The sequence below is a fragment of the Ptychodera flava genome, unplaced genomic scaffold (assembly GCF_041260155.1).
Source record: "Ptychodera flava strain L36383 unplaced genomic scaffold, AS_Pfla_20210202 Scaffold_87__1_contigs__length_454918_pilon, whole genome shotgun sequence".
NCBI lineage: Eukaryota > Metazoa > Hemichordata > Enteropneusta > Ptychoderidae > Ptychodera > Ptychodera flava.
In genome coordinates this window covers 236,508-308,596 of record NW_027248409.1, presented here as the reverse complement: position 1 = coordinate 308,596, position 72,089 = coordinate 236,508, and the positions used below count along the sequence as shown (strand labels likewise).

Sequence of the window (72,089 nt, the reverse complement as noted above, 5' to 3'; positions counted from 1 at the left end):
ACCTGACAAAGTTTCAGACTCTGTAACAGACCATGTAAATTCAACACTGGCACATCACTGTTTGTACACCAGTGTTTCAGTCACAGCAGTGGATACAATCAGGAAATACAATCAGTGTATAAAGTTCCTCAATACAAGGCCCGACACAGGCCTGTTCATTCACCCCTGGTACCTGGCCATTTTTACAGGTCCTGTTACAGAGGTTATTTCTTCGGGACTGTTACAGGTACTGATCAAACCCTGTCAAAGCCATGCATTCAAGTTATCATGTAGTTATCTAGCTATGTTGGCCAAAAATCTGCTCTGCCAGAGGTTGTTTCGCCAAAAGTAAAATTTGCCTGTGTTATTTCGACTCGGTCAAAAACTGACTCATACTGACCCTTTCGTTGAAGTCTTACCTGATTTACTAGTAACAGCACACACATTTCCTGACAGAATGCAAATTCATTACTGTTCCTAAATTTCACGATGACTCGCAACTTTTTTGACAAATATGGCAGTCGTTTTTTAATGAAGATGTTTTTCCTGAAACCGGTAGAACGAGGTTGTAAAATATTTTGATGGATTATTGTGCTGTAGGTTGCAATTGAAATTGAATGTAATCCAATGCAACTGTATACTTGATCCAAACTAATATAATATTTGAATTTAGAAAGTAGTGTCACATTGACGCTTGATAGACGGTATATCAAATAATAAAGTTATCTCATCGTGATCACTATGTTTTTAAATAAACTAATTCTAATATATACGAGTCTGCAGGTTTCATTATTTTTTGTTTTTTTTTGAAATGCGATTAACGATTAAGGTACATGCATATAAAAATATGAACTTTTCCGACAAACCGTCGTGAAGACAAAGTTGCCTAAGATGTAAACTTCATTAACAGATTTTGCAAAAGGGACCGAATACAAATTGCAATTTGCAATTTTTAGCAATGTGTACCACATGAAAAAGTGCGGATTATTCATCCCCTCATTGATGGTTCACAAGCAAGACTTACGTTCTATGACACGCAGTTACTTTGGGTTTGCACTTAGTTGGATCTTGCCCAGTTCAGGGGTCAGGCCGAGTTGTTTTAGGATAACATGCTTAACAGTTTAGGTAATTAGGAATGTACGTGTTATGACAATCAAAAGAAAACATATGTTACATAGTCACTTTAATGAAATATGTCTCTGCTTTTTTAATTACACACAGTGCAAAAGTATGTTGGCGTAACCATACTGGTAGCCATAGTGATGATCACCACACCATATTATTATTACTAAATGTGGGCCAAACGTTCACAAAAAAAGATTTCGTGTTCAACCTTCCGGTCAAAATGAGCCACATCCAGCTCCCAACTAATCAAAAAACAAACCGGAGCAGGGATTGAAGCAACAGAGTATCTGTTGAAGCCTCAGTGAATTCAGAGACATTTGCAAAGGATGTATCGTCCAAAAAAGCTGACTCGAATCGAAATGACGCCAATATGAATTTACTTATAATTGGATGTATGTCTTCCGCTTCTTCTGCAACCGGCATGCTATTTTCTAAACGAGATGATACTTTCTACGTTGCAGAGCCGGGACATATGCTGTTCAAAACAGTATTTCACAAACACACACAACATTGACAGTGCCGATTACCTCGAGGAAATATAGCCACAGCTCTGCAGTTTCTGGGAGATATGTTTAGCTGTGATTTTTCCTCGCATGTACTACTATGTTGATCAACTGAATCTGAAAGGAGTTCATCCAGGTCGGAGAAGCTTTGGGAATCTCAATTATCCAATAACTACAGCTGTACTATCGAAATTCTGTCGATCAAAACATAATATCATCGCCAAAGTTCTTCGCTTCAGTGACATTACGCCATGCCTGCCCACTTTTCAGCAGTACAATGTTAAATTTGTGTTTTTGGCTCGAGACCCCAGGGGCTGATCACCTCTCGGCTGCGTCGATGGGGACAAATTTTGGCAAATCTAAATAATGAAGAAAGCGATAAATGTTTTCCCACTGCACATATAGTGAAAGAACACTGTACATGGCTAGACAAGGTGTTTAATTTACTAAAGGATGGTCCAAAGTGGTTTAGGGAGAACGCCATGTTGGTTCGTTTTGATGATAAGTGTCTGTTCCCCGGAACCATCGACCAGGCAATCTATGACTTCGTTGGAATCGCTGCGCCCTCTCCTAGCTCCCCGATTCCCAAAGCCATTCCCACAGCCACAATGAATCAGCAAGAAACTGGCTGATTACCCACAGCTATGAGAGAATGAGAGAATTACAAGATTACTGCCCAAAACATATATACAAAGAATTTGGATGGTTGGTGATCAATACTAAGAAGGAATTTGAGAAGGCGAAGAATTCTTGTTACCGACCAAAGCCAAGGGATGAAATCATACTGAACTATAATCTACCCTAATTTGTCAATGTCTTGTTAAGGATAGCTGTTCCTGCCACCAGAATCATCTCATTTCAGCCTCATATGTTCTGTTAGCTTTGTTTTCACTACGAATTATTACTACTCCTAAGGTGGAGTTGCACGGCACCAACACATTTTTTTGAGCAATATTTCTCATCAAAGATGAGCAGGACCCACCACCCCCTTATAGTATATATTTTCAAAAAGCAGTGATGTTGAAATTTAGTAGGGTAGCAACAGTTTACTCTAAGGTCTAAGCGTTAAATGATTGGTGTAGAAAACCTAAATTTTGGTATAAATGATAAATAAATTTAAGTACAAAACTTAATGGTATTTTCTGAAAGTGAATGTTTCGCTTGAAAAACAAGTATATATTATAGAACAAACGACTATCTTTGCATTATTGTCCTCATTTTACAATGGCAGGGGTTGAAAGACTGCCAATCAAATACAGTGATTAAAATTATGGTAAGCAAAGCTAAACTATCTCTAATTGATAATGTAATAATCTAATTGTCAAACAAAACATTTTACCGAGACTGAATGGAGTTAAATTGCCTTTAAAATTGGGGAAAAGACAAGCCAGGTAGTCGGGTATTTAGCATAAATTTGGATACATTTACACTTCTTTCTCACCCAACTTATGACTGCTTGACAAGCACCAAGGTGAACCCAACAAATATTTCAATCTTTGTTTCACAAATTACTTTACATTTACTGAATCTTTTTGCTGAGACAAATAGCTGTGCGACGCCATCTCAAAATTTACAGCATGCTTGATGTCGTCTTCTCATGTCTTTATAGCCTGGTATGACATAGACTTTCGTGTGTTTTTCCATTTAATGTCACATCATCATTCACAGCATATTAGATGGTAATGATAGTTCCGTCACCAATCAGTTTGCATAATCATTTAATTATAAAACGCCAGAAATACTGTCTGAAGCTTAGTTTAGCGATTCATTAACCGTTTTAATCAGTTTGTGTCTCATGTACGATAGCAGGTAAAATGTTCGAATGCTTCATGAAATCATCATCATCATCATCATCATCATCATCATCATTTTATTGTCATATTTAAGCGTAAGGAATCATAATACAATTCAAATTCCGCAGAATACAGTGACATTAAGGAGCTAGGAATACAGCCATGCGCTAGTCGAGCCTAGCCCCGTGAACTCATTTGTACATTGCATTATCAAAAACTATTACGGGCTGCTGTCTTATAAATGATACATATAATTTTGTAAAGAGAAAAGAGTAACTGTGACAGTAAAAAAAACTGATTACAGATAGAATTCGTTTTACCTTCGCATTCGACCAGATAAGCACATTAATACATATTAAGACATTCTCTTAAGAGATAGTCTTTCAGGGCTTTTGTGAACTGATATCTAGATGTTTGATTTTTAATAGTATTCGGTAATGTGTTCCATAGTTTTGCACCTGTGTAAGAGATTGAAGATTGACCTGCAGATGTATACATTCTTGGCAAAACTAAATTCAGGTCCACCTTTTGGCGGGTATCGTAGCGATGGTTTACAATATGAAAATAATCTGATTAGTTGTGAGGAATATTTTGGTGGAGTAACTCAAACATAAAAGTACAGACTAGCAACTTGTAGAGCTTATGAACATCCAAAATACGTAAATTGTAGAACAAAGGTAAAGATGGCTCTCTAAATTTAGAGAATGTTATACTACGCATACACATTTTCTGAGTGTTATAAATTGGATTAAGATACGATGCAACTGTATTCCCCATACTTCTAAGCCATATATTACATTGGGTTGAATAAATGATACATAGAGCAAAGTAAGGATATATTGTGGTACAACTTGTCTAAATAATATTCCAGCCTTCTTTCTTATCATCGTGTGTACCTCTGAAATGGGATATGCCAATTGTAGGCGATGAATTACTTTTCATTTCTACTTTTAAACAACAATGCCTCAATATCGGTAGCCAACTATGGTCAAGTGACCTGGCCAATTCTTTAAAGCTGGAGTCATATCGTGTTTTTAAAATATTACGACTTTTAAAAAGTATTTGAGTTGTGTAAATTTTGAAATATTTAGGTTAGGTCTTTGTAGAGTTAGGCTTTCTAACCATAACCTGCTTACTGAAAGTGGTCGTTTTGAAGGTTTAGCTAGAGAGAATAGTATATGCCAGTTATGAACTTTGCAATGTGTTGAAACTGAATTTCATTTCTGCTTTATTTATCCGGTGTATTGCGATTTAACGAAAAATTCCTCTCACCGTTCTTCTATGATCAAGCATAAGTGATTAAATATATTAGCCTACTAAATTCACAGAATCCCTATGTTATGTATGTATGTATGTATGTATGTATGTATGTATGTATGTATGTATGTATGTATGTTGTATGTATGTATGTATGTATGTATGTATGTATGTATGTATGTATGTATGTATGTATGTATGTATGTATGTATGTATGTATGTATGTATGTATGTATGTATGTATGTATGTATGTATGTATGTATGTATGTATGTATGTATGTATGTATGTATGTATGTATGTATGTATGTATGTATGTATGTACGTACGTATGTATGTATGTATGTATGTATGTATGTATGTATGTATGTATATATATATATATATATATATATATATATATATATATATATATATATATATATATATATATATATATATATATATATATTATATATATATATATATATATATATATATATATATATATATTAATAACAAAATTACTTCAAGTACAAAGTAATGGTATCTGTTACTTAAGTTTCATGAATTCTGCAATCATCAGACAGATGATCAGCAGTTCAATAACTTGACACTACGAATTCAGATTGTACGATGTACATTTAACATTATTGTAATGAAAACAGTTACACGGAAAACTTGAACTACTGGGCTGTGTTTCAAACATGCCTTAACGTAACATCGAAGGGTATACTTGCGACCGTCAAACTCATTAAGCAACCCGGAGGTTAGAGTTAGCTATATCAAGGAACTGGCAGTGTTCAAAATTTATACATTTATGTTGTACATCAAAACGTAACCATGGATATTCAGTCTCCCACTGCTCTTGGTAGCCTGTGAGTGGTTGTGGGCGGGATTTTTTGGAAAGCGGTGCATCATCATCACGGCTCACAGCTTCACCGGGGCACTGATCCCGTTTTGCATGTGATGTATCGGCGACAACAGGACAAAACGTCATGGATACCGACATGGGTTCAATTTCACAACGCTTCTCCGTGTTCTCCATGTTGGGCTGCCAGGTAGTGACTTTCAATTGACCCTCGGAATCATTTTTATTTCACGGACTAATGTGGAGCAAAGTTGAAAGACGCGTGTTTTCTTGATCAAATTTTGGAGCAGCAGACTCGATGACCGTGCAAGGTTGGCATTTAATTCGTTGCAACATTTCTGTCAATCACTCAGTTTGTGTCATCAGTTTCAGAAACTATCGCTCGCCTGAAAATTAGCAACGTACGTAGTTAATAGGCACACAGCTGACATGATAACGTGCCTTTGAACTACTATGCCGATTTTTCAAACTACGGCCAGAGAATCCGAAACTTTCAACACAACATGAGTGATTGACAGTACTGTTGTAACAAATTTAGTAACAAGCGGGCACTCATCTCATCTGGTTGTCGCCTAAGCTCAGTCGCGGGGAGTGCTTTCGGAAACATTTTACTGTTATCCTTTGCGTATAGAAAAATCATAACAATGAAAAAAATGCGTAGAGAGTCAATTTCAATGCGTAAATACGCATTTTTTTGCGTAAACGCGAACACAGATATTGTATGTATGTATGTATGTATGTATGTATGTATGTATGTATGTATGTATGTATGTATGTATGTATGTATGTTCTTGAATCGCGGTTAATAGTGAACCCAGCGTCCGATACACTTACATGCTGACGGGCCATTTTTTCATAGTGGGCCATACACTCGGGTCCACAAAGTTTTCTGGCATCTACAGCATCCTCGACTCAAAAATAGGCTATGCTCTCGTTTTCAGCCGGGGCCAATTTTGCTGACTTCTACGAGTTACATACACACGCTGTGTATTTTGCCTCACTTTTTTCGCCAGAGGAGATACACTCGATTGAGCGCCAGCATGCGATTGTTTCTTGCATATTTTGGAGTGTATTGCATCTGATTGGTTGCGAAGGTTCGCTTATGACGCAGTCTTTTGAATTTTGACTAAAAAGTTACAAGATCTCCGCCAAAGTTGAAACATCGGGGCGCGCACACTTCAGGGTCTTTTGTCTGGCTAATTTGCATGCAACATCCTCAGTGCAGCTGAACATTCATGTATGTCGGCGAAGTCTTGCTTGGGGATTGATGAATATGCAGAAATCAGGATCAACTTCTCACGAGTGCAGGTAAGTATATAATTGAATTTTATTTACCTGACTAGTTGAGTCGAAACAAGGGAGCAAGTTCCTAATAGGTCGGTTGGAAATTCCCCCCCCCCCAAAAAAAAGTACCACTCTTTGGTGTAAAGTTCGAGTAATTTTGATTGAGGCAAGAAGATAATAACACTCCTGGAAATAGATTGTTTTGACCTCATATGCTAGCGTAAGAATAAACCTAGATCATAGATGCTATAATTGTAGCCCGTATTGACCGTTTTGACCTTGGCGATGGAATATTGGAAGTAGCGAAAGCCATGGTTTTAGCCTCTATCAAGTTGGCTGTGGAAACGCTGTAAACGCAGCTGTCCAGACTGTGGCTGGGTCGGCTGCGGGTCATCAAAAGGTCAGCCCCGCCACAGACAGATGCGGGTTGTCTCACATATTAGTTATTACTAGGGAAAATGAGTAAATAACGAAGACCCAATTTGTGTCAACCGGACTTTGAACGAAGTGAGTGTGATTCAGTAAAATGATCTATACCTGTCTGAACTCTGCTTATTGCTCAATTCCTCACTCCTTTTGTGAACAAAATCTCTGGTTCTTTACATGTTTCACCTTATTTTCAAAGGAATATTCAAAAAATTTCATTCCAGCAGCGGACTTTGTCACAAGTTACTTTAAATGCTTTTTTTTTTGTAAATTTGGTGTACCAGTAGTTCAGAACTTTTTTAAAGACACCCATTTCTCATGACTCAGTGGTTCTCCAAATGTAGAAATTATTTCGGGTTTTTCAATATGGATTTGATTTGGGCCGTTGGTCCTCCATAAGTCCATTTTTATTTGAGCACAAACCCGTCTATGCGGATAGCTGAGATATTGAGATGTGTGAAGTTCAATATCTTGACGATATTATAACGTTAAATTAAACAAATTTAACAAATACGGATCATACAATAAACAGGGAGGAAATTTTAAGTAATGCCCGTGATGTTTCAATGTAAAACTTCGATAAACGCAAGTAAAATATTCGTACATTTCCAAGGATTTTTCATAATGCATCTTTGAAGATATGTTACATGTAATATTGATTTTTTTCCTTAATGGCAAAAAAAGTGTTTCAAGTCTTCGCATACTCCCTAACATTTTATTTTCAATAATACTCTTTGCAGTCATTGCCTATTTGATACTCTACAAGACACGATACGACATGTACTCGTACAGCTATCAGTCTGCACGATAACCCGGCTTTTGAGGTGTGGCCGGTACCAGCGATTTGATTGGGTATTGTAGGGTGATTGGCATGTGTGACATCATGTTAGAAACCATTTTCTTTCATGGGTGCGTTCAATCGCTAAGGTATAAATAACAATTAATATTTGTTATCATATGAAGATATTTTACAATAATTTGATATTTTTTGTAATTTATTTAATTAAAATAATTATTTTCTTGATGATTTGAAGACGTTGACAACCTCAGTATACAAGTCTTCTATGACAGTTAAATTTCCCACCCTCCGCAAAAATGGTTGACTCTTCGACGAGAGTTGACCGCTGTCGATGCTATGATATCAAAACATTACAACAAGAAACTCACATGGTTCTTAAAGTTACGGATCAAATATAAAGCTCATTATCGTTCTAGAGTAGAAGTAAAGATAGGAACAAAAATGGCTTTGCTGGAACGAACCTACATTGAAAGGTATAAATGTAGCGATCACATGAACATCCCGACCGGTCCAACTACACGTCGACTGCCGTACTCAGATTCGATGTCTAAACACCAAAGAGCTGCTGTTTAGCCCCTGCTGATGTGTACCAGCCCCTAAAGAGTACTCCCACATTTATAGGAAGCTACAAAATATGCGTCTGTTTTTACTCACAATGACTGAATCCTGTCTCAAAGCTGTCATCAATATAATTTCCTGACGGGCAGTGTGTGGATACCGGATACAATCATCTTTGCATGGGCATACCACAGATGATCGTTGACACTCGCTGGAAAATCGACGGCTGGGAGTATTATTTTGTTTGGTTTTACAGAGTGTAATGGGCTCTGGTACAGAGATATCAACTGATTACAGATATTGGAAGGTAATTGCCTGTAGGGCAGTGACGGGCAGCAGTATGACCCTTTGATCGAACACTTGCAACACTGCCTGCGATCGCAGACCAGTTGTGAGATCGACAGAAATTTTAGTTGTTGGGATTTTTTCAACAAATACGGGCTACCACAAGTTTACCTCTGAATGCAGTTGTAATTAGTAACCTCTTACATTAATAAAGAAAATGTGCTCATACGCCGACGAGTTATTCCGTATTGTGCAAGTTTCGTGCATTTCGAGTGGCTCGCCGGTGAAGCTATGAATGAGCACGCACGAGCGAGTAATACACGACAGCTCATTATGCATGACCTCATTATGTGTAGCCCCTCAACCAATAGGCGCAGCTTTGAGAAGTCATGTGATGCTATTCATGAGCATTTGTTTACAACATATGCGATTTTCCCGCCACGTCGTTAGCCTGGGTTTTCTTGATTATCTACGCCTATTTTACCTTATTAAGGCATAGCTGATGAGTCATACTTTGAGGGCAATAATAATCAGTTAAGCTGCGTTCAAGAAAGTGGTAAGGGATTGGCTAGTACCGTGCTTCGCGCCCTTACGACTGGGCTTTGACATGTGTCAATCAATGGTTTTCACTGCAAGTTACTCAAAATCGTGTCAATCAGAGCAATTACCGACGAGGGGGCAAGCCCCCGATGAGTAACATGAAGCTGTATGTTGCAAGGAGTAAACCATTGCCGATTGGAGAGGTTTGTATTCGTCTGACGGTACCTAATGTGGAACATAATCGGCTTGAAAATTTTAGGGTTTTTCATTGTTTCGCTCAAAAGTTAACAGTGCTGAGAACACATTTTAATGAGCCACAGAAACGATTAATCATTTTTAAACAATTAGTAATACCCAAAGGCCTTATTTTTCATACTAAATTGTCTACATGATTTTTAGACCAAAAATTACAAAGTTTCAAAGAGAGGTCCTGTCAACCCCATAGAAAATGTACCCTCCATTTCTTCGTGCAGTGAGGTCACCATCCGAGCAGGCGGGACTTTAGCACCCGTTTACCGTATTGTGGAAGCTATGCCAAAAGTGACACTTGCAGCCTCTTGCAAGCAGCGTCGTGCTCAACAGCAGGATTATGCCACAAAATTGACAAAATTTTCATATTTTGCCCTATATTCACACACGTGAATTCGCTCCATTTCTGACAAGGATCGCGTGCCTAGTGACCCAGATGACTTTATTTTACGTTTACATTGACAATGGGGTACGTTTAATCGGCATAGTTTGGCGATTGTCTCTTTAGACCAAAAATTACAAGTTTTGAAAGTCGAGTTCGTTAGAAATCAAGTAATTTTAGCTACCCAACTGAAAATTGATAAAATTATATTTTAAAATATGTATATTGCCAAAACATTTGTCGACAATATTCATCAGACCTATAGCCGACACTTACCATCTCAAAAACAGTGAAAATATACCTTAGTTTCTGAGAAAACCGCGTCTTTATTTTGGCGATATTGCTGGCTTTTGTTTACTTTCAATGACGCCACTGAAAGACGCCATTCTTGCCTATATTACCCGTCATGCAATGGTACCGGAAAAAGCCCGGTCGTCGTGCAGACTGTATGCGCATGGCGATGCTCAAAACAAGATCCCGGCCAGTGTACAGAAGAGAACGTTTTTGTTTGCCCTACTAACAAAGCAAAATATATGACTTGAGACTTGAAGAAACATGTAGCAGTGACTCATTTTTTCATAATTCTCATCCGGATGAGAAAGGTGTCCCTGTAATATGTTGAGTCAGATGATGTGGATTCTACTATATTACTATACGACCATATGCAGCATGGTCTTTATTTCGCAAATAAATATGACAGTAATCGCTTTGTCAAGGTCAAACCCCCATTATTTTACGAAAGAAGAGATCATAAAATACAGATCATTGGGAATGAATGGTGCAAACTGGTACGATTTTTTGACTATTGTACCACGGCTCTCTTGAATTGGAGAACACCGACCAGCGGCAAGTATTGAAGTCCGGCGTCTACAGTAATAACATGTAAAACTTTTTTAAATATGTATTTATTACATTGTAAAAAGGATCATCAGCCAGAAAACTAGTTCCTACAGAAGCCTCCTATGTACATGTATAGGTTTGTCGGAACATAAAGAGGTCACCCTTTGTCCCTCGCTTATTAGCATATCAAAGGAAATAATTTTAACCCACGACTGAAAATGTTTCCAAAGTTAGCCGTGATATCGCAGCGCGCTAGCGCGGTACTTGTGGCGTTTGCAGGAGCAATGTACGCCCTTTCGTTGACGTTGTGGTAAATGCTCTTTAGCATCACATTGTAGGACCAAGCCAAGCCGATCACGGGCATTCTGTTGTTCTTAAATGATGGTGTATAAGCGTTTAAATATGATTCGTATTTTAGTTATGTTGCCGCTGGAAAACTTACAATTAAAAAAAGTAATAGCCTCGACAGGAATGAGGTATCATTAATACAAAAGGGAATAGAAACAGTCGCATTCTGCCGGTTCACCCAATCGATTATTCTTTCTCTCACACCGGTCATTCTGCACTGCGGCATGCAAGGCAGAGTTCTTAGCAGCGCGTATTTACCTAAATTATGAAGCGCGTATTCGAAGTGCGGGGCGGGGGGGGGGGGATGACGATGTTACGTTGCTATGACTGCCGCGTACATGAGCGCTGTGGCTGGAACGGCATTCTGCTATAAATATTCTTACACAGTTATCATCAAAGTTCTTATTTTCTTATAAGCTTAGTTTATTCAGACCATCAATTCAGAACAACAGAGTGCCCGCGCGTGAGCCGACCTGCCATTTTGTATTTCATGTCCCGCCAAGTGCGCACTATACCGTAAGTGTTTTGTTTCTGTTTTGATGAAAATCTCAAGTTTACGACGTTCAAAAGCCAAACATTCATCCATTAATCACATATAGGTATTTATGTGTAATTTATAACTTGACAAAGATTAAACTGGGAAAATATTGAAAAAATCTCGATGACCTTATAAGTACGCAAGTGGCACTAAAAACTGCCATTGCTTTCGACATTTGCCAGGTCGCAATGTCTTCAATTAAAACGAGAACAGTTTATGCATTGTTAGCTGTGGAAACGCAGCTAAAAACTAGCTGTCTGTTGCCAAGGCAGGGTAGCGTGAGTTGCTATTCGGGTCATCAAAAGGTCAACCCCGCCGTGCCACAGCTAATGCATTGTTAGCTTTCATGATTCGTAGAAACTAAAATGTTGAAAGGAATTGACGAGAAATGAAAAAATGAAACCAGCGTAGTTTTTCAGATGTATTGTTCATTTTACTATGTTGACTCCAACTCAGCTCACATACCAGAAAACAATGGCTTTCAATATGCGTTACAGGTTGCACATTTCTCACCGGCTCAAATCAATGATTCAGCAGCTATGACGAACAAATATGGTATATTGCTCTGATGAGTGATATACAAAAATCCCATCGTTTTAATAGTATAATACATATTTAAATTGGATTATATTAGCATATATACCCGCCACGGGGTTGACCTTTGACCCGCATAGCGATCCCCGCTACCCCGCCAACAGATAGCTGCGTGTTCAAAGCAATATATCATGATGACAATAGGCGTACATGCACAATAAATATCGGCGTATTTTTGTAACCAACAACATGACATTGGATTTCACCATGCATTGCATTTGATGTCAATTTAGGCAAATGAGATTTATAAAATATACCGTGAACTGAAAGAGAAAAAAACGGAATGAAGAGAAATCATGAAGCCGTCCCCACTGTGCAGTATTGCAAAGTCATTCAATCGACATTCTGTTGAATAGAAATTAGGCCTAATTTTTAGCTGTTCAGGGCTACTTATTATACGCTTGCGACCATCGATGCATCGTCCGTAATAGCGCCAAAACAGGTACAAGGCAATGTCAAATATCATTTCGAATACAAATGACGGAAATGAAGGAATCCAAATTAATAACATTTTTATTTAAGATTTACAGACATTGTTAAATAAATGAATAATGCGTGAATCATACACGCGAGTATGGGCGCGATTTATAGGTCTGAATATTTATAACGGCACTGTAGTTTCGATGAGAGCCGTCATTACCTATACTCAACCAAGATCCGCGCTTAAAAACTTTCGCCTAATTCTTGACCGCGGATATCCGGGAACTTGCGGTTTTTCACATCATTTTTGCGTCACGCTGCCGTGAGAACAAAATATTGAAGAGTGAATTTTCAACCTTTACACCAGTATTCAAAGTTTCAACATTATGTCAATGCTAAACACTAAGTTCTGTCCTTTGTCACATTATTTCTGCATACCATTGTTCACTGTCCTGTATAGTCAAATCCCAAATTCACCTCAGACTTGCGTGCGTGAAAGTGACGTCACTCCGCGGTCAAGAATAAGAAACAACTTCCCCTCCCGCAGTGATCACGATGCATAAATGACCCCGTGAACTCTGACAGAGTAATAATAACACAAGAACACGCAGAATGATACAAGCTAAAAGCAGCAAAATTCTCCTTGTGTTGGCAACTTATTTGTACTTCCGCGATGTTGGTAAACCAGACAATCTCCCATCTTGTTTTGGTGATATAGAAATGCTCAAGATCTCTACTGACTTGGCATAGAAGAATTACAATATTTTATAAGAAAGTGCACCATTAATTCATATTTACGCTTTGCTGTACAGGCTGGCCCATAACTTGGTCCATACTATGATTGCTAGTCATGTCTCAGTATTAATAAGTCCAACTATAGGATGGGCTAGTATCCCACAATGGCTTCAGAGAAAATTACCAATCCGACAGAAGTGAAATTAAAACTGCCGCAAAAAAATTTGGAAAATGTTAATTTGATTCTCTCATACTATGCGCTGTCTGTTGTAAAGTTTGATATTTGTGAGCAAGTCGTATGTTTTTGCTATCATTTATTGATATAAGCACGTACGAAAGTCTGGTGAACTCTGGCTGTGGAAACGCAGCATGGCGGGGTTGTGTGTGTCTATGCGGGTCATCAAAAGGTCAACCCCGCCACGGATATGTGAACTCTAGTTCTCACTCATTGCACAGGAGTATTTTGTTGCGCGGACAGACCCCTGAAAAAAATGCAAGAAACAACAGAAACATAATTAGTACGTGTTGTTCAGAGGTCGCGTTTCAGGCGTATATGCAAAAAAATCTGCGTGTTTCACGAATATTTTCTCAGGTGCCGCCGTATAAGCTGTTCGTGCAAAAAAAGTACTGTTCGTGCGCAGTTTTCAGCTTGTGGGTGGAGGAGAAAAATCGATATTTATTGTAGGGAGGGAAGAAATTCCATATTTTCAGTGGATAGGGAGAAAATTTTGACGAGTACAGGACAATACGTAGAGGAAGGGCAATGCCGTGGTTGATAGAACTTGAGGGGAAATTAAGCGCCCAATTTAGAGAGAGCAATGTTCCAAGGTAAACCGCTCGCACGTTTGTTACGTTGATCTTGGTTGCTAGCGGGCAATGGGGAATTTCAAGTTCAGTAGTTGGGGAGGGCCGTGGGGAGCTTTAATTGTTGTTGGGAAAGGACAGTTCATAGATACTAGAGGGCAGTGGGCATCAAATTCAATCGGAGGGCATTACGCGTGGGAGGGCGATTAGGAACAGCTCTACGTTCCCCTCAAAATTTTAGGTCAAGGTCAAAAATAAGTAAAATCGGTATAGCAGCCTTGGAATCATGTTTTTGTGATGATTTTGCGAATTGATGAAATCTATCAATTGGCGGCACCTGTTTTCTTAATGGGTCACAGGGAATGCACTATCTGGTGAGCTCAAAACAATATCGTCATCTCGCAAGCAGCAAGTTGAGTTCGTAACCTTTGAAGATGACGCTTTCTAAAAATAAAACACTCACCGGAACAAGCACCATAAAGAACATTTTTTCCTGTCCTCACACAAATCAAAAGTTCCTGCTCAGCATGCAACGATTAGTGTCCACAGATGGGCGTATAATGTTTCTCAGACCGTAACGGTGAAAATTAATTTAAAAAAACCTTAATGACAAGACGCCAATTATGCTATTTTAAATGCTATAATATTATCTAGCTATATGTCTGTGGTCACATTAAAATAAACAAGTGTATCTTGACTGAAATACAATAGCGGGAACGTTATTTGAATTCAAAATACAATATCTGTTGACAATTGAGCTATATTCATAAAGTATAAAACATAATGTATTTCTGGTAACCTTATTTGTCCAAGTTCATCCACCCTGTGACATATTTTTCATTGCCACAAAACAAATCTGTGAATTAGGGTAACAAGTTCCAAAGAAGAATTTTTTTAAATCTGTTTTTTTTTTTCTCATTTTCCGAAAAATGATAAGTGTTTTGCCCTCAACCATATATATTTACCGGTCCTATTTCTCGAGAGAACTCAACCTTATCGAACCACATCTAATTTGTAACAGAGAAAAGTACTACGGAATTAGCGGGAAAAACTTTATGTCGCAGTTACGTGACAATGTTGTAAATACCCATTCTCAATACCTCATCTGGGATGGTTTTGCGCATGGCCGGCCCAACACGACATGCCACCGATCCGATTGCTACACGAGCGACTGTCGAAGATGTCGGAGTGTGATACGGCCCACAATCATATGTATGGAAGACCGGTCACGACATGCGACATGCGACCTGCGACTTCAAAACTGCGACCTGCGTCCCGCGAGTTTGAAACATGCGACCTGCGACTTCGGCATTTAGACACTAGGTGTAACCTGCGACTTCACAACAGCGACCTGCGTGTTTGTCAAACTGCGACCTGCGACTTCACAACTGCGACATGCGACAACAACACGTAACGTTTCATGGTGTTTCCTCGATTAGATTGGAGGCGTCTTGCGTGAACTTTAATCCTTTGAGCGCCAAAGTCTATTTTTGTCCCCTTTATATAATAAACCCCTGTCAATTTTTCTCCAATTTTTGCAAAAAAATTGGGAAAAACCTGTAGCCAATGAAATGTGATGTCGATTTGGTCCAAAATTATCAAAAAATTACAGAAAAATCATACAATTGGTAAAATTTTGCACTAAAATTTTGGTGGGAGAAAATTACAGCGCTCAAAGGGTAAAACGTGGAAAGGAGATTTAACGTTCAACATCGATCAATTAATAAGCCATTGCTTTCGCTTTGGTAAATCGTTCACCAAGTCTGGCAAAACTCAATTCATGTACACACCAGTTCACTCATTTTCATCTGGAGAGATAATTTTATGACGGAAATGTTGACAGTACGTGTTAATGCATGGAAAATAATATGCTACGTGATCTAGGCATTTATATGTATATTCTTCGTCTGCCTTACCTCGCTTCTTTCCTTATGTTATCGACAAACTTTTTGATTTTTAGAAATCTCTGGTATTTATCCTCATTTCACTGTGGTATAACCATCTAGCTGTCTGTTTAATTCATCAGTTGTCCCCCCTGTATCATAACTGCGTCAGTGTCATTGCAAACATTCGAATTTTCAGTTATTGTCGTTCATTTTCTAACATTTCCAGTTTTGTTCCAATTCTCTAGTGATTGATCATCGGATGTTGCCATCTTTTCGTCTAATTTCATTTTTACTTTTCGTCAAAAAATCGAATTGATCCAACTTTTGTTCAGTTGGAAAAATAAAAAAATTCTTACTGGTTAACTTCGGACTACATTTGTCTACACAAATAAACATATGCAAAGTAAAGCAGTTAAAATAATACTGATATTGACAGAAGTGCAAATATATTAGCTAACCATGAATAGCCAGAGACCGACTCAAGTTCTTTATAGATAACGCGAGTTAAAACTGTAAAACAGGACATAATTAAACCCTCCTACAATCCTATTTTCAGTCTTTAAGCCTAATATGTACATACTATAATATGTACATATTATTTTTTGTGTGTATATAATATTTTAGATCATGTAGGCAGAAAAGTTCCAGAAACTATTAAACACTGATGTAGACGTTTAAAACCCTATTGCTATTGCATTATTTCAGATCGGTTTGCCTTTCGTAAGAAGGAAAATAAATTTGTGCTCTTCGTTTGTGGAATTCTCTACCGTCACAGCTTCATGCACTTCTATCGCTGGTTGAATTCTTTCGCTGGCCGATTTTTGCGTAGGCCAGCGGTGCGAAAATAATGCTCTGGTCGCGAGAATGCGGTAAACCGGCTGTTTTAATATAGTGCAATGGGTGTCCCTCGTGTTTTTCAGGCTCGTGTTCAGAGCAATGGTGCGAACAAATCAAGACTGATATCGCAGTTTGACAAACACGCAGGACGCAGGTCGCTGTTGTGAAGTCGCAGGTTAGGCCTACACCTTGGTCTAAATGCCGAAGTCGCAGGTCGTATGTTTCAAACTCGCAGGACGCAGGTCGCAGTTTTGAAGTCGCAGGTCGCATGTCGCATGTCGTGACCGGTCTTCCATACATATGCTTGCGCATTTGACAGTGGAGTGACGTCGGTAGGAAGAGAGAATAGTACAAAATTGTGTGTGTTGGGGGTGGGGGAACTAAAACTAAAACTTTTGTCATTTATGTATGTTGAAACTTTGAATTTTGGTTTGGTGGTTGAAAAATCCTAAATTACTAGTTTTCACAGCGTTGTGATGCAAAAATGATGTAAAAAAACCCGCAAGTTCTCGGATGGTCCGCGGTCGAGCCTTGCCTGAGCAGCTCAGCAATAGACGAACCAAGACCAATAACATTTTATCAAGTCCCCGTGTCCATTTATATGAAACAAAATTGCTTTAAAAATGGTGAATCACCTTTCAATCAATATCAGCGTTAGCTTTGGACTACATTTTGACTATGTATTCTCAAGGCCACTCGGTACGCGAGCTCTGGCCGTAGCGCGCATTGATATTGCTGAGTCCAAAGTCACTAAATCAGCTCGTTCGGTTTGTAGAAGTTGGAGAGTCTTGGGCCCTGGGCAATGCCCGGGGCCCGGGGCAATGCCTCGCCCCCTTTGTGCGTTTCGCAAATGAGTTGGGCAACACCACCCACACGACGACAGCTTGGAATGGATATTTCCATGATTTTCTGGAAGTTGTTTTACATGGAGGTCGCTAAGCTGTAAGTTCGATTCCAAATTTAGTCTTGGAAACCGCGGTCCCTTATGTGCGACCATTTGAAATTTGAGGACAGTCAGTCCAGTGTTCGCGCTAAAGCTGGCCATTGATTCAATCAATGTATGTACTGGGGGCTCAGACAGCTGAACAGTTAAAACAATCGCCAGACTGGCGACACGAAATATGCACGTCCGGTCACTTCTTTCTACCATGTTCATTGTTCTGTTACATAACGGCATTGCAGTAAATCTGTGACCTCTCAGCGAGTCTTTCGCGAATTCGCCTCAGTACTACACTCTTCAAAGTATAACCCCCTTCACTGATTTCAGGGTCGTTCAAGTTGGTAAAATCACTTTTCAGATCAAAGATATTAATGGGATATCGAAGTTTCCGTGATTGCATCGTAAGAAAAATGGCACGTTTTCCCAACTATGATTCTGTGTCCCTCTGAACTGTCCCCGTTACCTAAATAAGAATATCAATAGGCCAACTCTAAAGTCACGTCGTCGGCTTCACTCAGCCCCTTTGTCTCACCTCTTTGTGGAATTGAGCGAAAATTTTGAGCGAGCATCATGAAATATAAAATTGACACTTCAACACAAAGCATGACACTTTATGTGGGTAAAATGAACTCTGCCAAAGGTCAAACCATAGACCTAAGGTCCTATGGTCAAACCAACACTTTATCTGATAGTGATACGGTAGTCCCTCTATCATTTGTTCAAAGCGATGTCTTCTGTGTATGACACTGACAGTCTCACTAGTCCTGTTTCAAAATGACCTACATAAACGTCCTACACACATGTACTGCATGCTCTGATTGGTTAATCCGCTTCTCTAAGGTCCACTTTCGGAGCAGTCATTGGAGGGACCTCATGTTTTAGGTCTCATTATTATGTATTATTCAATTTACAGCTTCCTGATTGGTTAATGTGTAGGTCCGGTCCTCCAGTGTTCACTGCCTCATTATGCAATGTCCCACGTACTTTTAGATGATGCCTGCACGTGGTCACTGCTCGATCCCAGTATATGAAGAAAAGTACTCATGCCGAGTATTTGTCAAAATATCTAGTTAGATTTGACCTTGTTCGAGAGTTCCTTCACTATTCATGGCATTTTATGTGATACTGTGAATTATACATGAATTAAATATTGCCAGGATAAATTTTGTCCTTTTTCCTGTGGTAGTTGGTTGAAATGGTTGATCAAGTCAATTTTGCATTTCTCCAAGAGCTTGCGAGAAAGATATTCATACATGTCTGTCCACAGATCGGTATATGTAGGCTACGACCAGTACGACTGACCCACAAGAATCTATGACGGCTAGCACCAGCTGCAGTCAGTTGACTGCGAACAACTGCTCTCACACGGTCACAATTTTCGATCTTTCGAACATGGTAAACGGCTTACTGAATTATATAATGAACCCCATGTGTTTCCCTTGAAGCTCTATTGTTTCCTCTTGTCATTCACAGGCCTCACTGTTGTCGATGCGGCCAATACCCCCGTCAAATCAAAATGAAAATGAAAAGCGTGAACTTTGTACGTAACCAACCATTGGAAAACAACTAGCCAACATGCCTGTAATGCATACAGGGACAGGGATAAGTAAAAACATGGAAATTAAACGCATGAAGGTTTGTCGGGCATATTTCGTTGTAACTTTCGGCCGATCCGTGAAAATCACGAATAACGTATTACTTCAGCGGTAGCCAGCAAGCACGTGGGACATTGCATAACACTGGAGGACCGGACCTACACATTAACCAATCAGGGAGCTGTAAAGTGAATAATACATAGTAATAAGACCTAACGCATGAGGTCCCACCAATCAGCGTAACGCAAATGGACGTTAAATTACCAGATGAACCAATCACTGATGTTGGTACATATGTCATGGACCTGACTTATAAAACAGGACTATTAGAAAGTGTCTGGTATACAATACAAACCAACAATAGCATCGAGCGACCGGTCTTTTGGGCAAGCAGTCTTTGTTTGATTTTTGTGTGAAAAGGAAATCGGGGAGGGGGGGGGAGAGAAAGGTAGCTCTCCATTTTAGAATAATTCTAACGATGCAAGTCTATAAAAACGGCATGGATAGAATTAGTATAAGAATTTAACGAACATCGCCAGATTTTGTTCCACATGTTTCTCAACTTTATGTTTGCTATGTGTTAGTTGGGGACGGTCAAAAATGCGAGCTTGTTGATCAGTCATTGCTGTTTTCTGAAAATGACTGAAATCATGCCAAAAATTTAGTCATTGGCTTTAGATTATCGCATTTTCAAAGTTGCCACTGTTTTACATCGAAATAAAACTGCTGTCAATTTGAATGAATGATGAGACCAAGTTGCGGACCTGTCAGCTCTGTACCGCATGCAGTCAAGGGATTCATGAGGTTGACGAAAATCTAGATGTGGTGGCCATGGTGACTGGAAGGTTTGGACACCGATTTGTTCTGATGATATTTCATTGTGTACAGTCTGAACAGAAAAGGCTCATGCATTTACAGTGTGTATAAACCACTAAATGTACCTTCACAAAGTTCATTCAATTTGCGTTAGATGATGATTATGGTAACTGTGTGACACACTGTTGATGATACACGTAATTATGTTTATATTGGACAAAAATGTACAAGCTTGCAAAACTGTTACTCCATCCCGGAAAAAAAACGGATTCTGCTGTTGACACGCCAGTAAATCCACATGAACATGGCAACAGATGGCCTTGTTTCAATCATAAAATGCCATTCAAAAGAATTCTACTTCCTGGTTTCAAGCTACTGGTACATTGATCCACTGGTCGCAAAATCCTGAAAATTGAAGACTCCGGCCATTCTACTACCTTTGCATTGTAGCTGATCAAATCAAAATTAAAGCTACATTTAGTGATGGGTAGTGAAGACATATTTTGAAATTTCATTGTTTGGATAGAAAAGTACACAGTTTAGAAGTTCTGTATTTACAAAAAATAGCATTGTTTTACATTTAGGGTTAGAGTTCAAAGGAGGGGTCATAGCAATAAAAATTTCCAATTTTGTCCAGTGTGACTTTGATAGTACTCTTCGTGTTAGGGCCACAACATCATTGTTACAAAGATCATAGAGCATAGAGAATGGCATTTTTTTGGCCTAGATTACCCATAATGCAATGGTAATGGAAAGAAAGAGTTATGCTGCACACTGATAACCTAATAGTAAAACCAAATCTACTGGACTGAACAGAAAACACCAGGGGCAAAGATACCATACAGCCAGCTGGTGTTATAGACCTTTAAATCTTTCGGAAATTATAGTTGGGGAACTGTATTATTTGAAATGATATTTCCAGATTACATTTGATATCGATTGTTTTTTGTGGCTTGTTGAATCATGACAATCTTGTGTTAGTAATTTCCATTCACGTATGTTTCAGGTACATGAGGAAAATGCCTCGTAAGCAGACAGATCCACTAGGGAAAGGGTTGGTGTATACAAAGGTGAGTACCTGGTCTTTCCAGTTTAGTCTATACAGGCAGAAGTAATACACACATGAATCTTTTGATTCCTCATATGAGTTCCTTGCGTACAGGTAATTCAGTATTTGAGGACGGCCTTTATTTTCTTAGTACAAAAACCACAGGCAGGTTAATATTACATCAAATAAATTCCAGCAAGCATCATCATACATGGCAAGCAAATCACAAGGTCCAAGAAACAATACAAAAACAAAAAACAAACAAACAAAGAACAAAAATTTACTGATGCTAGTTGGTGGTGGTACCACATGTCTGGAATGGGTAAGCACACTCTGCTAGCAAGATGTACCCATCAAGATTAATCCAAAGTATTTCTTCACAAAAAGGGACAATTTTTTTAGTCAGATTCACATTCACCAATCATGTATGTCTGTGTTGGGTATTTTAAGCCAGTTTACAGCCTCAAGAAGTACAATTTTTGCATTATTTTGGTAATTTTATCTGAAATAAAAATTAGTTCATGTTAACGCGCATACTGAAGGACATGGTTGGAAGCATTATTGCTCACAGATTTAGACTTAGTAAAAAATTTTAACAAGATAAAAAGCTGCTGTTCTCATAAAATGGCCTCATACCTGAAAAAGTGTAAAATTTGTGGATGTGGATCATCTACTCATCATAATCTTTCAAGAAACAATGACACTCCATATTCATGATTTTGTTGTTTAAATCTTTATTTTCTTTGTTTTAAAGTCAGTTGTTGATCATGGCAGGAAATTTAACATTCTGGACAAAATGATAAATTCACTTGTATGCTGACAGTAATGAGTATGTACTACACTCTTTCAAAGAGTATTCTCTATTTAGTAAGTGTAGAATTCAAAGAATAGCCATACAAAGGGAGAGCAATGGTTTACATAGTGGCAGCTCTTGGGTCTTTCAGTGCACCCTCTTCAGTTCAAAATGTGTATTATGCTCTACACATGAGACGTCATTGCTTATTTAGGCATCCAAGCCAACAGTTTTGGGCTCGCTCCTCTTGTACATGTGTATATTCAAGTTTTTCCTTCCATCCCTCTTTTTTGTGGACTTAAAACTCAAAAATCACTTTACATGCTCTCAAATTCTCAAATTTAGCATAGTGTTTTGGGCAAGGGACAACCCTTGAATTTTTAAGTAACTGTAGTCATTTGACCTGGCATAAACAATGACTGTACTGGATTTTTATTCTCACTTCACCTATTTTTTAGCCTTTCTAGAACTCTGCAGCCATTGCACCAATTCTTCTGAAACAATGCACAGTGATTGGCAATCATAGTTAGGGGCCATGGATAATTAAAATATGAGCACTGTAAATGAAACTAATTGCGTTTAGCCTCAACCTTCTCCCCATCTCCCCTAAATGAAAGTTTGGAAGTGTGAAAATCCAACCAAGCCTCATTCTCTATCTGCATACCACAGTCTGTAATTACGTTGCGATATCATGCATACGCTACCAACCCCCCCAGCATAATCTCTGTTCAGCGCCAGCTCAACAATGACAAAACCAATCCAATGAAATGAAACAGTGTATCCAAAGTAATTGTAACATTATTTTACTCATTCTCTAGCTGATTAACCTGTATGTCAAAAGGATGGTGTAATGCCAGTGCTGTTCTGGCCTGGTACACACCAAACAATATAGCAATATTTTGTGATACATAAAAACATGTTGAGAGATGTTGCGATACAAAAACTTATAGTGCGGTTTTTGCGCACTGTAATCAAAATACAACAAAACCCCCTTCCTCCTAAACACAGAAGTTTCATTTACTGTGCATGTGTGTTTTATTATCCATGGCCCCTTGTGCACCTAACCCCTGATATTTAAATTAGTCTCATGACTAATTGTAACCATATAAGATTACGTAAAAAATCTTAAAATGAATTTTTTTATGAGGTAAATCAACTCAATTTTGTATGTGACTAACTTACAACAAGCCCCTAATTGTGTTGAAATGCAATTGTGCTCAATCGTGGGACCTTGTGACCATATTGTATTTCTTAAACTCCATTCAAACTTATTGTCTAAAAAACAAATAAGTTGATGTGTAACATTGTGTACCCATATGCACATGAAACCAGTTTTTCTAAAATCTGCAAATGGCACTGCAATCAGTTGCAAGAATAAGTAGCCATTTTGAATTTAGTGAAATCTTAACTTCTTCCACGTGGTAAATCAACTCAAAATTTTGCGTATTGGTTACTTGCATTAATGCCTATTGAAGGTGACTAATGAAGATGTGATCAATTTTGTTACCTTATTGGATTTTTTAAAAAATTGGGTGTAAACCTTGAAAAAACTTCTCAAGAAGCTCATCAAACTCATGTTTTCATAGTTTGCAAAGGTACTTTCAATTTGTTGACAATTGTGCAGCATATTGGATGTGTATGATGGCAGTGATTGAGTAATACTCAGTGCTTGAAATAAATTTTGCTAACGGGTTTAAAGATTAACAAATGAAAACCATGCCTTCCTGACTTTGCATGAAAGAATTGTTATCGAATGGAAGTGCAGGAAATAATGATCTAGTTGCTGTAACTGTTTTGATTTGTAAATTTGATTTTTCCTACTTTCAAGGCATGTTGATTGTAAACATTATGCAAAATTCTCACCAGTTACCACTATATTACTTTAGTTGGAGCTGTCAAAGTTTTTCAAGTGGGTAAAAAATAAGTAGCAGTAATTGTTTCACAGATATGAATTCAAGCTTGCAAGCATATGCCAACTTTCTTTTCAGACAAGGAAGAGGAGAAACTCTCCATCCACTGCAGTATCACCTGAGGCTGAAGCTAGGAAATGTGTCACAGAAGGCAAAGACATCCCACAGGATGACCGTTTTGAAATTAGATTTATTGACAGTGTGAAAGGTGAGATAGAGATCATTGTCTACATGGAATTTTCCTCACTAAGATATTATAATATAAGACCTTTTAAATATCCATAGAATATTTTTGTAAGTTCGCCTTCCTTACAAAGTGACATATTTGACAGGTTTAAGTTAGTGTTCACACATGGGAGCTTGTCTCATACTGATGTCTGTCTCACTGTGTACTGGCGCGGTATATCATTCTTTGCATTGCAACAATAACTCAAGAATGATGCATCCAATTCAAATCAAAGCAAAAAGTATGTACATGTATCATATTGACAGAATTTGCATTCAACTTCAAAAGAGTACAACTCCGCATTGGATGAACAGGTGCTCCTGATGTTTTTGCCAGATGACGGAGACTATGAATTTTTTTGAAACCATTCTCAGATTGCTGGTGTTTCACACTTCATTGTGTAGAAACAAAAAAAGAATTTAAAAAATTCTCAGAAATGGTATTTTCTCCAATGCCCTCAATGCAATAACTGTTTACAGATTATCATGTGGCATGATCCCTGATTCTAAAGTTCTCAAAAATAAAATCATATTTGGTATGTACATGTATACTAGGACATGTAGAGGCATTTTCAGCATCTGGTGCATTAGAAAGCAAGGAGTTGCAGATTTTATAGTTCCTTTCTGTCTCTGTTTCTTTGTACACATTTTTTTTATCATAATTAGTACCCACAAAATTGCTGCATTTAATTTGACAATACTTGAAAGTAATAATCCATCAAGGATAAAGTTATACTGAAAGTAATTTAAATGGGAGTCTTGTCAAGCAAATGCCAATTTAAAATGTTTTCTTGTAGGTACTCTGATCATTGTGCTGTGTTTGTCATGCAAAATGTTGTGCTTTTACCAATACATTTACTTGTATTGTGTTATAGATCAACAATGAAGCATTACTTGTCTCCTAATTTCTGAGTGACTTTACCTATTGTTGCAAGATTTATACTAGTCTCTGTACATACACTGTATGACATTATCCTTCAGGGAAAGGTGTATTTGCAGCAAAGAAGTTTAAAAAGGGGGACTATCTTATGTGGTATTCCGGAGAAAGACTATCTCAAACAGAAGCAACCGAACGGGAAACTTTATATGATCAAACAGGAGCCGGATCTTATATGTATTTCTTTAAGGATACAGGAAAATGTATGGCGTAAGTATAGATTTCTTGTTTTGTTAATTTTTCTAACTCATGGAAGTGTATTTCATCAGATAGGAATGTGGATTGTCTTTCGCTGCCAGTCATAGTTGTTTATGATTAGTTTCCCCTATTTTGAATTGTTTAGTTAGACATCTTTTAAATTAAAGGCCTGTGCCGGCATCAGATTGTCTCACAGGGAATCTATATTAGTTACAATTCAATGGAAAACAAAAGGCTATGACACTCCACAATCCTCTTATAGACTAAAACAAACTTAATCCCAGTGATCAAGTCCCTGTCCTTTAAGTATGCAGTTTCCCAAGGTTCGTTCAACCCATAATTTTGAATCTCATGGAAAGCAGTTGGCCGGGTGGTCTATACTACAACCAAAATTTGCTTCAATTTTTGAAACAGAATTCATGGTTCATGAAGCATGAAAATGCATCAGAAATATTCCTTCATCAGTGCATTTTCTAGGTAGCTTTCTGTCTAGCTTTTAACCTGTTATATTCAAGTAAGATAACCATCATGTTTATGCAAGCTGCATTCCTTTTGCATCCAGTTTTGCTTTAAGTCTCTTTTTAGTCCCCGCGGACGAAGTCCGGCGGGGACTATAGATTGGGTTCCGTCTGTGCGTCCGTCCGTCCGTCCGTCCGTCCGTCCGTCCGTCCGTCATCAACAGTTTCTCAGACACTGCTAACCAATTTCGTTCAAACTTGGCACAAAGGCATAGCACTATGACCTACAGATGCACGTCGATTTATTTTGTGATACGATCCATATGGCCGCGAGGCGGCCATTTTGTTGCGATTTTTCATGTCTTTGGACCATAACTCAGACATCCTTGAGCAGATTCTGTTCAAACTTGGCACAAAGGCATAACACTATAGCTTTCATATCCCTGTCAAATTATTTCGCGATACGATCCAATACGGGCGCGAGGCGGCCATTTTGTTGCGATTTTTCATGTCTTTGGACCATAACTCAGACATCCTTGAACAGATTCTGTTCAAACTTGGCACAAAGGCATAACACTATGTCCTACATGTGCATGTCAAATTATTTTGCGATACGATCCAACATGGCCACGAGGCGGCCATTTTGTTTGCGATTTTTTCATGTCTTTGAACCATAACTCAAACATCCTTGAACCGATTCTGTTCAAACTTGGCACAAAGGCATAACACTATGGCCTACATATGCATGTCAAATTATATTGCGATACGATCCAATATGGGCATGAGGCGGCCATTTTTTTGCGATTTTTTCATGTCTTTGAACCATAACTCAAACATCCTTGAACTGATTTTGTTCAAACTTGGCACAAAGGCAAAGCACTATGGCATACATATGCATGTATCAATTAACCTTGTTATAGGATCCAATATGGCTGCAGAACTGCCATTTTGTTGGAATTTTGCATGTCTTTAAAGCGTAATTCAAAGGCCATTACACCCATTTTGTCCAAACTTGGCACAAAGATCAAGCACTATGGCATACATATACATGTCAATTTACTTCGTGACATGTTCCAATATGGCTGCCAGATTGTCATTTTTTTCCAATATCGCTGCCAGATGGTCATTTTTGGATTTTTTCATGTCTTTGAGGCTTAATCATATGCAAATATTCCTTAACCAATGTTGTTGAGACTTGGTACAAAGATAAAGTACTATGGCATACATATGCATGTCTACTAATTTTGTGCTATTATCCATATGGTCAATAGACAGCCATTTGATTTCAATTTCGGTGTGATTTTTTTATGTCTTTAAAACATAAACATAGGTCACTGTCTTGATGGACTGATTTTGTTCAAACGTGATACAAGATAAAATACTATGGCTGCATTCTTGTGCACATTAATTTGTTTCATTCTATGATCCGAAATGGCTGATTACAACAACATACCCGATCCCATACCATTTCGAAAATTCCACCAAACCATGTGTATAGTATGTGCCATCATGACACTAGAGGCAGTGAGGGCATCGTTATGTGTGATGTAATCAAAAGTTCCTTCATTGGTCATTACCGGCAGAGATGAGTCATTTATTGAACGTTCCTCAGATTACTTTATTATGCAAGTCACAGGCCTGATGCACCCGTTGCATCAATGTCATTCCACAGCTACCTAGACCACAGCTACCTAGACACCAAAGATTATAACAAAATGGACAAGCGGGGACTGTGTCATCAACGATGAGCTTGTGTAATATAGTATGATTCATATAACATTTGTATTTTCCTGGTATGCTGAGGTATGCTCTGCATGTATGCATGCATCATCTCCACCAGTGCTGTGTATAAGTTACACAATTGCACACTATATTGTGCAAATCTACTTGTTGATAAGACAAGGGCACACTATGCATACATCTCTACTGGTGTATAACGCAAGAGTATACACTCTGTACCAGTGTATAACACAAGGGCACACTATGCATACATCTCTACTAGTTGTAACACAAGGGCACACTATGCATAAATATCTACTTGTTTATTTTAAGGGCACACTATGCATACATCTCTACTGGTGTATAACGCAAGAGTATACACTCTGTACCAGTGTATAACACAAGGGCACACTATGCATACATCTCTACTAGTGTATAACGCAAGAGTATACACTCTGTACCAGTGTACAACACAAGGGCACACTATGCATACATCTCTACTGGTGTATAACGCAAGAGTATACACTCTTTACCAGTGTACAACACAAGGGCACACTATGCATACATCTCTACTAGTGTATAACGCAAGAGTATACACTCTTTACCAGTGTACAACACAAGGGCACACTATGCATACATCTCTACTAGTGTATAACGCAAGAGTACTCACTCTTTACCAGTGTACAACACAAGGGCACACTATGCATGAATATCTACTAGTTGTAACACAAGGGCACACTATGCATAAATATCTACTGGTGTATAACGCAAGAGTATACACACTCTACCAGTGTATAACCATGGTCCCTCCACAAAACGGTCAAGAAACGCCACCAGTTTCTTTTTTTATAGTCCGGGTTTCGATTAGGCTTTCTGTTGATTTTACTGATGGGGATAATCTCGGATTATCACTGGTGCGGCGGGAGGTGTTAACAGTTACGTGCATAAAATTATCGTAAGCAGAAACTTAATTCTCCCAGAATGCATTCTGATTATTGTCTGCGCATGCGTCTAAAGGCCAAAGTTTGTTTACATCTGCCTGCCGTGGAGTCACGCAGCGTGAACTATGTACAAGTTCGGAGACGATTTCGTCAACTTTGACGACTCCCATGTTGATTGGGACTTCATTTTGGAAGATAAAAATCCTGCGTCGACACGTACTGCTGCGAAACCCAAGCCTTGCGTGGTCTTCCAATGTCCACAGTGTAGCAACCGATACAATCAGTTTGTATATAAATACCCATCGATGGGCTGACCACGGTCTCTCGTGGGTAACATACGAAACCCATACACGACATGATTTGTATCTCACTTGATCCTCAATCAGGAAAATCCATGGCAGAGAGTTTGGCACCCAGGCTTGGGGAGGTCATGTCACCAAAATGTCGCGACACTTGTAGGGTTTCTAGATTCTCTAAATTTGGCGGTCTGAGAATTCGAAAGGTCGACAAAATCAAAACATTGGGTTCGGCAGTAACTTGTGTCTTTAAGAAAGAACAGATTCCGTCATGAACCTGATTGCCTACTTTTGAGAAGACTGAACGATCGGTAGGGACGCACTTGACACCTCTGAACGATCGATAAAGGAGAAAAAAAGGGGGGAAAAACGTTGCACTATTACCATAACGCCAACTCTCAATGGGTCCACGCACGGTCAACGGGAGCACCTTGCAAAAACAAGGTCATCGTAAGAGTTCCTTGATTTCGTGCATTGAATTTTGTTGAAAACGATTAAAAATTTCACATCGAACTCTCAAAGCTTGGAACTGAGGAATTATCATGTTAAATCGATATCAAAAGGGAGTTAAGGAAGGCATTTTAGGATTTTCCCATGTAATGCAGATACGACTCGTCGATCCCAAGCGACGCCATTTTGTTTTCAGTTGAAAATATAAACGCGGCAAAAAAGACTAGTTTTCTTGTCGAATTAGGTTTCAAAGTAACAACACAACACGATTCCCTATTTTTTCGAAGTCTTTGCCTTGTTAGGAGGTGCATGACTTACTTTTTTGATGAAAGGTGAAAAAACAAACGGGGGAGTAAAATTCACAGTGTTTCCGAAATGCATGGCGTCGGTCAAGATCACCTCATGGCTGAACTCAGCCATAAAATATCATCCAAGATTTCTCGATAGTGACCTAGATCTTTAAGAAACTGTTTTACTCATCTTCTCACCAGTCTTCAAATACATGCGAAACAGTGCAGAAAGATGAAAATAAAGTAGCTTGATTGACTGTAAATCGTAGGATACCGGAGCGGGACCGTGTCACAAGACGCCACTGAAACAAGACGTTAACTTGCCTATGACGTCATTCGCTTCGTGCGTCCGCCGCAATGCGGACTGTTGCAACTGTGTAGGTGATTAGCACCTTTGAACAAAGGCGTTTCTTGACCGTTTGTGAAGGGACCGTGGTATAACACAAGGGCACACTATGCATACATGTCTACTAGTTGTAACACAAGGGCACACTATGTATAAGATATGTACTAGTTTCTTTTAAGGGCACACTATGCATAAATATCTACTGGTGTATAATGCAAGAGTACTCACTCTGTACCAGTGTATAACACAAGGGCACACTATGCATACATCTCTACTTCAGTTTTTAGCTCATATTTGGTATGTATATAAATACCAAAAAGAGCTTGTATGGTGAGTCGATGGCGTCTGTATGTCTTTATGTATGTATGTATGTGGGTATGTATGTGCGGATGTATGTCCGTCACACGCAAAGGCTCCCATACCGCCAAAGCTACCATCTCAGTATTTGGTGTACAGGTAGATGCAGGGATTGAGATGTGACGTTGTTCAAATGAACATGTCAGTGTCAAAAATATTCAAATGAGATAAGAAAAGGGGGAAATTCTGCAAATGTGAAGGAGTATTGGCAGTAACTGAAACAAGCCCACACATCTGAGTAAGAGGTTTTTGACCTTTAACCTATTTGTATTCAGGGTACCTATTATATGTGGGAGTGGTGGCAGTAACTGAAATAGCTTATTAGTCATTTCCTGTCATTGTTTATGAACTGTGACATATTAACAGACCTGCTCAAACCATGGATGTCTATTTTTGTACATCCATGGCTGAAACATTCTCTGCTATGCATGTTGCTAAAGTTGACCTTAAATACCTAAAGTTTCAGACCTTATTTACTTTTGTCATTCTTGTTTTTCTGGTTTAAATATTTCTTGTTGTTTTTCTGGTTGTACTGTGCAGAAATCATTGTCATAACATCAACGTAGAATTTCCCTGCACTGAACAGATAGAAACAACACTTATTGTTGATCTTTGGTATGAGCGACACGGCATAAGGCCACGTTAAAAAAAAGTGGGGGGGGGATTCGAAATTGTTGGGGTAGTCGAGGGGGGGACCTGAAAGTTTTGCTCTGCCTATAGGGGGGGGACCTGAAAATATTTTGACTCCCAAAATTTTGATGTCGTCCAATTGTTCTAATGTTAGTAATAATTAAACAAAATCTAAAACCGTTTTGTCATATTTTATGTCTTTAATCTCGAAAAAGTCTAAAAATGTATGAATGCCATTAAATTTTCGTAAAACAAGTTGGCCTTGTAAAGGGGCAGGAGCTACAACTGTTGATAATTTTTCAATATTTCTCTGCAATTTCTTAAGCACAGTTTCGTGGTGTCTCTCTACAGCATGCTGACAAACACAATATTCAGTTTGTCAACAAAGCCCGTTTGTCTAAATATTGGTGATAATTGAATGATGCAAATGCACGGTACACGTAGGCTGTGTTGGCAAGCTGAATACTGGATAGCTCAACATTCTATAGGGAATAGAACAAGAACACAATTGTATAAACTGAACAAAAATATTGTCAAAATAAAAAGTTAATACAACTACTGTACATTCATATGGATGTGTGCCACCCAATTTGAAAACATCTATCATGAATATTCCAAAAATATGACTTCTTGTTTAGGAATTTTGCTCGACAATTTCCTGAAATTTTGATCTTATTCTTAATTCTGTTACATGTGAAGGTTCCCCTAAAACCAGCCCCTTTGTTTTGTTATCAACCCATGTTTAAGGTTTTAAGGATGAAAAGTTGATCGATAGTATATTTACTTAGCTGTGTACTCATATGTGACATTGGCATAAAATGAAATACAAAACAAAAGAATTACAAATTTGTTTACAGATTTTTTTTGAAAAAGTGACCCATTTTGGTGTCACATGCCCGTACACCCTTTTTATGGGAGTATCCCAGAGGCTTGGCTGCTGCTTTATCTGCTACTTGCTCCAAGTCTGTGGGTATATCAGTATCAAAACATTATAGAATAAACTGAAGAACTAACATCAGCAGACTGTCATGCTAATGGTTGGCTGTTGCATAGATCATGGGTGAACACCTTGGCCCACAGAGTCGTTTTTTGGCCAGTAACTCAGCTGCTGAGCAAAGCCAGGCGTCATGGGAAATGTCCGTATATGCAGGATGTTTGAACTTCAGCCATGATGTTCAAATTGTCAAGTTTAAAGGGGAAACATGCAGGGAGGTATAGCCTGACATTTTAAATGCAAAAGTTTGGATACATTGCTGTGTTTTGCTGCCCTCTAAAACTATACACATTGCTAAGTCAGCATGAAATTTTCCTAAACTACTGAATTGTAGTGCAGTATATGGGCCATTGCAAGGTGCACAAAAAGAATCAGATTAGTTACCCACTTAGTCCAGTAATTGCTGATGTATGATTGTGTATTTTCAATTATTATCTGTGAAGTTCTAAAATTTACCAGTTTTTTACCAAAAAATGTAAAACTGTTAACAACTCGCTTACCCTAATTTTTTGGAGGAATTATGGTCAAGTAAATCTTTTTGTAGATACTTCATTCCAGCTACATGTTTTGTAATTGACATCTATTTTCCTCTTGTCATGTTTAGAATCGATGCAACGAATATAGAGAATGTGGCTCGATACGTTAATGATGGACACATCAAACCAAACTCTGTGATGAAGAAAGTGTGTGATGAATCTGATGCTGTTCATCTGTGCCTTTTTGCACAAAGAGATATAGACTTGAATGAAGAAATAGTGTATAATTATGGAAGAGGACTAGATTTACCTTGGAGAAAGGTATTATTCCACTTTATTTACGCTGAAATTGTCAAATTACTCATTGAGGGTCCAGCAACAAAAGACAAACTTAGAAAGTTATTGTCTTATTGCTGTAAACTGTATACTGTGATATCAGATCTAAAGGTTGCTCTCATCAGACATTTCACAGTGGAGTAGTAAATTGTCTTGAGACGTTTCTGTGATTCTTTGCTAAATATTCAAAATAATTGTTGAAATTGGCAAGGCTACACCTTAATGTGTTTTCCTTGATCTGCAGTCACTACCTGTAAAAAGCCTTTGACACATTCACCATAGTTGTCCTGGCGAAGTCTCTCTTATCAGTGACTACATATATATGTAATGTTTGAATTCTGATGAAGTAATCAAACATTACAAGTTTTCAGACCATTGTTTCCCATTGAGATATTGATAACCTATACTGCATCAAATTTTATGAAACTTTCAACAGATGGCAATCTTCACAGTGTTATGGTACCATGAGTGTCATGTTATGTATCTGCTGATTTTCATATTTAATGATCTGTCTTGATTTAGTGATATGTCTCTGAAATCACTGCAGTGTATTTAGTAGACTCTGCTACAGATACATATTGACGTGATTGAAATGTGACTATAGAATGAAATAATGAGCAATACATCATGTTAAATAACGGATCGTTTTTACAAATTGAAAGAATTTCTGCAATAAGAAATGTGAAGTCCTAATATGTATGTTTACTTGAGCAAGGTTGCCATCAATACTACAGGGTGCAAGCAATTTATTGCAGTTTTATCACCTAATTTCCAGGTACATAAAGATGCTTGTCAAGCCAGTGATCAACTTTCTGCCTGTGTCGAAAACATGAGTGATGAACCCAGTAGAAGTGGTAGTGACATAGTGAAAAAGAACTCTTTAGGAAACCCTGAGCCACCGGTAAGAAGATATTGTTTCTGCTTTTGTGGCCTTTGTACAGTAACTTGTAAGGATATACATTGCTTTTGCTTTCATTGCATGTGTATAGTAATTGAGGTATGAATATCACATCATTTTAATGATATGGCAGTAAAAGAAAAATTGAAATGGAAGTCTTATTGAATCAGTTATAATTGGCACAGTTAGACCCTGTTTACAGTTTTCATCTGTACTATCCACATCAACACTCAACATTCTTGTAGCCAGTTGGCTTAGTAATGACTTTCTGAACTTCATTTAAGCAGTATCTGATATTTCAGAAGTCAACTGCAGATTTAAGAAACCACTTCAACTACGGTGTTAGATAATGTAGCTGGTACGTATATCAGGGGATGCTAACAATGGATAGTTAAAGATGACACTAAAGGCAGTATTTAAATAATAACACATGAGAGCGAGGTATTGCCCTAGCTCTCATGTGTTATTATTTTTATTACACCGAACAAGCAAACATGCAAAGAAACAAAAACACAAAGACTTCTTCGAGTACAGTTCGCCTTCTGAGTCCAGACCTCAGTGTTAAATGTTGTCGGTGCCGAGTCTAGGGTTGCCGCTAAAGTTTGCCGATCTCCTCGGTGGCGTATCCAACTTGAAATTTGTTGCTTGCATAGTCGCTGAACACAGAAATTGCATTCCTTGTTGCCATTGTCGTTCGTTTGCTGTTTACTTGCATCAAAATATCGTCTAACTGTGCCGGTGACAGATCTGCATGACGTTTCGCAGCCATAAGTTGCCGACTGAAGTACAACAAGCGAACGACAATTTGTTTTGCGCAGAAAGGATGCGCAGTAAGTAAAATGACGTCATCCATGTAATATCAAATGCAGAGGGCATCATCAAATTCGCAGAGGGCATCATCACATTTGCAGAGGGCATCATCACATTCTTTTACATGTCACGTGAGTCGTGTTTAACCAATGGCAGTGCACGCTGAATGAGTGAGGTGTAATAAATAATAGTAGTGTACTATTTGTGGCTGTTTGATCTTTTTCTCATGGCAGAAACTGCTCATCTGATTTCACACTTACTTAGCAGCTGATGCAAAGTATGCTGTCAGTGCCTGTCTATTTTTTGCTGTTGTGTATGGCGAAATAAAAATTTGCAAATTTTTAAGGTAGGCAGATGAACTTCAGTGTCACATACAGCATGTGGCATTGTGACATTGGATGCAATGTCTTTTTGTTTTGTCCCCACAAAGTTATCTTCTTTAGTCATTATGACGCATCTTAGTTGGCCATAATTAACACTATATGCCTCATATCCAACATGAAATAATCCTGAAATATGCAAATTTGTATGTTTATGACAATTTTGTCCAATTTGGTACTCAAAACGTACTTGTATGGTAGCTTTTTAATCTGTTATAAAAGTCCTGAGGGATGTTATTAGATAAATCTTCTGCTGAAAGTGTTGGGCAGACTGGAAGATCTGTTGCTCAGGGGCACTCTCTAAGCTCCCTCGATTGGATGCGGTCTGTAAGGTTCCTGTCTGGCAACAGAACTTTGTTGCCACCAATCAGATTTCGTCAAAAAATTTATCGGCAGTTTTGAGGTCTATGTTACACCCATGCAGCCAAGGAAGTACATATCATATGACATATCAAATGCAGGTGGCGAAAACTGGTAAATTAAATGAATTTCTCAAAATCATCACAAAACATGTTTTGAAGGCTGATATACCTATTTTACTTATTTTTGACCTTTACCTAAAATTTGGAGGGGAAAGTAGAGCTGTTCGTAACTGTCCTCCCACGGGCACACACTGAAAATGTGCCCTCCCACTGAATTTTGATGCCCATTGCCTTCCAGTATCTATGATCTGCCCACTCCCCTCCCCCCACAACAGTTCAAGCTCCCCACTGTCCTCTCCCCACCATCGAAACTCACCCTTTCCAACTGGATGCCTACTACTAGGCAACCCAGATCAACTCAAAACCGTGCCAGCAGTTAGCAGTGTACCTTGAATGAAAATTTGCTCCCCTATAAGTTGGACGCTTAATCTACCCTCAAGTTCTATCATCAACCACGGCTTTCCCCTCCCTCTACATATTTTCCGGTGTCCACTGTCAAAAATTTCCTCCCCGCCCACTGATTAGTTTTGAACTTTGCCCGTCCGCTGAAAAACTTTGCACGAACACCTTTTTGCACAAACAGCTTAGTTGATGGCTGCACCTGGTAATGCCAACAACAGGCAGACAAAACATTGTAATTACCCAAAGTATGCTATGCACAGTGACACAATAGCCCTGCCAAGCAATGATCGTGAATTTGAAGTTCTTTGTATCACAAGGCAGTGAGAAAATGTTAGGAAGAATAGAATTGTACTGAACATACAGTAAGGGCAGGCCCTAGAAAGCTTCTTGAGAGGACGTTCTCTTCTTTGCTGGTGTCACACTGTAACCTTTGTGGAGCAAGTCCACTAGCCCATGGAGCTTTTGGTAGCTCCAATGACTATCCCAAGCTCATGTATATAGCATTTTTACCGCTGGGCAAGTACTTTTGGTGCCCAGTAGTCGATGGGTTAGCAAAATTAGACGAGTAGCAAAATCAATCAGCATCAAATGAAATAGAGAACATCATTGCGTAAAGGCGAAGTGAACAAAGAAACGGTTTCCGAGCCTAACTGACATAGAATTCTTTTCCCAGGTTCAAAATCACACTATTATTTCAACACAGGGATGAAGTAAACGTAGTTCAGAGAAATTAAAGCTTGAATTTAATCCTGAAGTAAGGAAACATCATAGCGTCATCATGGTGTATATGACATCATAACGACTCTTCTATTAGTGAGCAGGGGCCATAGATTAAAACTACTGCAATAAAGTTTGTTTTTACTTGCAATTCTGTCACTTGAACTTCGGTTCTACCATATGGTATTTTGTCATTCTTTATTGCTTTCTTTCATCAAAAGGTAATGTTATCAACCGTAATGAATTGGTACATCTTCCAGATATTCATGTACCCCTCCCATGCATGCATTGCACTGAAAAGAGATTACTTTTAGCTCACGTTATGCACTTGGAGAGCACATAGTGAAACCATGAACTTCATATACTGAAGTTGGGCTAGTCGCAGTCACTCAACAAAAGTGCTCGATGGCTATTGATATTTTGAGGGATACTAGCCCAAGGGCAAGAGACTCAAAAACTTATTTGCTCACCCCTGCACTTGTGGGCTTGTGGTCATGAATGGCATAAATGTGACATATTTTAGCAACCAGAAACAGCTGTAGGCAGGACTAAATTTCTTTTATCTTGCCACCGCATGTGAAAGACTGAGTCTAGTTGTAAGAGGAGGGGAGCATAGGGAGTATCCTCCAGCAAGGGATCTTCTAAGTGTTGGGAAACCCTCAAACTTGTAAACTTTCTCAGTCTGTGACCTTAAATAACCTATGACCCAGGATATGTTGTGAGACAGTTTTGAAGGCTGTGAACATAATTTTGTCATGATTGCATGGTATCAATATGCAGTAAAATTTGATCCGAGGAACAAAGCTGAGGTTAATTTATTTATTGCAGACCAATGTTTGCAACTTTTTCATGTAAAACAGAAGAACTGATGAAAAATTTGGATCCTGGATAATTCTAGATGTCATAATCACACCCCACCACAGTGGAAGGCATTTCACTATCTATAACTAACTTAAGTGCCAAGTGCTGTGTACCTTCAAATAATACCACCGACTGGGGAAATCCCCAAGGTTGTATATATTTAATATTTCTTGCTATCTGGCCCATTGTAGCTCTAACATGGTCGATAGGAAGGGGTGGAACATTTGATTATGGGGAGGGGTCTGGAAGATTGACGAGGTAGAGACTGATGAGGTAGCATTATTTTTTTTACCAGATCCTTTTTACATTATTATTTCCCCACTCTCCCACCTTTTATTTTTGTCTAGCCTTCTCTGGCTGATTTTTTTGATGGACATTTGCAAATGTATGTAGAATTTGCTTGTTCCGTTGCTATAGAAGTTGACCTCCAGTACCTAAGCTGTAGACCTTATTTGCTTTTGTATTTCTTGTTTTTAGTCCCCGCGGACGAAGTCCGGCGGGGACTTATAGATTGGGTCCCGTGTGTCCGTTGCCGTTTCTCAGACACTGCTGAACCAATTTTGTTCAAACTTGGCACAAAGGCATAGCACTATGACCTACAGATGCACATCAATTTATTTTGTGATACGATTCAATATGGCCGCAAGGTGGCCATATTTTTGCGATTTTTCATGTCTTTGAACCAAAACTCAAACATCCTTGAACCGATTCTGTTCAAACTTGGCACAAAGGCATAACACTATGGCCTACATATGCATGTCGAATTATATGGCGATAAGATCCCATATGGGTATGAGGCGGCCATTTTGTTTGCGATTTTTCATGTCTTTGAACCATAACTCAAACATCCTTGAAACGATTCTGTTCAAACTTGGTACAAAGGCATAACACTATGACCTACATATGCATGTCAAATTATTTCGAGATACGATCCAAAATGGGCGTGAGACTGCCATTTTGTTTGCGATTTTTCATGCCTTTGAACCATTAGCTCAAACATCCTTGAACCGATTCTGTTCAAACTTGGCACAAAGGCATAACACTATGGCCTACATACACATGTAGCATTATATTGCGATACGATCCAATATGGGCGTGTTGCGGCCATTTGTTGCGATTTTTTTAATGTCTTTGAACCATAACTCAAATATCCTTTAACCGATTTTGTTCAAACATGGCACAAAGGCAAAGCACTGTGGCATACATATGCATGTATCAATTAACCTTGTGATTGGAGCCAATATAGCTGCAGAACTGCCATTTTGTTGAAATTTTGCATGTCTTTGAGGCTTAATTCACAGGTCATTACACCGATTTTGTCCAAACTTGGCACAAAGATCATGCACTATGGCATGCATATACATGTCAATGTACTTCGTGACGTATGTTCCAATATGGTTGCCAGATTGTCATTTTCCCCCAATATCGCTGCCACATGGTCATTTTTGGATTTCTTCATGTCTTTGAGGCTAATCATATGCAAATATTCCTTATCCAATGTTGTTGAGACTTGGTACAAAGATTAAGTACTATGGCATACATATGCATGTCTACTAATTTTGTGCTATGATCCATATGGTCAATATACAGCCATTTGATTTCAATTTTGGTGTGATTTTTTTTTGTCTTTGAAACATAAACATAGGTCACTGTCCTTCGATGGACTGATTTTGTTTAAACGTGATATGGCTGCATTCTTGTGCACATGAATTTGTTTCATTATATGATCCGAAATGGCTGATTACAACAACATACCCGATCCCATACCATTTCTCCAAACCATGTGTATAGTATGTGCCATCATGATACTAGAGGCAGTGAGGGCATCGTTATGTGTGATGTAATCAAAAGTTCCTTCAGTGGTCATTACCGGCAGAGATAGGTCAATTTTATTGAACGTTCCTCAGATTACTTTATTATGCAAGTCACAGGCCTGATGCACCCGTTGCATCAATGTCATTCCACAGCTACCTAGACCACAGCTACCTAGACACCAAAGATAATAACAAAATGGACAAGCGGGGACTGTGTCATCAACAATGACTTGTCTGGTTTAAATATTTCTTAAATGGACCAATCCAAACTTAATGTGAGCGCAGTGCCCTTGACAGTATTTATACATATGTGCTAGCTAAAGGGTTGTTCATTCAAGAAACATCACTTTCGCCATTTATGACAAGCGCAATTTTTAACAAAAATGGCCGAAAATAGTGGCGGAAATTGCATTCTAGGGCTTCATCAACTTCATTGAATTTGATTCCTGGAAAAAAGCGCCAAGCTTGATGCTTTCATCATATGATATGTGAGGGACCATTTCCAATGGTTATGTCATTGTTGTTCACTATCTCACAAATACGCACAACGTGGTGTGAATGTGGATGATGAACAATGCCATATTCATTGGAAAATGGTCTCTGCCATATCACGTGATGAAAGCACCTAACTTGAAGCTTTTCCCCATGAATCAAAATTCAGAAAAGTTGATGAAGCCCTAGAATGCAACTTCCGCTGTTATTTTTTGGCCGTTTTTGTTAAAAATATGCGAGTTATGAACAGCAAAAGTGGTGCATATTGAATAACCAGCCCAAAAGCTAACACATATGTAAAAATCAGCCCTGATGAACTTCTCCATTAAAAGGGAAGGAAAGTGCTCGATTTATAAATAATTTAATATTGTTCCATCAAGTACATTGATTAAACTTTTTATAGAGACAGGTATTATTTATACAACGTTCAAGATTATTATTGGGCCATACCATACAGAATAGATATAAATACATAAACCGCATAGAGGTCAGGAACTGAGTATCAAATCGGATACTATTCGCAAGTTTACTATTATGTTTATTATTGTAGAACAAATTTGATGCTTTTGAACCTGAGCTTGCAAAGAAGGATGAAATTCGGGCCCAACTAAAGCAGAGATTAAAACAAGTGCAGGAAGTGAGGAGACGTGTGGAAGCTGCCAGAATTTTAGCTCTTCGCAAAACACAAAAGAAAGGTGTCAGAGGGGCGTGCATGACTCATGATGGATCATTAACCAGTGTGGTGACCCTGTTAATGGCCTGTAGGCACACAATGTGTATTAAATGTGTAAGAAGACTGATAATGAACAGATACCAGATTCGATCTGTAGACTTGGCCAGAAAGGAAAATTGTTCTAATTGTCAAAATTGGTAAGCATTTTTCTGATAGCTGGGGGTGGGGTAGGTACCCAGCATTACAGTGGAGAAGTTTACCAAGGCTTTACATATTGGCTAGCTTTGGGGTAGGTTACTCAAAAAATGCTACTTTTGCTGTTTATAACCTGCGCATTTTTGACAGTGACAAGTATTTGCTGAAACTCTGATAAGCAGGTAAATTTTACCTGGGTTCCCCAGGGCATGTCAATGCAGTCCTATTTGGAGACAGTAAAAATGTTACCAAGGTTCAGAAATTACTTGCCTATGTTCCCCAACCCTAGCGAAAACACTTAAGTTACCAAGGAAACACAGTCATTATTTTATTTGAAGTGTTACAGTAGCAATTGAATTAATGTTCAAACCACCAGTGATTACCTATGATCTTCTGAGAATGCACTAAATTTCATTTTGAGCTCCGCTGTCAGTGACACAAAGCTTATCAGATATGTGGATCCTTCGTTGTAATGTTCTGTAAACATGTGCCTTCTCTTAAAGCAGGGTGCAACCTAATTTGTATGGATAAATATCTACATGTCAACTTGAACATTTTTTAACATCTTTGAAATTGAAGTGGAAAATGCAGCCCTACTTGCTCTCACCTTGCAATATAGAGAGTCTGTACTAATTGTTGATGTGGCCATATAGCAATGCTTGTCCTATAAATCAAAGGTTTCCTTGTGCAGGCTGTTGTTGTGATTTTACTGACAAGTTGTTTCATATTTTTTCTGTGAAAGGGACGGGTGGGTAAGTGAAATTTTTGTCTTAATGTTCTATAGGGGAGGCTGTCAACCAATACAAGTCGTTGCGACCAAATTCAAATCAAGCGATTTGGCTAAAATCATAGAAAACGAATGTTTTTGTAGGGCTTCCTGAACTCCCAGTAATTTGAATAATGGGAAAAACAGCACCCTCTAGACTGAGACAGGTCTAAATCATTATCGTAGGGGTGGGTACAAGCACTGATTACCTTTTGACATTATGACAACCAACTGTATATTTGCATATCTTTTGTTTGCTTTGAGCATCAGTTTAATACTCACTACGGTCAATAGGACTTGTCTGCAGTTTGCTGAAAAAGTTCGGTGAAAACGATGTCTTTACATGATTCAAATTAGAGGGAGTTCAGGAAGCCCTACAAAAACATGTTTTCTATGATTTAAGCCAAATTGCATGATTTGAAGTTGGTGAAAAAGACTTGTATTGGGTAACTGCCTCCCCTAAAGGACATTTAGAAAAAAATTTGCTTACCCCCCACTCCCTTTGAATAAGCAGGCTGCAAAGACCAGGAAATTCAGATGTGACATTTGTGAAAAAACCTCAACCAATGAAGATGAAATCAAACAGTGTCAGAAGTGGCATATGACACCAGGTACATATAAATATACAACTTGTAAAAAATATCAAAAGAACAGAAGTAGCAGCTAAGGCACATGCTTCATAGTACTGTTTATTTAAAGCCAGGTTTTAGCAATTCAGACCTCTTACTAGCTCTTGGTGTTGTAGCCAAAAATGGTCAGTTAGCCCAGTTTTTCAGACTGCACATTATGGACATGTGGTATATGAGTATGATGTTAAAAATATGGCCTTCTTGAGTTGGTTCTTTTGCCATCCATATTGTATCAAAATGCACTTGTATACATTAGTGTTTGGACTCCTAAGATAAATTGATGCATTACTGATTTATTTATTTCCATTTTGTTTTAAATAGCTTCCCCAGTTGTTTCTCCGCATGGGCCATATCCTGCAACGGTAAGTTCATACAAACTGTACATAGGCTCTTCAAAGTTTTTAGCTTCTAAGAATGGTGTTGCATTAGTATATTTTGGGATATTCCTTGTGCAGTAACTTTATTTCTGTTAATCATTTTCTAATGTTTTAATTTTTCAATAATTAATAAAAGTACTCTTAGGAATTAGAGATGAAGTGACAAATTTTAATCAAAGTAAAATGAATTTAGAATAGTTTCACTTGTGTTGTGAATACTATAATTTTTAAACTGAGGAGGCTAATGTTCAGTGAAAAATCTGACATGTATTTATAGTAACATTTAGGGAAAATGAATATCCTCTTTTTTTGGTAACTGAGTAATGCCATTGCTCTTTCTGCTTTATTTTAGGGTGGTAGATGGAGTGAAAAACTTTCATTCCTAAGAAATTTGAAGAATTTGAAGGAGCTCAATGCGATAAAATACCACAAAAGCTGTCTCATTGCAGCAGGAAGCAGGGGGAAGGTGTTCCTGGGGTTATATCAAGACCTTGCTGTAGCTATCAAGCGAGTGGAAAGTGATGCGGTGCTGAAGGACGAACTTCATATATTCAGATTGTTATCTGAGGCAAATGTTTCAGCTACTGTCAAAAATGTTCTGCCTCAAGTGCATGTTGAAGAAGATGATGACTTCACATATTTTGTGACACCGTTATGTGAGGGAAATGCCAGAGATCTAATTGAAGGGAGAATTCCTTGTAAATTGCCATTGACGGTGAACAGACGTCTTTCCCTGTGCAAGGACTTTTTAACTGGAATAAATGAGCTCCATCAAATGGGAATCATTCATCGAGATTTGAAGCCGGAGAACCTTTTAATAGGTGAGGGTACTCACAATACATGTTTCACCGATATAATTACATTGATTTACTTGTAGAAATAGGCTATCCTATAAACATGGTTGACTGAATGAGATTTTTATGAGATAGTGATAAAACTGTTTTGGATTCAGGGGTTTCATTGAGAGCCAGCAAAATTGATTGGTAACTCATGATTTCTCCAGCTTGGTTTTTTGAAAATTTATTGCCAAAATAAGTTGGTACCTTCTGATAAAGTGTGGAAATTTATCGCAAGCTGTGCTACCAAGCTTTTAGTGTTTTTTACATGAAACCAAGTTTAGTATGTATGCTAAAATTACTGGTTGTTTATAGCTCGCATTTGGTATATCAATGTGAGCTTATACTATTGTACAAGCTAAAGTTGATGGTATCTGTATGTATGCATGTCTGAATGTTTGTACGGTATGTATGTGTATGTATGTCCTCTCAAATATTTTGAGACCAGCATTACCTCCAGACTTGATATTTGGAGTGTATATGCATGATGGATAGAAGGCCGGTCCTTTTTATTTTTGAGTATTTTCGTCAAAAATTTGCAAATAAGATCAAAAATGCCACTTTTTGGTCAAAAATCTTCTCTGAAACTGCAAGTTCAATTCGCTTGAAACTTGGTATGGAGATTCCCAGGACTGACTTCAGACAGAATTTTTCAAATTGTGGTGAAATTGACATATTTTTAGTTTTAGCACAATATCCATATGCTATATATATTTATAGTAGGAATGGAAGCTTTTCTCATAAGCAAGGATAAGTCTGTATGTATGCATGTATGTATTGTGCATATTTAGATCTATGTATGTGTGTCCGTCAACATCAAAAACTTGAAAACCGCTGCACATTTCACCTTGATATTTGATGTGTACATGGATGATGGGCTGTAGATGGGAAATTGTTCAAATGAAGTTATCATTGCCAAAAAATGTGCAAATTAGCTGGAAAAATGTGAAAAATGATAAACTTGAAATTCTCATGTCAGATTGCTTTAAAAATTGGTCTGCAAGTACTTTAGGTAGACCTTAAAAGATCTTCTCCATGTGGAGTTAATATATTTTTCATGAATTATTTTCCCCCATTTTTGGTAAAACAATCTTCTCTGAAACCACAAGACCCATTGAATTGAAACTTGGTGTGGAGGTTCATAGGAGTGACGTCACTGTAGTTTGTTGAAATGGTGGTAAAATTTGCATAATTGTGTTTTGGGGCAATTTTTCCCATTTTTGGTAGTAGACTGACTTTTTATGCCAAAACATGACATATTTTCACCCACTTGGCTTAGTCTGTTATAGCATCTTTGGTCCAAAAAAAATCAAGTTTACAGTATTTATGTTTTCATCAGCCTTCAAATGTACAGTACTATGTTAAAATACATCATATGGAATATGTTGTGTTTCATTAATTTTAACCACCTTGACCTGATGGTGAAATATGGACTTGGCAGGAAAAGTGTTAATTAAATACATTTATTTTATCGAATTGTGATGTATCATGACTTTAATTTTTGCCTTTGCACATACTGTATATGATACTTGATCTTGCAGAAAAATAATAGCTGCAATGTCTTGCTGATACAATTCATTCTCTTTTTATGTAGATGTTGATGGAACATTAAAGATAGCTGATTTTGGCATAAGTAAACGTCTCGACCTTGGGAAAACAACTCTAGCAACATGTGTAGCTGGTACATGCGCATGGATGGCTTCCGAAACCTGTGTTGCATTTTTCTCTGGATGTAATTTTATGTACAAAAAGTCAGCCGATGTTCAGGTAATAATTGATGTTTGCATAAGCATTCAAGATAATACATTTTATGTACAGCAGCATTGTATGTGACTCTACTGTACCTTCACTTTATTTCCATGTATGTGTTTGACAACCACATAGCTGCAAAATACGTTGAAAATACTGTCAAGTTATACAGAAAAATAGCTTATTTATATGAAAGTAGTGCACAGCCTGGAAGGGCTTCTTCAGAAATTGATGCTTTTTCTAATTTTGAAAAAGTAAAAGATTGAAGAATAGTCACATTACAGAGCATAACAATAGTTTTTAGCTCTGCTGTCAGAGATGTGGAGCTTATCAAGTAGGGTGATTACCAATGTGGCGTTTTTTGAACTAAGGGTCTGTTTGTGGTTGGCACTAACAACTTTAGACACTCGAATTTAGCCTCATACAGTCAGTCAGAGGTTCATAAAAGCACCGTGGAACACGCTAAGAAACACAATGCGCCACAGCTGAGGTAACACTGCAAAAATGAACAGTGCAGTCTTCACAAAACTGTTATCTCAGTATCTATTCCGTAATGCCCATGCCATATGTATGAATAACCGTCCATCAAAAGACTTTGTCTGGATGGCTCCTCTCGCCTTAAAAAAGGAGTTGATGGCAGATGCTGTGACGGTCACTGCATCTACATCTACTCAGGAGCACATGAAACTGTGCAAAAGGAGGCAGATGCTGCAAATGCAGTTGCTACTGAGTGTGCTGATCGGGATACTGATGTAGAATCAGGCTATGCATCTGACTTTGAGTTTGGAGACTCTAGCTGCTCTGAGGATGATCATGCCCATGATCTGTTTGAAATAGCTGATGATGTAAATGAAAACTGGAGATTTGTTCCCACGTAGTAGAGATATGAGATGAAAACTGAAAGACTTTACCCACGTTTATTTGAAATGAAAACTGAGACTATTTCCCATGTTAATTGGAAATGAGGACTGAAAGAATTTTTCTCATATTAAGGTAGAACGCACCTCGGGGACAGAAATTCGGGCCTTCAAATTTTATCATTTTTCTTCTGACCTACCACTTGTGGGGGCTCATTTTGAAGCTCTCGACGAAAGAAAAGTTTTCACCGTCTTAGTTTTTCGAAAATCAAAAATTTTATTTTTTCCCATAGAGTAAATACAGGGATGGCGGCCATTTTGGATTTCAAATATCAAGAAATCGCAAGTTATTTGTCTCTCTAGTACCAAAGTTTGCACGGTGACCCCTGATTTTTATTCTTGATATGGTAAGAGAATGGTTGAAAGTTTCACTGAGGAAAGTCTGAGCAAAAGTTTAAGTCTTTCACTTTCGAGGTGCATATTACCTTAATTTGGAATGAAAACTGAAAGATTTTTCCCCAAAAATTTTGAAATTTGAAATGAAAACAGACTTTTTCCCATGTTAATTGGAAATGAGGACTGATGATATAATTTTTCTCATATTAATTTGGAATGAAAACTGAAAGACTTTTCCCTATGTTAATTTTGGAATGAACTATGAAACCTTTTCCCATAGAGATCTGTTTCTAGGTAATACCAACCTCTAGTATTGGCATATATTATTGAGCAATACAAAATTAAATTTTAAAGTGTATATTTGTTCATTTATTTGTATCAATATTTTATAACAACACCAGAGTAGGGGAGACTGATAGTGTACCATGTTACCAGTTATTTTCAATTGAAAGTATATTTTTAAAGGGTTTCTTTTGTCAGTTTTTTGTTGGACCAACATACATCAAGAAGGACCAGCAGAATCCCTTTGCTATTGGTCCTTCGGACCAGCATGCATTTCAGGTTAATTTCACACACTGGTTGGCTGCAGCTGACTAAGTAAAATAAGGGTCTGAGTCTGAATCTTAAATTGACCCCTCACATACAGAAATATCATGATGTATTTTCTGCTGGTCAGAAATCTTAAGGAATTAGTAATATAAATGTTTCTTGTAGGTTGCTGGCTGCATACTATATTATCTTATGAGCGGAGGACATCACCCATTCCAGTCAACTTCACCTTTTCAGGACGATTTACAGGGTCTCAGAGACAACATCATAAAAGGATGCTACAACCTTGGACATGTGTGTGAATTCCCTCAGCTGATGTCAGGTCTAATATTGAATATGCTTGCTATTGACCCATTGGAAAGACCTCAAAGTGAAGAGTGTATTCAAACCTTCCTTAAGATTCAAGCTTTCTATGACCATACAGTGGTGAGTCTCAGAACTAATGAGAAAAAGTTGTCAAAAATCACAGCCATTGATGCTCCTTTTATAGCTCAATTACTGTACTTGCAACCAACACTCATTCCAGCTATTCATCAGAGCAAGTATCATCACAGATATGTTTTGTTTTTCAGTTTATGTCAGCAGAAAATGTGCATACTCAGTATATGCATATCTGAGGAACATGCCCAGAGTGTAAATGTTTTCATGATAAATGACCATAGTCAACCTAAAATATACTAGTGTGCTCTACATCAGAATATTTTTATTTTTGCAGAGGCTAAGATTGTATGCAAGTCCTCAGTAAGATGTAATGTGTTTGTTGAAAGCTCCTCTATAGTATAGCATTTCAAAATCAAATTTACATATTACACTGGGTAGTCCCTGTTTTACAGTAGTCTTTGTGATCAGTAAAGTCAGATATGAGTGTCTCGCATCAGAAGAAGACAAAACCATTTGTTATAATCCAGGGCTTGACAATTCCTATCGCCCGACGCCCGGGACAAGTGAAATTTACGTTCGGGCAAGTCAAAAATAAAATCTGGTCGCCCGCCGGACAAGTTGTTTATACAACTTCTGGCGCAATCAACGCGAACCCAAGTTGCGGTTTGTGCATGTGTCGCCCGATTTGCGTTGTCGTTCACACAAAATAAATGTCAATCACTGACTTTTTTAGATACAATTGTGACGTTCTTCTGCGATTCACTTGCCGACTCACACGATGTTGCAATTTTTCGATGATCGACATGAAATTGTTTCATCGTCCAATTAAAAAAGTCGCTTAAATTTGCGTAAACAGCATTTCTTTGTTGTATGCTGACTGCTCCGCCCCAACAAATTAGGTAAAAATTGCAAAACCCAATCATATTGCTTATCGGCGATCGACCGTGCAGTACTTCAAAATCATTTATGCAGCTCGCGAAGTAGACGAACATTGTTGGCAGATAGTTTGTGGAGTGATCGCTGTAAATATGAGTATTTTACGGTAATATTTCCACTAACGCAAACAAGGCATTGTGCATTTTCGCGAGCCAGAGCGTAATTTCCGCTCCGCAGTTGCGCAGACCTCCGCAAAAACCAGCAAAGCTGTTGCCGTAAAGAGGCGCATAGTTTACGACGATGGGCATTGTGTAACTCTGAGAAACGACGTTGCAATGATTTACGACAGCGCCATCGTCTGAGAATCGACGACTCGATGTGATGATTAGAACGATGTTTCTGACAAAAGATCTAAACATAAGCGTTTTGATGAGGAAAAACGCCGTAGATGTTATCTGCCGAAATGGAAAGCACAGTAGCCTTGGTTGAAATATGACGGTTCCAAAATGTTCTGTACGTCGCGTGTCTCAAATACCCCATCATTGCCAAACCATGGAGGTAGGAAGAGACTACCTCCATGGCCAAACCAAGCGAAATGCTTTTCTTGACGGATGCGACATGTTTCGCATTGAATCGATAAGGTCTCACGAGTTTAGTCAACCGCATTTGGACTGTTTGGCGCATCGCAGATGAGATCGTGACGGGGACAATGATTGTGGAAATTTTGTGGGTCCCACTGAGCCCGATACGGATTCACTTGCCAACACCCCGATCGCATGCACTCGCAATGCGTGAACCGAATGACGACGACCAGCGACAGAAACTGACCAATCTTTTTACGACGGCATTTATGCTTGCCAAACACAGGAAGCCGATGTATGATATGTACCTTCAAATTTAATGTAAGCCCTGCGTACAGATCTGTGTGTTCCCGGCGTTATACCGCCTCTTGTGGTGGAGGCCGTATAACGCCGGGAACACACAGACCGTACGCAGGCCTACTTCAATGTAAACTTTTGAGAAAAATCGGCGTCAACATCGGCGAAAATTACCAAAATAAGAAAGCCCTGAAAGCTGCTACGGAATTCGTCGCAAGTATTTTGGTCTTGATTATTACAAATGGAGGACAAGTAAAATTTTGAGAGGACAAGTGAAATTAAAAATCCACTTGTCCGACGGACAAGTGAACTGGAAAAAAATTGTCAAGCCCTGTAATCCACAAATTTATCTGCTCAGTAACCTTAGCCTGATATATAGTTTGCCTTTTCTACTCTATGTCAAACAGACAGCATATAATTTGATACTTCTGCTGAATAGCACTGCTTTACGGTTTATTCTTGCCCTATGTCCAAACAGTAGAAAACAATAAGGAAAGCCCCCCGGCCAATTTCCTATTTGCTTTATACCATTAATTGGCATTATATTTATATTTAAGAAGCAGCCATAACACATTAGGTTGACATCTGGAAATTTCAATTCATTTCAAGTAATTACCAATACTAGGAAGATTGAAAATAATCCATCCCCTTCAGTCAGGGCATGTGAACATTATATTTTAGTAAGCTGACCTCATAATTCATTCTTTCTGCAGAGTTCTGAAGTCTCTCTGGGCAAACAAGGTGGCATGGACTCCTTGGCAGCCGATATGTCATCTAAACCTATCAGGATAGATACAGGCCTTACAAGTGATGCGCCACATCCAACTGTGAAAACGAAGCAGTGCATGCCAGCTGTTATTCCAAGGGTTTCTGCCAAAAGAGTTACTGACATTACTACCGGTATGATACCAATTCAATCAAACCCTGTATCTCTGCAGCTTAAAAGCAGTGTCATATCAGACCACCTACTCAGTCGTGCAGAAAGCAGTGCTAAGTCAGAACCTGTAGCTGGCACCCATGAGAAGAGCCTCGCATCAAATTCTGTATTCAGCATTCCTAAAAACATTAGACTAAGTGTCAAGTCTGGTCCTGAATCAAACAGTCCTGAAAGCTTTGTCAAGTCACACCCTGTATCCAACGTTCCTGAAGGTACTGTCAAGCCAAACCCTGTATCTGGTGGGTCTGAAAGCCTTGTCAAGTCAAACCTTGAATCCAGCATTCCTGATGGCAATGGTATGCAAAACCCTGCACCCAGTATTCCTGAAAGCTTTGTCAAGTCACACCCTGTATCCAACGTTCCTGAAGGTACTGTCATGCCAAACCCTGTATCTGGTGGGTCTGAAAGCCTTGTCAAGTCAAACCTTGAATCCAGCATTCCTGATGGCAAGTATATGCCAAACCCTGCACCCAGTATTCCTGAAAGCTTTGTCAAGTCACACCCTGTATCCAACGTTCCTGAAGGTACTGTCAAGCCAAACCCTGTATCTGGTGGGTCTGAAAGCCTTGCCAAGTCAAACCTTGAATCCAGCATTCCTGATGGCAAGTATATGCCAAACCCTGCACCCAGTATTCCTGAAAGCTTTGTCAAGTCACACCCTGTATCCAACGTTCCTGAAGGTACTGTCATGCCAAGCCCTGTATCTGGTGGGTCTGAAAGCCTTGCCAAGTCAAACCTTGAATCCAGCATTCCTGATGGCAATGGTATGCGAAACCCTGCACCCAGTATTCCTGAAAGCTTTGTCAAGTCACACCCTGTATCCAACGTTCCTGAAGGTACTGTCATGCCAAGCCCTGTATCTGGTGGGTCTGAAAGCCTTGCCAAGTCAAACCTTGAATCCAGCATTCCTGATGGCAATGTTATGCCAAACCCTGCACCCAGTATTCCTGAAAGCTTTGTCAAGTCACACCCTGTATCCAACGTTCCTGAAGGTACTGTCATGCCAAGCCCTGTATCTGGTGGGTCTGAAAGCCTTGTCAAGTCAAACCTTGAATCCAGCATTCCTGATGGCAATGGTATGCGAAACCCTGCACCCAGTATTCCTGAAAGCTTTGTCAAGTCACACCCTGTATCCAACGTTCCTGAAGGTACTGTCATTCCAACCCTGTATCTGGTGGGTCTGAAAGCCTTGTCAAGTCAACCTTGAATCCAGCATTCCTGATGGCAAGCATATGCCAAACCCTGCACCCAGTATTCCTGAAAGCTTTGTCAAGTCACACCCTGTATCCAACGTTCCTGAAGGTACTGTCAAGCCAAACCCTGTATCTGGTGGTCTGAAAGCCTTGCCAAGTCAAACCTTGAATCCAGCATTCCTGATGGCAATGGTATGCGAAACCCTGCACCCAGTATTCCTGAAAGCTTTGTCAAGTCAAACCCTGTATCCAACGTTCCTGAAGGTACTGTCATGCCAAGCCCTGTATCTGGTGGGTCTGAAAGCCTTGTCAAGTCAAACCTTGAATCCAGCATTCCTGATGGCAATGGTATGCGAAACCCTGCACCCAGTATTCCTGAAAGCTTTGTCAAGTCACACCCTGTATCCAACGTTCCTGAAGGTACTGTCATTCCAAACCCTGTATCTGGTGGGTCTGAAAGCCTTGTCAAGTCAAACCTTGAATCCAGCATTCCTGATGGCAAGTATATGCCAAACCCTGCACCCAGTATTCCTGAAAGCTTTGTCAAGTCACACCCTGTATCCAACGTTCCTGAAGGTACTGTCAAGCCAAACCCTGTATCTGGTGGGTCTGAAAGCCTTGCCAAGTCAAACCTTGAATCCAGCATTCCTGATGGCAATGGTATGCGAAACCCTGCACCCAGTATTCCTGAAAGCTTTGTCAAGTCAAACCCTGTATCCAACGTTCCTGAAGGTACTGTCATGCCAAGCCCTGTATCTGGTGGGTCTGAAAGCCTTGTCAAGTCAAACCTTGAATCCAGCATTCCTGATGGCAATGTTATGCCAAACCCTGCACCCAGTATTCCTGAAAGCTTTGTCAAGTCACACCCTGTATCCAACGTTCCTAAAGGTACTGTCATGCCAAGCCCTGTATCTGGTGGGTCTGAAAGCCTTGTCAAGTCAAACCTTGAATCCAGCATTCCTGATGGCAATGGTATGCGAAACCCTGCACACAGTATTCCTGAAAGCTTTGTCAAGTCACACCCTGTATCCAACAATCCTGAAGGTACCGTCATCCCTAACCATCTATCCTGTGGTTCTGAAAGCCTTGTCAAGTCAAACCTTGTATCCAGCCCTCCTGAAGACACTATAGTGTTAAACCCTGTATCTGTCATTTCTGATAGCACTGTGAAGTCGTTCCCCGTGCCAAACATTTCTGAAAGTGCTTACATGCCAAACTCTGTCTCTGATGTTTCTAAAAGTATTGAAAGTGCAATTGTGGAGAAGTATAGTGTGACTTATGACCAGCCAGCAACTCCAATGGCAGTTGTTCAACCATACAGTGTTATTGACACTGACAACGACCATGACCAAGATAGTATTGCTGATCCAGACTATCAACCTTCACAATCAGAGTCTGAGACACTTGATTCAGATACCCAGCCACATACTAATCTGAGTTCTACCACATCATCGACAAGTGGGTATAGCAATACAAGGAAAACAGTTAAGTCAACTCAAGCTCAAGTATCAAGAAAATTCGGTCAATTAGGAAGGCGGACCGTTGGTGTGAAACAAGCGAAAGCCTATGTGTCTGGCAAAAGGATATGGGACAGGAAGCATTTTTGTGTGTACTGTAAGAAAGAAATTGGTCATTTGTATCGACATTTCGAAAGAAGACATAAAGCAGAAGCAGCAGTTGCTCAAGCATTCAGCTTTCAGAAGAGTTCAAAAGAGAGATTAAAGCATTTGAAGAAACTGAAGAACAGGGGTAACTATGACCATAATTATCAAGTAACCAAAACTGGTATTGGAGATGTAGTCCCATACAGAAGACCAGGTTGTGAAACTACGAAAACTGGTGGTGATTACTTGCCGTGTCCGCATTGCCTTGCACTTTTCTCAAAGAATGTAATAGGGAAACATGTAAATAAGTGTCCGTTGGCAGAAAGGAAAACTGACCAAAGCACAGAAAAGAGAGGAAGAAGATACCAGAAAGCAGCATCATATCTAATGCCAGTTGCACATGGTACTAGCAAAATAATCAGAGAAAAGGTGTTGCCGCATATGATGCAAGATGATGTAATCATAGTCGCAAGAAATGACCCTTTGATAATGAAATGTGCTACAAGAGCCTATGATCGTAATGCCCACTTGAGAAATATAAAGGTTCAAGTATCAGAGCGCATCAGAGCACTTGGACGTTTGCTGATAAAGTTACGAGAATTAGATAATTCAATAGTACACCTACAGGACGTAATAAACCCATCGAAGTTCAGTACAGTTGTACAGGCAGTTCGGTGTCTTGCAGGGTATGATGAAGAAAATGGAACTTACACAACCCCATCTCTTGCCTTGAAGCTTGGCTACTACCTGAAATCATGTGCGCAGATTGCCGTCAGTCAAGCTATACAAACAGAGTCCAAAGAAAATGAAGAGCAAGCTAACAGGTACATTGAGCTTCATAACCTTGAATGGGAAAACCAAATCTCAGGCAATGCAGTCCACACACTTCAGTCAAGAAGGTCAAACAAATCAAAACTTCTGCCATTGACGAAAGATGTCATGAAGTTGAACAATAGGTTGAATGACATAATAGACAACACTGTTAGGAATTTGAAAGAGAAGACATTAGTTGAAACATCATGGGCATCACTGTGTAAAGCAACATTGGCTCAAGTCATATTATTTAATCGACGTCGGGAAGGAGAAGTTTCAAGAATGCTGTTGAAAACATATGAAGAAAACAAAGACAAGAACAGCGTTGGAGAAGATGAAGAAGTAAATCAGAGTCTCACACCTCTTGAAAAGTCACTGTGTCGTCAACTGACAAGGATTGAAATTCCAGGAAAGCGGGGAAGAAATGTGCCAGTTTTATTGCCTCCAAGACTCAAAGACTCTGTAAATCTGCTCTGTGATATGAGAGAGGAGGCCAGTGTGCATCCTGAGAACCCGTATGTCTTTGCAAGACAGTACAACTCAAAGGAGTGCCAGCGCGGAGATCAGTGCCTCAGACTTTATGCTCGTAGTTGTGGTGCATCAAATCCAGAAAGACTGACATCAACAAACCTGAGAAAGCATGTGGCGACAGTCTCACAGTTCATGAATCTGAGTAATAATGAACTTGATGTTCTCGCAGGTTTCCTTGGACACGATATTAATGTGCATCGAAACTACTATAGGCTACCCGAAGCAACACTGCAAGTATGCAAAATAAGTCGCCTGCTGATGTCACTGGAAAGAGGAGACACCAATGTCTTCAGAGGCAAGACTCTTGACGAAATAGGCACAGAGGGTAAGTTTCTTTTGTGGCATATCAGTATGTTATGGCATGGCAGCTATTTCAGACAACGGATATGTGAATGATACCAAGTCACTATGCATACACTGGGTAAATAACAGGGGATGAGAAACTTTTTTTTTCAAATGAAAAGTGATGTCAAATACTCAGTAACCTTGACACTAATATTAGGTTGCCATCTTGATTAAATGACTCAGAGGTAATATCCTGTGCTGTACCGGTTCAAAGACTTAGCCAGTCACTCGTGTTTCGGCTATAATTTGAACTTGACCTATCACATGCAGTGTTACATTGTTTAGCAGGGTTCCCATGATGCTTGAAAGTCCTGAATTTGAAATGGCTTCTTTAAAGTCCCTACAATTTATTCAAGGAAATTCTGGTCAAATTGATTTAGTCACTTATTATATTCAAAATTTGACACGCAGGTTCCTGCGAGTGATCTTAACAACAGAATATCAAATTTTGGGGAAATTTACATCGCTGAATATTTACTGTATACATTTATTGCAAAAAGATGCCGTGTATCAGTATTTGAATACACCAGCAGAGTTCAAGCATCTGTCTGCCAGGTCGCTTATACAGGAAACCAGCAATTTTTCAGGAGGCCAGAACATTTTCATATGCTTCAGGGCTTATTTAGAGATTCCTTCCTACTTTTAGTTCAATATCTGTACTGTTTACACTGGTTTCAGTTTTGATAGATGATCGTGATGAAAATGAAGAGGAGGTGCCAGTGGTAAGCCAGAACACCACAGTGACTCAAGATGATGACAGAACAGGAGAGGTACAGCAGGAGAGTTTAGAAGAAGAGTTGAGAGAAGTGATAGCTGATCAGCATAACGTGGGTCACTCTGCAGAAGGATGTAAGTATGAAAGTCTTCTGGCCACAAACATAAGTTGAGTGCATTCAATATACAAGAATCTGAAATAATAATTTTGTCATCGGATCACAGGTACATTACCGGAGTAGCATTTTCCCCATTACTGTGAAAGAACAGATTTCCAGGTCAGCAATGTTGTAAATTACCCATAAAAGTCTTTGAGTGTTCTTTGAAGTGCCTTGACATTCTGCTGATTGAAACTTCATTTACGTCAGTGTAAACATTGAGCTTGAGCTCTGTGATAGTGCTCTCAGCATGATGGCAAAAACCTATACACATTACACATGGGATTAAACTTTTATATCAGGAAATCTGAAAGGGAGAGAAAGGGGAAATAGAATATATATCTTACAAAACCAAGCCATGATCAGTAGTGTTTGCTGTATTTTACTACCCCCTTTTCTTGAACTTGTTGTATAACTATTTGTCAGGTCATCCGGGGAGTTAGCGGGCATGTGAACGATGTACTGGCCGGTTTCTATAGTTACCCAGTCTGGTGAAGTCCTTCCTCGTTTTCGACGTCAAAGTAGACGCTTAACGCTAGACGTAAAATATCAATGCGTGCTCTGCTATTTTGACTTTCGTTAAAATCTGTTTGATGCTGGTCGATAATAGTAAAATTATTTCAGAAAGCCTTGCATGTAACTAAATGTCATACAGCCTTAACTGTGAAGAGGTATGTAATAAAAATATATTATTACCTGAATACATGGGTTTATATGCCCTAACAGCAGGAAACAATTTGCCCGATGACAGTGTCTGTTCATTGAATTCAAAAACTAGACCCATGGACACCACAGCTTGCTTGTGACTTTCATTGCAAGCATGCAGTCTCTTCAAAATGCCGTGTGCATTCACTGAACTGAAAACATTTCAGTAAAAGTCCCATTCTTTGTGTTAATTTTCTCCACTGGAATCATATTTTCATAATATTATAGACATGCATACAAAGCAAAAAAAAATCTGTTTGTCTGCTTTTCTCAATTGTACGGAAACGTTGACACATAAACCTAACCCAGCAAGGGCTAACTATGGTACTATCAACTGGCTGACAGGCTTTCGTATGTACAATCAGCGTATTGTAATTAACATGTAGTATTGTTTCAACAGCATTTAATTCAAGCAGTTCAAAAAAGGATCAAAATCAAACCAAAATTTGCCCCTTTCATAAATGTTCTCGCTAGATTGTGTACAATGCCTGGTGCCACACCAACAGATGCTTATAACGGGTCAAATGCATTGAAGTGTGACACCGATGATATTTGATATGCCAGCCAACGGTCCCTCCAAGAGACTGTTGCCAACCATCTCAGAGCAGTGCGCGATGATTTGCTCCTACGTATGATTGGCAGCACACCAAAGGATGTGAATCGCGCAATTGCACAGTCTAGATAAAACTCTGTGCACTCGTTATCGCTCGTGCATATATGTCCAGAACTGGTCAAAATCTCCTTGTAATTACCACAGCTTTATTGCTTAAACCAGGGCTCGAAATTAACTTTTTTCCCTGGTAGTCCACTTGGGCTACCATTTTCTGAAGTTGGTAGTCCAGAAACAGTGGTTGGTAGCCCATGCATATTTTAGTTCAGGGATATCTTTTTTTACGTGAACTACACAAGAAAAGGCTATTTTTCAAGATTCTGCCCATAAAGTGAATTTTCTAGTCATTTGATGTGAATATTGCACACCTTTAATACCCATGGAAACAGGTACATGGACGATAGTGATACTCAAAAGTTTGGTGACCTATGGACAACCCTTTTCACTCTCAGAGTTGTATGCAAACTTTGATAGTCGTCATGACAACGACACATTTTTCTCCGCACTGAGACATACTGTAGCAGGGCTAAAAATAGACCATGGGCTTTGTGTAGGGAGGAGGCATAATTTTCGTGTAATTGTGATTGATACATTATGATCAAAATCACCGTCCCTGTTAAATGCAATGAAAATGCGTTTCCATTGACCATCATTTTCTGTGCCTGTCATTCAAGTATGTCAGAGTTCAAATATTGAAACTTTATTGCAAAGTTCCACTGCACGGTGGTCTTCGTAATTTGCATAACGAAGTCAACTCTAGCCTTTCTATGTCCATCTGGGTTTGACTGCATTTAGCCCTGCATTTAGCTCGTCCCAAAATAACGGACCGGACATGGCATGCCAAGTACTGACTGAATTTCAGGTCTCAGGCTTTGGTAGTCCGTGTGGACTACCATTTCACGGATTTTGGTAGTCCCTGAGAAAAGTTGGTAGTCTGTGGACGCGGGACTACCGCTAATTTCGAGCCCTGTAAACATAACGTTTGTGTTAATTGTATGATACAGATGGATATACAAGTGAAATTGGATATGATTCTTTTGAAGTTTTTAGGGAAAATCTGTAATTGAACTGCAATTAACTAGTGTGCATTATAAATACATGTATATTATTGCCATATCACTTAGACAATATGTCAACTCTTTTTAAAAGGAAATCTTCAATGGTCTGTCATACTTGTCTCCAATTTTAGTTTACTGTAATATGGTTCAGAGTAAGACAATCCAACTAGTGCAAAATTGTGAAGTTTGGCCAAATTCTCCATGTAAAATACAGTGCCACCTTGCAGTTTTTTAAAAGCTTAATGTTTCCTATGTTGTACTTTAATTTGTATGTAGTTTGGCAAGTAAATAATAATGTTAGATAAATCTGATAATTGAAAGGGGGCTTTAAGGAAACGTGTCTATGACATCCTTTTAAATGGCAAGTCTCCTTCAGAGGAAGGTCAAATTCTATTGAACTTATAAATGTAAGCCTGTCAAAAACTTGTTTATACAAATATGTCTCCTAATTAATAGAGATAGGTGTCCATGAAGATCGATTTTACTGTAGTTGCTCCCCATATCGTGATTTATTTGGGATAATTTTTTTTGTAGGGTCTTCAAATGAAAGAGGACACCGTCAGGCAATACAGCAGCATGCAAGACGTTCCAAGTGTTTTTACTTTGTTCTATTTCTTATTTTTCTTGCTGCTTTCCTGTACCTAACATTCATGTTGATGTCATATTTTGGCCAGTAAGTTTCTTTGAAAGTTTCCTGAACTTATATCTAAATTTTTCTATTCATTTGAGTTTGCTAACCAAGTACAAAGAAAGCTGGCTTAGGTGAGCCTCCCAGCTATCATTGTTTCTTGTTATTTGATACGGAGATACCATCCGTCAAACATGGTTGGTAGTTTGTGAGGTAATCATAAAACAGTTGAAAAAGGAGAATCTATGTCTGTTGGACTATCAGTCAGTCTCTTCAGTTGTCTGTTATGCGTATGTATGTACATGAGTATGTACTGATCATAGACCCTGGAGGCCGGCAAATTTGGCAAAGATCAAACAACCTACATTGTAAGGATTACTGGTATCATAATGTGTTCTTCTGCATATATTAACACCTTAGCCTGCAGCACAAGTCACTTGAACACAATTAGCATAGCACAGGTAGTGTAACAAGCCAAAGACTTATGAAAAGACACCATCAAATTGACACACGTGTATTTCAGCAACCACTATGTTTTTTCCACCATTTCAGGAGTTTCATTGTTTGTGCAGTAAAGATTTAGAAAGAATTAGTAAATGAATAATTGTACCTTCATGATCAATTTATCTGCATTGTTTTGCGTATCTTTTGTTCAGCAACTGTAAAGCTGTGAGCAATGTAGCACATATTACCTGGATATTTGTTAGTCCCCACGGACACCGTCCGGGGGGACTTATAGGTTTGGTCATGTCCGTCCGTCCGTTCACGCAGATATCTCAAAGACGCCTGGAGCGATTTCGTTCAAACTTGGTACAAGGATAGTACCCTACCTCATACAGATGCACGTCAATTTGTTTCCCAATGCGATCAAATTTGGCCATGTTAGAGAACTTTTTAGTTTTCACCTCCATAGACTCCCATGTATAAGGCAGTCCATAGACTCCCATGTATAAGGCAGTCCATAGACTCCCATGTATAAGGAAGTCCATAGACTCCCATGTATAAGGCAGTCCATAGACTCCCATGTATAAGGAAGTCCATAGACTCCCATGTATAAGGCCAAGAAAAATAAAAATTTAGTTTCTCATCGTATTCATATTGCAAAAAGGATGCAGTGACACAGTTTTTAGTCCCCACAGATAAAGTCCGGGGGGCTCATAGATTGGGTCATGTCAGTCTGTGAGTCCATCCATGTGAGTCAATCCGTTCACGCAGATATCCCAGACACTTTGACAAAATGTCACGTGACCTTGGTGACCTTTGACCTCGAATATACATATTTGTCCATAACTCAGTAATCACTAATGTACACCCTTCATATATGGTATGATGGGACACCCTATGACGCCACATATTTTACCTCATTAATTATGTGCATATCTAATTTTGAGCGAGCCAATAGAGCTAGTGGTCTGATTTTTGGTATATATGGATAACTTAGCAATACAATTTTTTTGACAAAATGTCACGTGACCTTGATGACCTTTGACCTTGAATATGCATATATATGCATAACTCAGTAACCACAAGTTCTTTACGCTTCAATTTTGATAGGATAATAGACCTTAAGATGTCACATCTTGTACCTCATTTATTATGCACATATGTATTTCTTGGCAGGCCAATACAGCTAGAGGTCTGATCTTTTTTCCCGTTTTAGAACCATAACTTAGACATGCCTCTTGTTTCAAATTGGGAACAATGACATAGACCTATGTGTCCATAGATCTGAACATATACACTCCAGTGATACTTCTTAATGACCTCATTTCCCTGCCCCATCAAGATTAATACTCCTGTTACAAGTGGGGACTATGTCATTGTCAATGACTTGTTGTTTTTGAAACTGGCAAGAAATCTAAAATGACCAAAAAAACTTGATTTGACATGCAAATACTGACACTGATGACTGTGTCCATTTTTAATCTTCCTGTAATGGGTTATATTCTGAAAGAATATCAGAGGGAAGATATTTTGAGATCATCATATTGCATATTTGCAGCTCTAAGGGCTTCTCAAGCTATTTGAAATTGCTAATTTCTGCTGTTGTTGTCATAGTTGTTAGGCTTTTGTTCATGTAGACCTAAGTCTGAAATTATCATCAAGTAATATCATCAATGAAATGTACCCACACAAAGAAATGATCAACATTTCTACCTTTTTTTCTGCTGCTGTGGTCATGCACTAGTACCATTTTGGTGTTATTTTTTGTGCATGAATCAGACTTTTGTGTTAGGAATTTCACATACTGCAAGGGCTTTGATATGATAGCTGCCGAACTGAAAATACTTCTGTCGACTTTAACCCATATTGTTATAGGCAGGTCTTAAAATAACAATAACGTTACTTTTAATTAATCATTGTCCAGGTGAAACACGAGTATGCAAAATCAGAAGACCCAAGAAGCACGTTAAGTGGACACATGCAGAAGAAACTGCCATACAACGTGCCCTTAGGAAAAATTATGCAGAGCGTACACTCCCAAGGAAAGATGATTGTATGAGAGCAATTCAAGAAGAGCCAGCTCTTCGTCAGCGGTCATGGCATGTTATCAAGGACCACGTAAGAAACTGGATTCAAAGGAATTAAACATTTGTATGCTTAATGTATAATTCAAAATGTACAATCAGCTTTTAAATGGTGTGAAACATTGTCCATGATTCGGCCCATGTGTGACGTACATATGATATCCAACAAGGTGGAGATTTATGTTAGGAATAACTCCCAACATTGTTTATTAAGTATTAGAAAGACAGGAACATTTTTTGTGTCCTGACAAATAAGGGACTGACACGTGTACTCCAATTTGTTAATTGGGTCTTTCCTATTTAAACACTGGCATGATAACTAAGACATTATGAGGAGGATGATACATGCTGTGTTTCATCAATTTTTTTTTTAACATATAACATTGAACTGTTACATATTAACAGGCCTGCTCAAACCATAGACAGTAGAGGGGAGGAAGACTGTCAGTAGAGGGGAGGAAGACCATCTATGGTCAAACTAAGGCAGTAAGGGGGCTAGCTGCCTTTCTGCTATGCATGTTGCTAAAGTTGACCTCCAGTACCTAAAGTTTTAAACCTTAGTTACTTTTGTCATTCTTGTTTTTCTGGTTTAAATATTTCTTGTTGTTTTTCTGGTTGTACTGTGCAGAAATCATTGTCATAACATCAACGTAGAATTTTCCTGCACTGAACAGATAGAAACAACATTTATTGTTGATCTTTGGTACCCATACTGGTATGTACCAATTCTGATCAAATTTGAGCGACACCGTATAATTGCAGTATTTTTACTGTGTAGATTTGTCAAGATGACACTGGATAGCAAAGATCATGGATCTGTTACTGTAATTGTTCAGTTGTTTTGCTAGTGAGAATATTTTCACCCATGTAATGTGCACATATTCATGAAAGTGTTATCAAGGTTTATACATTGCCATGATGAGGCACTGTTGTCAGGCTTACATTAAAGCTCCATTAGCTACAACTCTCGTCTATTTTTTTCAATACAAGTTCAACGTATCAACTAAAGTTTATGCTTCAAATCCTAACCTACATAAGTAGAGTCAGCATTGTACTTGTTGACAATTAAATTCAAGTTTTCAAGAATGCTTGTTTTAATAACAACAATGATCATGAGATATATGCAGACTATGTTGCCAATCAGAATGCTGGCATTTTAACAAGACATCAGAAGTAGGACAATGAACAGCAGTTGAAAAATAGAACCAGAATATTGCAATTACAGTGGAAAGTCATAGCTAATACCCCTTTAATGCAAAGAGTATATAACATGTCTGTATTGGTTTATGAAACCCTTCTAAAATTCAATCATCATGTTTATACTTAGTTTCTTCTGAGAATGTTTTTGTTCAATATGTAGATGTTAGACACAGTTTTCAATGTTGTGACAACATTTGATAGCAAAGATCTGCATGTTGGATCTATGACTGTAACTTAGCTCTTGTTGATTTCATTGATATGTTTGCTTGCTGATGTTAACATGTCACCAATGATGTTCTAATAAAGAAAAAAGTTGGTTGCCAAATGGCAGTTGTAGAAAACAGGAATATCTGTTGATTCCTTTATTTGACACCATGGTATAATATGAATATCAGTATTGCAGCCAGGATGTGCCCTTGTGACAATGTCCCCATACGGAACCTATTGTTCAGCAAACTTGTGTACTGTGGGTCACCTTGAGTGCACTCATGAGTAAACTGTGTTAGATGTATTTTGAAAGTAATATCTGTTACTGACAATTACCTTTGATTATTTTGAGGCTTACGTCCTTTGGAACTATGATTTTAAAGTAATTAGAATGCTGCATTTGATATCATAGCTTGCTTGCAGTCTGACTGAGTTCTAATTGGCAGATACAGTGTACTTGCTTGAAATCTAAGCAAAGATGTGGTCTCAATACTATACTTTTTTGTGTGTGAAACTAATTTTTTACAAAATAATGCAAGAGTTCTTTTAATCTCCCCCGCGCCACCACCACTTAGAAGTTCCTTTAATCTCTGATTTTCCTTGGAAGAAGCACATCAAATACAACTTTTGGAGGGGTTTAGGGTCAGGGTTATTGTTAGTTTTAGGGTCAGTAGACTTCTTGTTGTTCCTGAAGTATTAAAGTTCTTAAGAAAAAAAAAATTGGAGTGGAGTGAGCAGCACTTTTCAATCCCAGGTTCTTGCATTAGTGGAGTTCTCCTCCCAGTCAAACATTTGGCCAGTACGATGTTTGATTTCTATAACATTAATTACACAAACTGATCTCAACCTATTGTCACCTTTTGCTAATCCTGCAAACAGAGTTTATACAATTGTTTGATTGATCATCAGTTCAAATCGCCAACGGTCTTGATTCCCCACCACAAATGCTCGAATTTCCTAAACATTGTCTTCCAGACGGGTTAGACTTTAAATGTAACCTCAGAGTTCGATCCGCAGCAACTTCACACTGACCGCTTTGCAGTCTGTCTGCGATTTTGCGGCCGGGAAAAACTAGAAAGGGCATTTTCTGGAGCGTGTGCCCGCGTGTTGCCTGTTTGGTGTCCATTTACACAATGAACGCCGCCATAGCTTTGCATCCTTTCAAAGGGAGGCTCCACCTTTAAGGAACTCTTTCTCAAAATAATATAAAATTTGAATGACAATTGCCGCATGTTGTCCCCAAAATGTGCAAAATGTCCCCCAAAATAAATGACAGTGGGATACGGTGTCCCCTGGTTTAAAATTCCTGGCTGCAACACTGGAATATATCTGTACAAATATGCATACACAGGGGTACACGATGAATATATCTGTACCCAATTTGCATACACAGGGGTACACTATGAATATATCTGTACCCAATTTGCATACACAGGGGTACACTGTGAATATATCTGTACCAACATGCATACACAGGGGTACACTGTGAATATATCTTTACCAATATACATACACAGGGGTACATTATGAATATATCTGTACTAATATACATACACAGGGGTACACTATGAATATACCTGTACCAATATACATACACAGGGGTACACCATGCATAGTGCACCAACATGCATACACAGGGGTACACAATAGTGTATCTGTACCGACATGCATACACCGGGGTACACTATGAATATATCTCTACCAATATACATACACGTACACTATGCACATTGTACCAATATACATACACACAGGTACACTATGAATATATCTGTACCGACATACATACACAGTAGCACACTATAAATATATCTGTACCAATATACATACACGGGTACACTATGCACAGTGTACCAATATGCATACACACAGGTACTCTATGAATATATCTGTACCAATTTGCATACACAGTGGCACACTATGAATATATCTGTACCAATATACATACACGGGTACACTATGCACAGTGTACCAATATGCATACACACAGGTACACTATGAATATATCTGTACCAATTTGCATACACAGTGGCACACTATGAATATATCTGTACCAATATACATACACGGGCACACTATGCACAGTGTACCAATATGCATACACACAGGTACACTATGAATATATCTGTACCAATTTGCATACACAGTGGCACACTATGAATATATATGTACCAATTTGCATACACAGAGGTACACAATGAATATATCTTTTACCAGCATGCATACACAGGGATGCATGATATATTTATCTGTACCTAAAAATGATGTCAAGACGTGATTCTTGCAGTTTAAAAAACCTAGAATCTATTGCTGTGCTTAGATTAATATGATCTAAGAAACAATGCAATTGACTTTTCCATCAAACCCCCTCCGAAGAAACGAAAGTTAAAAAGTGCCAAATGGTGATGTCTGCCTTGGAGCACAATATTTAGCCATAGCAACTAAGGATATGTATCCCCTTGTCACATTACAATGTCAAGAAATCAATCAAATTTGAGTACTAAGCATGTCATTAATTTTTACTTCCCCCTTTTTGCATCTCATGACTGTCCTGATCTTCTTGTTCCTTTTCTCGCAATTGTCCGTTGTATTTTTTGAGCTAATTCCAGAGTCATACTTGCAAACCCTTTTCAAATCTTCCTGTGCATCTGTGTGTTTTTTTCATTATTGACAAATCACCCAGGTGTAAAACATGTAGGCTTCCACAAACTTTTCGTGGTCATTATGGTGCTTTTTTTGAAGAATTGCTCTGAGCCAGTTGAACTGGTTACCAAATAGAGTCCTTTGTCCTGGGGTGGGTTTTTTGATGTTTTCAAGGAGAATTATGAGTCTCGTCAAGACTGCAATATTCAGTGCTGTTTCATCAACACTGAGAGTGAAATGGTCAGGTGTGGTTGGAGCAGGTAGACGCTTATAGCACATTAAAAACTGATACTTTTATCTTTATAATTTGATGAATAAAAGGTTTAGGATACAATGTTAATGTATGTGGGACACAACGAGTTGGAAAGAAATACTGTTAAATTTGTTGGCACGAGTGTGCAGTTTTTGTTTATTTTAATACACAAAGAATCAGTGATCACGAAATAAAAGTGCCAAAGTGAAGTTCACAAATTGAATAGAGGTCGAACGATCAATCTGAGGTGTTCCCTTATTGCCACAGACTAGTGAAAGGGATTTTATTTTTAGAAACTGGGCTGTCCAGTTCCTGGTATTTTATAAAGAACATTTTTTAGGAATGATAGATTCCAACTTTCATGATAAATGAATCCCGTTTGGGTTATAGTATAATTTATATTTCATGATAAATGAACCTGGTGCAAACTCATCATACTTTTGCATCATACTTCCATATATGCAGTGTTCTGATATCATAAAAATTTGTGAAGTCACAGCCTAAATACACTGTAAAGTTCCATTTTCTGAATTAAGATAGTTTGGTTTCTTTCCAGTTTAACTTGTATGTAGCTTTAAGCTGCTTTTTCTTCATAACATTTTTTCGAATAAACATCACACAATTTCCAGTAATTCTATGGGCCCAAGATGTTAATCAAAGTACATTTCTTTACACTGGGTCCCTTAAGAATGAAATTAAATATGTTAAGGTCCAACAAAAATATAGAATTTCGAATCATAGAAATAGTGGTATTTCAGGGTGTCCTCTGTGATAAAATTGCTTTCTAGGTTGTATACATTGTCTTCTCATACAGGGATAGTTCATAATGCCTTCAGAAATTGTGGCTCCACTAAGGGGTATTTAGGACCATATGAAAATTCGGGACCACTTTTGATGCCGATTCACGTATGTATGTATGTATGTATGTATGTATGTATGTATGTATGTATGTATGTATGTATGTATGTATGTATGTATGTATGTATGTATGTATGATATTATTAACATAATCCTGAAAAATATTGAAGACATACGATTGAAATTTCAATGGTTCTCTCAGTTCAATTATGATGTATTGTGTGCGAGAACATACTATGATAATTTTTCTGATGTGCAGTGGGTGCAGAATTGTTTTTATCTAAATCAAAAATTACCATACTTCATGTTGACAGCTGTCATGTATTAGGAATTAAATATATGACTATTGAAAATTGAAACAATATTTCATATATTTTCAATATACGGGATGACCCCAATTATGAATATTGCATGGCAAACTAGAGTAGTGCCCACAGATCAAATCACCGAATATACCTTGCAAAACATGTGGAATCCAGACAAAATAATTAAAATGACACTGTAAAAATTAGTTGGAGCATGTATCCTCAAGACTCGTACATTTTTGACAGTTGCGACGGATTAAGATTTGTTATACTTTAATGAAAAATTTGAAACGAATATTTTAATCTCTGCGGGATGACTATAGCTGTGAATATTACATGGCAACAAAGATTAGCACACGTGCACGAACACCAAAATAAGATAATCGAAAAAAATCTTCAGCCCCGACCGCAACTATCAGTCTGCGCGATGACATTTTCTATTTAGTAGAGCCTGGACTTGTACTGTCTTAAAGAAACATATCCGCATTGACAGTGCTGTGTACTTATACGTAATGCAGCCATACCTGTGCAAATTCTAAGAAGATTTGTTTAACTTATGTTACATTTCCTTGTATGGCACGTGTGTGAATTATCTTAATCAAAAAGAACAATACACAAAAGAGAGGAGGTTTTGACAAGCTGAACTATCCAATAACTTCGGCGGAGCTAAGGGCTTGCTGTCAATCAAAGTTTAGCACATTGTCAAGATTTTGTCTCCAGTGACATAACGCCATGTCTGCATACTTTTCAGAAGAGCAATGTTAAATTTGTGTTTTGCCTCGGGACCCCAGGGGGCTTATTATGAAACCATGAATATTACCGTCAACGATAACCTTTGACCTTAAAACGTAGAAATATTAGTACGCTTCCCATCCCTTCAATATTAATTCTAAGCTACTAACAGTGTACATCTGCCAGGCTCTTTCGTTGTTCAATGTAATATCTCTGATTGGAAATAGAGTAACATATTTTGTTGATTTGTAACATCTGTCATCTCCTGATCAATGTTCTTTTGGGATCAAAACTACCCGCCGAGGCAACATTGAGGTAGCTTAAACATGATACTTTACAGACACTTTCAGAATTTTTTTCTAAGTTGTAAAACTCCCAAACCCCAATAAAATATATATTTTCTGAAAGCCCTGATATTGGAAAATCCGACCGTGCACAGTACATTGTCATTATTTGTATAATAGTCACTTGACAATTGTTTTGCTGAACCTTCGAAAAATCGGTTTTTCCTCCCTTTAGCAAACACGCTGCACGATTTTCTGGTTGCAATTGGTGCATTGACAAGCCATGGTTATACCTTCAAATCTGCCATCGTTTTCGTACATTTTCGTGAAATGTTTTCTCTATACGTATAAAGCAAATTAACAAGCTAGTGTGTCATTCTGTCAATGTAGGTCACAATGCCGATGTGCCCAGTTAGCATGTAATGATAATCCCTTTTTCTATAGTTTATGGTAAAAGGTTTTCACATTGTTGAAGTCTCTCATATCACAAGAGTACTCGCAGAAAATGAACAATTTGTTAAAAAACCTGATGGTGAGAAGTGAAAAGTCATTTTCTGCAAAGTCCAAGATAAGAAATTGATAGAGGTGTTTTGTTAGTACTACATTAGTATCAGGGGTACCTAAGAAAGTGTAGCTTTTGAATTAATTAAGAAAACTTACAGAAGAGTAATCGAACCTGAACCCCACTGAACGCGGCATCGTACACAACACAACGTGGTGATTTTTTAGAAAAAAGATAAAATATTTACGGCCGCTACCACTGCTGTTGCTGTCACCAGCCATCTTGTTTTATGTTCAAAGCTATCGTTTTAGATGACAAAGCATACGGATTCTTTTCCATCAACTATCGTTTCCCTACCCAAGCTATCCTGCACTGTTTTAAGGCTGTGATTTTCATTAAAAAGCTACACTTTCTTAGGTACCTCTGATCATGCTCTAGCCCAATAAGAAGAGTACATAGCAAGTAGCTCGACTGTGAGAATTGTGTGGCTCATAGGATGGTAGGTATTGCATGGCTTCGGTTGTCTATTGTCTTTTATCTCTTATCCTCATGTCATGTCAACTGTTCTCGCCTTCACAGAAACTATAATTAATGGTAATTTGCATATTGAATGACTTTATGCTCTACTCACTATCTCAACAATTTCTCCTAAATTTGATGAAACCACTCATACACTCGAATGTTCTCTATGCTAATCATGCTAAAAATTCGGTTGATGTGCATGCGTGCATGCATATAGGTATGTAAGTAGGTATGTAGGTATGCTTACAAGCTTGTCTAATTTTGTATATGAATGTATGTTTTTATGTCCACAAAATCTCAGACAGCCCTGTATGCACTACATCTGCATTTGGTGTACAATCTTGCGTTATGTGTTGACACACTTCTACCGTTGAAGTCAAAATTGAAATCTTATATATATGTAAAGAGTTGAAAAATGTCAAAATGGTAAAATATCTAAAACTTAGTTACCACTGGTTAGAACGCAATAATATTCCATTCGTAGTTCAGTTGATAGTTGATTTGTATTTCTTTGTATGTGGATTTTGTTATATTTATAGCAATGTTATATTTTGAACTTCTAAGATACATTTTTTCATCTGCCATCGTAATGAAACTTGTGTGATACCATCCGCTAAAAAATTCTTTTGAGATCTCTACTGATGTTTTTAAATTCATATTTTTTTAAATCGTTATAAATTAGCAATTCGTACTGTAATGTTAATTATATCTGGCATTAAACATACTGTTAAATTCATTAATTACTCGTTGCAATTATTCAAAGTTTTCAAGCTTTCATGAAGGCTCCATTGAAGAGATTCAGTGATTATATTTTCATATTTACATATCACATTAGGGTTTTTGGATGTTTCATTTTATTAACATGAAGGTGATTATGCTTTGACGTCCTTACACTATGTGTACATAACTTTTTTTAACGGAATACCAATACGACATTGGAACATATGCATTTAGCATATGATGTACACACCTCCTAGGTTGGTGAAAATTCAGAATCATTGACCTTCCAGCACAGTGAATTCAGTACATTTTCAATTGTATTCTAACGCACAACACATCTCACCCAGTCACCTAACGACGACATCACAGTCAGATACGTTCGGCCAAATCCCCTACCCTTAAATAAGAGTACCAGTGGTACAATAACCAAACTAAGTTGTTACAATTATTCTTACTGCGACCCATCAACAAGCTGTAGAGTTCATGAAGCACTGGCACAAACATACTCGCTATTACACATCGCAAACAAACTTGATCAAAACGATGAATACAATCATTTTAACAGCAGGTACAGATTCCCTTGTTGCCTTTGTGTAAAGCACTGAGAAACTTTACCATCGGACATGAACTCTCAACTTTTAATACTTTTAAACTTAGTCAATCGTAAAAATCACTAGGTTTTCTTCTGACCTCTGAAAACGATGGTAAGCGAATGAGATAAGATGCTGCACGTTTTACGTTAACTCCTCTGCAAAAACGTAGCTGAGTGCATTAGGCCGTCTAGTAAGCTGAAAGACTAGTTTCCTTTTCTTCGCTTTCCGTTTGGCCGTTTGCTTCTGACTGCCGTCGATCGATGGCTGCTCCTCCCGGTGATCGATTGTTCATCAACTCCCCGTTCATATAGTCTCGTACAACATGAAGCTTTACCGCTGTGATTAGTGTGTTCAGCCTCGTAGTCGATCCCGGCATTCTTATACATGTCCTTCAGGTAGCTCCGGAGTATGTTAAAGCCGACAGATTGCTGCAAAAACGCTATACTACCAGTATCTCGAATTGGCATTGGTCTCCGATAAAAAACGACCCCCAAAAATAATGCGGGCAAGATATTGTTCATATGTTGGTACAACACACTGCTCATAGTTGGATGAGACTATTGTCAGATTACCTTAGGTTTGGATTTGTGACCGTTGTTACCACTACAAGTCTTAACAGTCGTCCTTCACACTGCAGAAACTTTCGCCCATTTTCATGGAATACATGTGACACTGGTTCGCTTTGAGGTTTCTGTGCTCATCCAGAGCTCTCAGTCCGAACATTGTGCAGTTATTAAAGTAAACGATGTATGAAAAACCTCGTGCTGTGCCAGTATTTAATATGCCGCGATCCCAAAATCTCTTCCCGTCGTTTTCCGTCACCGGATCAGCCTTTTTCACGATGGTGCCGTAACCCTCAGACATTAACTCTTTTTTTCAGGGCACTTTAAATTGTTTTGAAGGTTCGGACAGTCTCTTTGATAAAATGGGATGTCTCTGCGGTCACACGTATCGACCAAATGGCGTCGTAATGCAGCAGCTATGTTTGTCAATCAGTATGGGGGATATAGTTTACCATCCTTTCGTTTTATTTCGTATATGAACCTTGCAAACTAATAATCAAGGGATTGCAATGAACCGGATTCAAGTTTAGGTGCAGGCCATTATGATCATTGACACTGCAAAGTTGAACTTTCCTCCACATGGCCCATTCATTGTACAGATGATACAACCCAACAGTTGGCATGCCCTATTCGCACCTGTATTCTTCCACTCAGATTTTGCATGAATTGAGACTTTGTCACGGGACTTGAAAATCGTGTGTCATTTACTCTGTTCAGTCACATAACAAAGCTCTCATGTTAGTACCGCATCCAGTTGAGTTCCTTCCACTCAAAACCAAGATCAAAAGACATTTCGCGGTCTATGATCAAAGTACCGGCCTCAGTGTTATTTCAAGTACAACTGGAAGTATTGTCGAAAACACAAGTATATATAGAGTTCAAGGTTGTCACCTGCAAGACCAATTAGAATACAATTCGAGTAATTTGTTCAGGCCGAGTGATAAGTTAGATAATGAACTCGTTTGGTCGATTATGCGCTAAAAACAATAAAAAATAATTTTTGTGCTTTATTTTTATGTAAGTTGGTCCATGTGAATTTAGCTAAAACAAAGAGCCTTGTCAAGTGTGCAGTCAACGAAGTACAAAGCTGACTGTACCATTAGTTTTACGGGTGACCGACGGGCGTGAGGGGCTGAATAAGCGCGTTAATGGAAGGGTTGAACTGGCAGCAGCGGGCTTATTCAATTCAATTCAATTCAATTCAATAGAACTTTATTTATCCCAAACATGGGCAATTAAAAAGCGTGGCTCAAATACAACATCAAAAAAAATATATAATACAAATTTACAAAATGGTAGGAGACGCAGGACTATACAAAAAACAGTTTAGGAATCATTTAAAAGCCGCACAGCGGTTGGAATGAATGACAACTTGCGCCGGTTTGACCTGCAAGCCAGGTATCTAAAACGCCGACCAGAGGGAAGTGTGTCGAACTCTGCTGATAAAATATGATCACAAGACAAAAGAATTGAGCGGGCTTTCCTGAGTACTTGCTGATTATAAAACGTAGAAAGACTTCTCTGGGGTATACCAATTAGTTTTGAGCTAAGTGAAACAATTCTATCAAGTGAAGTTTTGTTTTTAACAGACAGATTTTGATACCAACAAATGAATGAAAATGAGATAACGCTTTCAATGTAAGATTTATAAAAAAGAGATAAAATTTGTCTATCAACCATAATGAACGCAGTTTCCTTAAAAAGTACAATCTTTGCTGCCCCTTCTGCAGTATAGCATCGGTGTTATGATCCCATTTCAATTTGTTGTCAAATATTGAACCAAGGTATGTATACTTCGAAACAATCTCGACTTCTTGATCGTGAACAATGGACGTAGGAGGGTTGCGTTCTTGCCTCCTAAAATCAATTATCATTTCCTTAGTTTTCTTAACATTTAAGTTTAGATACGAATTATCACACCACTCAACAAACTCACTAAGAGCGGGACCATGATGACATTCTGATCCCTGAAGTGTAAGCAGAGCACTATCGTCAGCAAACTTAACAAGATGGCTACCTTCATGTGTACTTCTACAATCGTCAGTATAAAGGATGTACAACAGAGGAGACAGAACGCAACCCTGAGGAGAACCTGTATTTGTTTGAATGATACTTGACAAAATACCATTGACAAACACC

General features: G+C 38.5%; 2 protein-coding genes across 3 annotated transcripts; both read left to right on the top strand.

Annotated features, from left to right (window-relative positions):
• Positions 1-17,757: 17,757 nt before the first annotated feature.
• LOC139129055 (uncharacterized) lies at positions 17,758-50,888 on the top strand. 2 transcript variants are annotated; one of them, XM_070694728.1, is made up of 12 exons: positions 17,758-17,973; positions 21,389-21,452; positions 24,212-24,341; positions 25,340-25,505; positions 32,579-32,771; positions 33,562-33,687; positions 41,731-41,827; positions 42,167-42,207; positions 42,575-43,043; positions 44,653-44,825; positions 46,847-47,035; positions 49,458-50,888. In XM_070694728.1, exons 1-12 carry the CDS (start codon positions 17,834-17,836, stop codon positions 50,886-50,888), a joined length of 3,219 nt encoding a protein of 1,072 aa, XP_070550829.1. In that variant the 5' UTR covers positions 17,758-17,833. The 2 variants fall into 2 exon arrangements, with proteins under 2 accessions (XP_070550829.1, XP_070550828.1); XM_070694727.1 differs by having other exon boundaries at positions 17,759-17,973; positions 46,775-47,035.
• A 180-nt stretch (positions 50,889-51,068) lies between these two features.
• On the top strand, positions 51,069-62,115 carry LOC139129054 (uncharacterized). The gene is made up of 3 exons (XM_070694726.1): positions 51,069-54,147; positions 54,846-55,016; positions 60,409-62,115. Exons 1-3 carry the CDS (start codon positions 51,069-51,071, stop codon positions 60,627-60,629), a joined length of 3,471 nt encoding a protein of 1,156 aa, XP_070550827.1. The 3' UTR covers positions 60,630-62,115.
• The last annotated feature ends 9,974 nt before the right edge of the window (positions 62,116-72,089 follow it).

What these genes read in the sequence shown, in the direction of transcription:
- LOC139129055 (XM_070694727.1), top strand. Translation starts at nt 17,834, where the DNA reads ATGCCCGGGGCCCGGGGCAATGCCTCGCCCCCTTTGTGCGTTTCGCAA. An exon ending in GATACAGGAAAATGTATGGC is followed by an intron (nt 25,506 to 32,578) that starts GTAAGTATAGAT and finishes TGTCATGTTTAG; the next exon opens with AATCGATGCAACGAATATAG. An exon ending in TAGATTTACCTTGGAGAAAG is followed by an intron (nt 32,772 to 33,561) that starts GTATTATTCCAC and finishes CCTAATTTCCAG; the next exon opens with GTACATAAAGATGCTTGTCA.
- LOC139129054 (XM_070694726.1), top strand. Translation starts at nt 51,069, where the DNA reads ATGCGAAACCCTGCACCCAGTATTCCTGAAAGCTTTGTCAAGTCAAAC. An exon ending in TGACGAAATAGGCACAGAGG is followed by an intron (nt 54,148 to 54,845) that starts GTAAGTTTCTTT and finishes CACTGGTTTCAG; the next exon opens with TTTTGATAGATGATCGTGAT. An exon ending in GGGTCACTCTGCAGAAGGAT is followed by an intron (nt 55,017 to 60,408) that starts GTAAGTATGAAA and finishes ATCATTGTCCAG; the next exon opens with GTGAAACACGAGTATGCAAA.